The sequence below is a fragment of the Oncorhynchus mykiss genome, chromosome 9 (genome assembly GCF_057628025.1).
Source record: "Oncorhynchus mykiss isolate SJ-2025 chromosome 9, ASM5762802v1, whole genome shotgun sequence".
In the NCBI taxonomy this organism is placed as follows: domain Eukaryota; kingdom Metazoa; phylum Chordata; class Actinopteri; order Salmoniformes; family Salmonidae; genus Oncorhynchus; species Oncorhynchus mykiss.
In genome coordinates, this window is record NC_143030.1 from 44,789,929 (window position 1) to 44,841,312 (window position 51,384).

A 51,384-nucleotide genomic window follows, 5' to 3' on the forward strand; every position below is an offset into this window, starting at 1 on the left:
AATCCCAGAACCACACGGGGGGGACCTAGTGAATGACCTGCAGAGAGCTGGGACCAAAGTAACAAAGCCTACCATCAGCAAGGGCATTGATGAAACGTGGCTGGGTCTTTCAGCATGACAATGATCCCAAACACACCGCCCGGGCAACGAAGGAGTGGCTTCGTAAGAAGCATTTCAAGGTCCTGGAGTGGCCTAGCCAGTCTCCAGATCTCAACCCCATAGAAAATATTTGGAGGGAGTTGAAAGTCCGTGTTGCCCAGCAACAGCCTCAATACATCACTGCTCTAGAGGAGATCTGCATGGAGGAATGGGCCAAAATACCAGCAACAGTGTGTGAAAACCTTGTGAATACTTACAGAAAACGTTTGACCTCTGTCATTGCCAACAAAGGGTATATCAAGTATTGAGATAAACGTTTGTTATTGACCAAATACTTATTTTCCACCATAATTTGCAAATAAATTCATTAAAAATCCTACAATGTGATTTTCCGGATTTGTTTTTTCTAATTTTGTCTGTCATAGTTGAAGTGTACCTATGATGAAAATTACAGGCCTCTCATCTTAAGTAGGAGAACTTGCACAATTGGTGGTTGACTAAATACTGTACATCGTCAAATCACGTCATCATGAAATTACTTTACCCTACAAAACCATTGTGTAAGCCTAGGCCTAATAACTGGCCTGCTGAAATAGTTACCCTGAACCACTGGCTTTCGTTTGTGGCAGGCAAACTGGAGGGCATTGCTTTACCCACCATGCATTACATGTTTAACCCTATGCTGAAGGTCCAGCAGGTCTGTATCTCAGTCTTAATATCTATTAGTGTATATTCTTAAACAATTATTCTATATTTGATTATAGACTGTAGGCTGGAAAATGTGTAATTATGTTTAAAGTACCTGTCCAGTGTTTCCAGATTTATGAATTATGACTTAACCTATAAATTACTTACAATATGAGTGAAATAGTTTTCCTTAAAAAAAAAAGTTAAAAGGAGATTGTGTTGGAATTGTGTGGGCGTACCAACAGAATGATATGGGTGTTTACGATCCTAAAAAAATATTCATGTGAGTAGACCACTGATTGGCCTAAGAAATTCCAGCCTTTAGCTATGGCCATGTAAGCGCAAAAATTAGCAGTATATCTATAAATACACAGTTTAAACTTTTAGTACTTGCCCACATGATCACATCTAAGACACCCTGTTCATGAAACAATAACATTTTATTGAGATCATTTCAGTGTTAAGTACTTCTGTTTGACATTCTCGGAATGTGTACTCATATATAGCCATTGTTTTCAAATGTTCCGCGCATGACACTTCATTCCTGAAACAAGTGACTGATATCTGGAGTGCCACTCAGACTTCACCCAACATCAATGCAACCCTGACACAAGTGGGACAACAGTAACAATAGTTTTTAAAGGGGAGTTTAACATCCCAAAGGGGAGTGTATCTGAATAGGCATATGTAGAACTGATTCTATGACGTAATAACGCTGCATTCATAACCAAGTGGGAAGGTGGTATTTACCAGATACGACTGGGAAAAATCCACTTGAAAACTGCCACAACTGGTAATTACTAGTGGGGAACTGTCATCCTCGAGCACCTTCTCCCACATGCTGACCTCTGACATTGCCTACTAAGGAAATTACCTCGATAACAGCATTTTCTTCCTTAAAATGCCACAAAATGTTTTTTTTAACACCAATTTGTTTATATGACAGATGTTAGTTTGTTGGCCATTAGCCAATCTGCGTTTCTCAAAGCATGTGAATGCATCCAACACATGACTTTACAATGGGTAATTACTACCGAACCCAGCAAATGTCACTGCTGGCGGGAGGAGACTGGTGAGATGAACCACTGCAGTAGGTTACACCACTAAGAGCTTATAAAAACACAAATACTGTCATATGCCACCAAATGAGGGGGAAGAAACAATCCTGGTAGGTTCAGGATCACAAATGTGATTTGTTTGTTTTACTCATACTATGATGACATTGTACAAAATGGGTTGTTCAAGACTGCAGAGTTAAAAACCAACAATCACTCCTGTCCAATGATCCCGAACATACCCCGTCGTAGTGGCCACCGTTAACATTCACTGACTACACCCAACACTACAGGGCCAATATTCATAAGGTTGTGGAAATCACATACTGTTGTAACTGTTGAGAACCATTTGGGAGAATTTAGCAAATATATCCACACTTCTGAACATAGTGAATACAATGGTGGTACTCTTGTTACTTGGTAATAATACGTGCAATAACAATGAGTTAAAGTAATTAAAATTCACGTTTTCATTACTGAATATCTAACAGTAACTTTACAACACCCCACCAAACAGACCCACAAACATAATTAGTTTCTCTTCTCAGTAAGTTAATTGTTCCCTGAAAATGACTACTAGCCTATTCATGGTTGTAAGTGCATGGCTGGCATAGGCAACATAGAATGATGTTCAATTGAAACTTCAAGTGCCAGAGAGGAAACCAGATCAGTGCAGAATAACAATAAGAGGGCAGGAGGAGAATAAATAAACCTGATGACCTGTAGGCACGGTGTGATTCAAAATGTTAGAAGACCAGAAATCCCATGAGCCTCGAATGCAACCCGGTTCAACCCTGTTTACTGCTGCGTTCATAACCAAGTGGGAAGTCAGAATATGCCACATACAACTTGGAAAAAGCCACCTGAAAGGCTGGTAATTACTAGTGGGAAACAATCCACATTAATTTATATAAATGTTGCATTTAATTGTTAATCTATTAATATGGCTTTTGAATACTATAATTTGTATGCAAACATGATAGCTTTACTTTTAGTTTAAGGTTTACGCAGCTTGTTTGCCATTAGGCTTTTCTCAAATTCAAAGCATGTGAATGCATCCAACTAGTATTTAAGACCTCACAACTGGTAAATTCCCACCTCCCATTTGGTTACGAACGCAGCATGCCATCATCAGCTTCACTGTGTACCCAACAGTGTGTAACCCTGCTTGTATGGGCAGTCCGCTGAGGGAAGGATGCGTTCTTGTGACAGCAAATGAGTGGGCCAATACAGGAGGTGGCTGTGCTGGCAGATTAGGGGGAGGTCTCCCTTTTCAGAGAAAATGTCTGAGTTCCATTGAGATGGCGGCTGATCATTTCTCTGCGACTGCAGCTGCCATGGGGATGCGGATTGTGGCCTGTGCCGTCGCTGCCAGCTCCTCGATCTCTGTGTTTAACCGCCTGATGACCCACTCCATCGCCTCTCGTCCCTGAACAAAATACCAAACACACATGGGGAAGTTATGGGCTGAACAAGGCCATATACATGGATGAGATTGTTTTATCTCATACTATTTCCATTCAAATATTCCATCCAGACTGCAGGTGTAAAGTGAGAGGACTTACCTTGCCTGCGTTTGCCGAGATGGTTTTGGCCATGAGCCCCTCCAGGTAACTGCTCAGACTAATTCCTTTCACAGAGATAAGTGCCTCTTGTGTCAGTATGGTCCTAAACACAAGAAGAAACAGAAGAAAAAAGTTTAGCTGTGAAAATCGAACCTATTTATTAATTTTGCTGTAATTAACCTTTAAAATCAACCCATAAAGAAAAGGTGTGTGTGTGTGTGTATCTAGCTCTTACTTTTCGGGATCCTGCGGATGCGGCCTGTATGTTAACTTCTCGTCCACAGATACTATGTTAGTACATGAAATCTGAAAGCAGAGGAAAGTGCATCAATGTCAGTTTACAGGGCTAAAGCTAGCTACAATATCCACAAATGTACACTGAACAAACAAATGCAACAGGTAAAGTGTTGGTCCCATTTCTCATGTGCTGAAATAAAAGATCCACAAGCTGTTCCACAAGCTGTTCCACAAGCACAAAAAGAGTATCCCTCAAATGTAAACAAATTTGCACACCACATCCTTGTTAGTGAGTATTTCTCATTTGCCAAAATCATCCATCCACCTGACAGGTGTGGCATATTATGAAACTGTTTAAACAGCATTATCAGGAATGTCCACCAGAGCTATTGCCAGAGAATTTAATGTTAATTTATCTACCATAAGCCACCAACATCGTTTTAGAGAATTTGGTAGTACGTCCAAATAGCCTCAACTGCAGACCACGCCAGCCCAGGACCTCCACATCCGGCTTCTTCAACTGCGGGGTAATCTTGAGACTAGTCACACGGACAGCTGATGAAACTGGGTTTACACAACTGAAAAATTTCAGCACAAACTGTCAAACCGTCTCAGGGAATCTCATCTGTGTGAACATCCTCACCAGGGTCTTGACCTGACTGAAGTTCGGCATCGTAACCGACCTCAGTGGGCAAATGCTCACCTTCGATGGCCACTGGTATGCTGGAGAAGTGTGCTCCTCACCTCTTGAATCCCGATTTCAACTGTACCGGGCAGACGTTGTGTATGGCGTTGTGTGGGCGAGTGGTTTGCTTATATCAACATTGTAAACAGAGTGCCCTATGGTGGCAGAGGGGTTATGGTATGGGCAGGCATAAGCTATGCAAACAATTGCCTTTTATCGATGGCAATTTGAATGCACAGAGATACCGTGACGAGATCCTGAGGCCCATTGTCATTGCATTCATCCACCGCCTCATGTTTCAGCCTGATACTGCACAGCCCCATATCGCAAGGATCTGTACACAATTCCTGGAAGTTGTAAATGTCCCAGTTCTTCCATGGCCTGCATACTCACCAGACATGTCACCCATTGAGCATATTTGTGATGCTCTGGATCGACATGTACAACAGCGTGTTCAAGTTCCTGCCAATATCCAGCAACTTGGCACAACCATTGAAGAGCGGGACAAGATTACACTGGCCACAATCAACAACCTAATCAACTTTATTCAAAGGAGATGTGTTGCGCTGCACGAGGTAAATGGGTCACACCAGATACGGACTGGTTTTCTGATCCACGCCACTACCTTTAAGATATGTGACCAACAGATGCATATGTGTATTCCCAGTCATGTGAAATCCATAGATTAGGGCCTAATAATTTAATTTCAATTGACTGATTTCCTTATATGAACTGTAACTCGGTAAAATCTTTGAAATTGTTGCATGTTGTGTTTATATTTTTGTTCAGTATACATCCGACAATAGGTTTGAACTCACATTTGTAGATTGCAGCTCAAAAGTCTTTTCCTTGGGGTCCACCACCGAATGTTCCTGGATGTATGTGTTGGTTCGTGTTATACCAATGAGCTGGGATAAAAATAAACATCAACATCACAGTCAGTGACATGTTTGACATCAATGACAAAAACAATACATCCTCAGATCTGTTGATTCACAAGTTAAGGTTTAAGAAACATTGACCCAATAACTTAATGCGGTCTTGATTACACCAACACCAGTCTGAACTGTCAAGCTGAGACAACCTTCAGTAAAAGGTCTAGCAGAGCTGAGGTCATGGCAGTGTGCAATCATGCAACTACCACAGAGCTGTACAGACAGCCAACTGTTCTGAGCATTACCCACTTCACTGGAATGAGCATCATTCAATATTTTGCCTAGTCTAACAGCAAGCCTACACATACTGACTAAGCCCCTGAAATAAACCTGACTGCTCCGATTGAATTTGTCAACATTAGTACACTCAACTTCTGATAAAAGCAATGGATTTGGATTGTTGCGTGTGCAGAAAAGTATATCAATATCTACAGCAGTGAGAAGAATATGTATCCTCATTGGGACTGGTGACCTGCAATGCACTCATCAGGATAATCATATCAGCGGCAATATTGGAGACAGGCATCCAGTGATCTGAGGACTTACAGTCTTGGCCAAGGAGGGCAGTCCCCATTCTGTGCTGAGCAGTCTGTTGCTGTATAGCCGGCCCTGTGTGTCCACATGTCTGTTCAACACATCCACCCCTACCACGCCAGGGTTCATTGGGTTGGGATACTTCTGCATTGCTGCCTTTGTCACAGTCTCCCACGGGTGGCTGTGTGGGGGGGAGAAAGACAAGACAGGAAATCAATATGACTGTAATACTATCATAATGTGTGCATTTCATAATCTTATCACGTGGACATCATGGCATGCGCCAAAATGAAATCATTTGAAAACCTGTCCTGACATTTATCTGACTAAACTTCACGGTGAAGGAGGTTTCTGATGAACTCCAATGACTGAGTGGAGCAGAGACCAGGCTTAGGGGAATTCAGCTCTGACTAGTGATTAGCCCAAGGTCAATACTTACATATTAAAAACATATTATGAAACATTTACCTTGTACCCATGTTTGTTCTCTGTAGTTGCATGCCTTTGTTTGCTATAATCCATACTTTATCCATAAACGTTAATCAAATTCAACCATCGACTTGTTCCTTGTTGAGATTCAAGTGACATGTGCATTTGCGCTGAGCAGTCATCTTCGAGCGAAAGCAATGAACAAACCGCCAATGGTTGTATTTGTTTAATGTTTATTTAAAAAGTAAGGATTTCAGCAATCAAACAGACACGGAACTACAGAGGACAAACATACAAGGTAAGCGTTTCAGAATTAACTTTTTTTTTTATTTTTTTTTTTTAAGTATTGACCTTGGGCGAATCGATGTAGTTGGAGCTGAATTCCACAAAGCTCCACTCCATTGGTGGAATTAATCAGAAACTTCCGTCACCATGGAGTAGTTTAGCCAGCTAGACATTATACTGTGGGACATGGATTTTGAAATATTCATTATGGGTTCAGTAATACAAGTAAATGTACTTGGTTTGACCTTGACCATGTATCCTTTTTAATGTACAATTGCAGCTTTGTTTACAAATCGCATGCTAGGTTTCCATCTAATTGGCGACATGATTTATGCAAATATTCTAAAATGTGCATTTACCCACCAGAGATGAGTGTCCATCAAATTGACTTGATGTAGATAAAAAGCTGTGCGTGATGACGTAGTGCAAATACACATATGTTTTGCAGTTAAATTCCCATGTACAGAATAAAAAAACAAGTTAAATGGGCTTTGCATTTTCAACTCTATTGATGGTTCTCACAACAAAATAATGGTGTTATATAGCGAGTGTTGGTATTAGCAGGTGCACTATAGCCAACAGGTTGCAGATGTAGGCTGGCCTACCCCCACTCTATTATGAGATAATGGACTAAAGAGCAAGATTATTTTTATTTGTCAAACAGGCAGCCAAGCATCGATGATCATGTCACCAGAATAAGACCCACAATATTTATTGTAAAGGAGCATCAATTGAGCTCAACATCTGGCACTTTTTCAAACCTGTGAAGTTCTTCCTAACTTATTTTAACTGCATGCTTTCCCGACTAGTCGTTGTGGGAGGAGCACACATCGTCGCGTGACTCCAAGTTCTTCGATATTATATCAATATTTCTCACAATTAATTTTAAAGATACGGTAGACAAGGTGGGATCTCTTTGTATTTTGTCAACATTTGGAAAGTATACAGACAAAATGTTACAATCAGTCCAGTAATAAAAAATATAAAAAAAGACATGTACTTGACTCGCATAAAATGGTGGGATGGAAACCTGGTTAGAGGTATAAAATCCCCAGAGTATTAAACCCTGGTTATTGGGACATAAGAACCATGATCCCACCATTGTGCCTCCAGTACAGTAGGTAGCTAGCTGGAATAGAACGCCCTTTATTCGAGTCTCAGAGTGAATACCTGTCTTTTTTTAAACATTTAACAGCAGCCAAAGTGAAATGGTATGGCCTTTAACTGCCCCCTTACGATGAAATCGGGGAAGCGACAGTGGATCCGTCCGTTAATCACGCGTTCTCAGACAGCACTGGGACGATTGAGGAAACTTGTGTGAACACAATTACACCGATTGGCCCAAGGTGGGAGCTAGTAATTAACTTAAATGTGTTAGTGTGACTCTCTCAATTGGCCCGAGGGGTTACGCCATGTTTACTGTTGCCATATTTTAGCTTGTTGGCTTGGACTGTTGCCCTTCTTATTATACCTCAGTGACCGTTACGTAATGAGAGAAACACCTTTAACGCCATTTCTATACAGCTACGACCGGAAGTGACTTTTTCCATGGCAGGTTACGAGAACATAATAAATTCGCAAGTTCGACCACTGCTGGATACTTCGACTGGAATGCATTGACATAGTTAATTAGCTACTTGTAATGTGGCTAACTAGCAGCGTTAGCTAACTAGCTAGTATTATTTGGTTAGTTAAATACTGTTTAGTAACGTTAATATAATTATGGCTGCCTGTTTTCTCGATAGCCATTCGTAGAACAATAGCTAGCAATAACAATGGACAGAGTTTGATGTGTTGGCTAGCCGAGTAGCTTGTTAGCCAGCTAGCTACAACGTTAGATGCTCTACCTAAACACTCACTAATTTGGCAGAAGGCTAGCGTTAGCTGGCTAAAGTCAAAGAGCTAACGTTGGCCGGTTGGGAACCTAGCTACCACTACCAGCGCTAGCATGCTACAAACTTAAATAAGCTAGCAAGATAACGTAATATCAAACGTATTTAAAATACGCACTTTATAAATCCTTATTAATAATTTACTCACTTGAATATGTGTTCGGAGGTCCAGATCTTCATGTTTTAGACCGTTTTGTCAGGGCTTGCGAGTCGGCCACTTACGACAGCTTGACCTCAGCTGTGAAGGAAACGACGTTGCCCACTAGTGGAAAAATTATGGTCCGTCCCCCTCCACCCACTTCTATAAAAAAAAAAGATCAACCAATCAGAGAAAAACATGACCGAGTACACTGCACTGAAATTTTTCTGACGCGTATTTTTGAGTAAGAATTTATCTCGTACATATCTCCTTACATAACGTGAAAGGCTGTGCCTACCAAATTTAACGGGCTGTCAATCGCAAACCACAGACAATGTCCCGCCCCCAGGAAGCGAGTCAAGAGAAGATTGCGGAGAGAAGGCACATATAGAACAGTGGGTTAGTTATACAAATCTTTGGAGAATGTTGAGACACAGATAGAACAATGAGCTAGAACAATGGGTTAGTTTTATATATATATATATATATATATATATATAAAAATTGGTTAAGAGATATTAAAGAAAGGAGGATATAGGGATCCCATTGGTCAATGAATGGAGGAATGTATAGCACCCCATCCAGCAGACTGTCGACCAATCGCGTTCACGTTGTCATGCTGCGTGACGCGGTTGCTAAACTAATCCTCACGAAATGCCTTCTCAAAGGCAGGGTGTATATTCGAGAAACCTGCCTATTTTCTTCGAAAGTACATAATATCGCGATTCCAAAGCTATATGATATTACAGAAAACAAGCTAATTATCTGACGTCTCTGAAAGGATGTGTAATGTTGTACTTCTTGTTGACGAAAGTCTTCGTTGATGTTTAACTGCGGTTGGCATCCAATATGTTGCATTACCGCCCCCAATTTAGATCCATTACACGTTGTGATACAAAATGGGAAAGGGGAACCCACTGTTCCTAGGCTGTCATTGTAAATAAGAATTTGTTCTTAACGGATTTGCCTAGTTAAATAAAGGTTAAATACATTTTTTAAAAGTATTGAATACATTGCAAGGTGAGGGGTTTTCACAACAGTAGCCGGGCTTTAAAAAGTATATTGTCCTGCTAATAGGAAACATTTGCATGATGGGCTACATTCTTTATTGTAACCACAATGTCACACATAATTTGCATCTACCTTTCCAATTACTTTTAGAGTTTGGGATGTACAAATGTGGGCTTTTAATTATTAGTTACATTGTTTTAGTTCGAACGTGCAGACTTTTTTTCTTTAAATTATTGTTTTAAAGTTGGATGCTAAATATTTGACCAGTTGCAATTGTAAGTAGGCCTAATACAATTAAAATAAAATCTACTTATATTAGGCTGTTAAGCCTCATAGCCTACCTCAGCCAGTTAAGTTATTTTGTATAGGTCTAGGCTCCATCTCCATCTGTTGGTGTGCAACACTTGCATAACAAGTTAGCTATATTTTCAGCACCAGCCACTATTCACCTGATTACGCTGCGGTTGCCACCATTGATGGGGTAGGAGTGGTAAACACTGTTGAAGTGTATAATTGTAATACAATTGTAATACATACAGTTGAAGTCGGAAGTTTGTAGTAAGTTTGTTTTTAACTGACTTGCCTAGTTAAATAAAGTTTCAATAAAAAAAGACAATAATTTAATGTAGGTTGGCCGTGAATGGCATCACACACCAGTACAGTAGGTGGCGGTATATGCACTTAAAATTCGGATGCGATCCGCCAACCAAATCCCCAAAAAGAAGACGGGTCCACGCTAACGACGTCATCACGCACATTTCCGAGTTGTCCTTGAACGAAACATCGCTGGCAAAATGGTTGCATACTGGAGACAAGCTGGCCTTAGGTAAATGTATTGTATATTTAACACAATATTACATTTTGCTTGTATTCTGATTGTAAGGTGATGCACTTAAATTATGTAGTTACTAAATTGCATATTTGCTTGAGAGCTCTGGTGTGATGGATATGACTATCCGGCTAGCCGGAATGCTAACACGTTCAATGAACTTGACAAGCTAACTAACGTGTTTCCCGTGAGTTATATAAATTGTCGTAATTGGTGTGGTACCACTCTTTTTGTTATACGTATCATCGTGCTTTAAGAACACATGACAATTAATTTAGTATCATTCAAATGCTAGCCTCGGCATGTTGGCTAAAGTGTGATTATCTGTGTCCTCTGCAGCTACATTCGCTTCTCTGCGATCTGCGCAAGTGCAGTGCGTGCGGCACTGAAACCCCAGTTCAAAGTCGAGGCACTGAAGGTTGCCGAGTCCAGCGTCAAAGTCTACGTACCAAAGGCTGTAGCATGTAAGTGTTGAAAAGACAAATCAGAAATCACTACAGTATTGGGGATAAGAGGTGGGGATGCTGGACCTCAATTCATCTACCACCCACTAACCATCACACCATATTGCCTCATCTGCTCTTGCTATCACACCTGATGTTTTTTTTGTACTTACTGCAGCTGCCAAGTAAGCATGTCAAGTATTTGTCATTACCATAGACGTAGAACACTACAGAACTGCAGATTAACAACACACCTTAATGCCCATAGTGGGACAATATCAGCTCTATATCAGATTGTCTATGATCATTACTCTGATAATCTGTAGTTCTCAACAAATAGCTAGCTACCATCACTAGTTTAAGATCAGTTTAACTTGACACACTTTATCTTGCAGGATCTGAGTACGTCATCATGTAATGGATGTTCTTCGGGACCAAGAGGATTTGTCATTGTCCCGGCCAACATATCTTTGTGATGGATGACAACGCAAGGGTTACATCTAGATTTGTCGAGAGATGGAAAACTTAACATAATTGATTTTTTCCCCTTTAATTTGTAATTAAGAAAATGAAATAAAACTCCCATCTAAAAATAATTGTCTGCTAGATTAACTCATGCTTTATCTGGCAATATTAACTGTGAACACATGTAAAAGTAGGCTAAAAGCTTTGAACTTGGCCTTGTAGTTTAAATATTTTATTCATTGAATTAAATACTGTACATGAACTACAGTGTGAAATGAGAATGAATACTTTTAGATGAGCTTTTCAGTGGAATGAAACGGGGTCGTGTTCAGAATGTTGAGAGAGAAGCAGGTCTGTTCTACATAATGTATTTCTATCAGCTTTATACAAAACATATGATGTTGCAACTAAACTTAAATTAAATTGTTTAACATTTGGAACACTTCTGATTGGCCTATGGTCTTCCGTTGTAAAATCATCAAGTCACTGAAAAATGCATGCATTGTAGTACAATCAAAAGTGCAACTCCAGGGGTGTATTCATTACATCTTGCAATGGAAGCTGTTTGGTTCTTAAACGAAACAGGGAGGGACCTACCTGAATTTGTCCAATAGAAACCAGTTTGTTACACAACTTTTGAGTGAACGGTTTCTGTTGCAAAATCGGCATGATGAATACACCCCAGATAAGAACCAAAAGCCAAATCGTCCTCTTCATAACAAATGTCATCATGCTCTCTAGTCGCTCTTCTCTCTGGTAATCTTGATCATGGTCTCCGGTGAGCGATACAGGAAGATGAGCTTCTCAAACAGTGTTTCCTCCAGCTCCATCTCGCCAGTCTCTCGCACAACAAAGATGTCCGTGCAGAGCTTCAACACCCGATCCACACACGGCAGCTCCTCAAACATAATTGAGCGGGATATCCCATTGAAGAATTCCCTGACAAACTTCCCGACGACCAGCACCACAGACATGTACAGGCCCACGATTCTGCCGTAGCAAGGTGGAATCAGGTTGAAGGTCGAGGCCAGGCAAGCAACATTATCATATGGGATTCCATGGAAAAGGGCAGAAAGATACTTTATTTAGCAGTGAGAACAAATCAACAAGTTAAAGGGATATTCCTCTCAAAATGTAAATGGCTCCTGGGGAAGCATTGCATGGGTTTTGTTTTTTAACCTACCCCTGTCCCGCAAGAGCATCCAGGCTGGGGGGACTGACTTTGTCGTTGAACACCACTATCTCAATTTTGTGGCAGCTGCTCTGGATGTGCCCCTTTCCAGGAGTGCATTCCTGCACTATCCACCACTGACCCCCCTCTGCACTTCCGTTGTCTTCTGCGCGCTGTAGTTTGATAGACAGGGGCAAGAAGAAGGCAAAAGTCTGCAGGTCCTCAGGCCGATCCGAGTGTTCTGCGGTGTTAGATGGGACAGGGAAGATTTGAATCAAACGAGAAGCAGAGACCATGACATTTTTAAGATCCCATAGTAATACACGCATCTGCGTTTGTTATGTTGATGTTCTATACCAGGGGTATTGAACTCTTACCATAAGAGGTCCAAAGTTGAGTTTGAGGGTCCTATACAGTAGTTGAATAGTGTCACTAACCTACTTTCAGACGGGTGGCCATATTGGACACAGGTCCTCCGGAACCTCTGAGGAACTTGGGCAGGAGAGACTCAATGATCCTATCAGAGAGAATGAATGAGAGTTGTTGAGCATATCGACACCAATATATAATAACCGTTGTGATCGTCTCTTTTATAGTTGGGGTTATTCTGAATGTAATAAGTTCCTTTACATCTAGCTTTCAGAGTTAAGGTTATGTTATTGATGTAATGTTGACTGTGGCTGTGAATTCCAATAACATTTGATGATATAGTGAGAGTGCTGTGATGAGACTCACACAGAGTCACTGCGTGTCCCTTTGAGCATCTGAACGATCTGATCCCTCAGGGTCCGGTCCTCATACTTCACAGTGTGTTCCCCCATGGTCTCCACGTTCATCGACAGAGACGCATTCCTTGGGAGGAGGGGCACATGTACAAACTCAGTGATATCACAACCACTCACTCACTGGTTACGTCTAGTTGTTTATGGCTGTATCATATGGTGTATGTTTATTTCACCAATCATACGGTCTTGGCAGTTACACAAAGTCAAAAAAAAGACAGTCCTTGAGCCTCAACGGTGTTACACCCTGTTCATGTATAACCAACCCAGAGCCCTATCCAACGCTTGTTCGTAGCTGGTCCTGCTACACTGCATGTACCTGAGTAGTACCCATCGCAGGGTGATGTAGATATGGGTGGAGTTGCTGAGTTCATGGATCATAGCGTCACGGCTGGCAGGGCTGATGCTCCACAGCAGACTGGCATCACTCTTGATCTTTGCAATGACAATGTCCTCAGCCATGTAGTTCCCAAGGAACTGCATAGCTGACTAGGGGAGAATGAGAGAGGTAGAGAGAGAGGAGTACGTCAGAGGTCCTCAAACTTGCAACTTGTTGTAGCGAGATGGAGAACACTTACTGGGTGAGTGGCATAGAGGTTGTTGAGCCGGTTGAGGCCTGCAACTGAGTATGGCACCAGGTTCTGCTCCTGGGCGCTCATTGTGAACATTGGCTGTGAGAAACACACACAGAAAACCACACCAGCATTAACAGTTTCACAGAAGAAGAAAAAACATCACAGAAAACAGAGCGATTGTGAGCTGATGGGGCCATCGCAAACCTCATATCCTGCTATGCTGAGCTGAATAGAGACATCTAGAGGCTGATTGGTCACTCCAGCCACTGACTTGACCAATGACATGAAGAGGAGGGGGAACCAGATGACACTGATGAGGAAGAATATGATGAAGCCACCCATTCCATACTTCACCACCATTTTCTTCTTCTGCCCTGGGATGTGTGGGTATTTCTGTACAAATTCATAGTTCAACACAATTTCAAATCAGTTCAAGTTGAACACAATTATTCTTGATACAAGAATACTTAGTATACTCTAGTGTTCATAGACATCAAACGAAGACAGACAAACAATTCTATAGTGATTCAGTTGGGAACTGTCAACTGCTACCAGCCTATTGGCAGTTCGGCATCCCAGTTACCTTCTCCGACTCCCTCCAGCACTTGAGTATGAAGATGTTGGCATAAATGTCCTCGACACAGATCCAGCTGCCCAGGCTGAGGGTGGTGTCGGTCCAGACCCAGTCCATCACGGCACGCAGCTCTATGAGGAACGGAACCAGGCGAAACCTGAGGAGGAGACATGGACAACCCAATGCACTGGTATTATGGATTATCTAAGACCCTTACAAGGAAGTGGATGGCTTTTCAACTTGCCTTTGCTTATCTATCATAGAGCATCGACTGTACCCTTGAAAAAGGAATAGGTTGAGGTAGTTGTAGTTCTTGGTCAGGAAGTTTCCCAGCACACAATTTGGGTAGCCACACTTGATCTGGTAGGCGGAGAGGCCAAAGTAGATGCACTTCACAAAGTACCACAACTGTGCCACCTGGTTCATGTTGAACCTCCTAGAACACAAGAGAATGACAATGAAAAAGGTAAATAAGCTCCTTTTTTTATTTTTTTATTATTGCATGTCTATTTACACAGTAGTAAACATGAACTCTGACCTCTCAGTCACCCCAGGGAGTATGAAAAACATCCAAAAGTGGATACCAAACACCAGCACCACTTGGAAGACACATTTTCCCATTAGGGTTTTGCGGAGGTACAGAGCGCGGTCCACTATCATGGTGCCAAACTGGATGAGCAGCATGACCAGGAAGGCCGATGGGACCTGGTCCTCCCCAAGAGCATCTGTGATGTCAGCACCAGCACTGTGTTTCTGTTCCGACACACAAAAAAAGAAAACAGTGAAAGAAATCCACTAGAAACAAATAGGCCTAATAGCTTTCCACATTTTTTTTTGACTCAAACAGGCACTTACCCCAAACGCCCAGTATCCAAATATGATGACAATGAAGTTGACCACGTCAATCAGAAACATGAGAGCGTAGACGTCACACACCGGGCTGCACTCTGGGTGAATTATGTCATAGAAGAACTGCCTGATGGGTAGGTATATATGCAGGGCACTGCGAAGACAAAAGACGACCATGGCTGAAAATATTCTTTCATTTTTAAACCAAAAAATCGTCACTTAAAGATGCATTCATGTCCAGTCAAAAGTGCTGCCGCCTGAACTTGTTTTTAAACTGCCATTTATCACTGGAGATGTGTAATTAAAGTATCAGAACACACCGACAACACATATCAGTACATGATAGTGCACTAAATGCTCACACTTCAATGATAGCAGCTTTAGCCTCCAGCATCCTTTCTCTAATCAGCTTTTTGATGCTCTCCTTCCTGGTCAGGGGAACTTTATTGTGGTGCCTCTTCTTCTTGGAGTGGCGCTTTGTGAGCCGCATATCACCTGCAAGAATATCCCATCCACATCAAGAGACGGTCGTAGTTTCAGGTTGGGTAACGTTTCACATCTGTCACCATTTCAACTTCAGTACGCTTTCAAACAAACGAGATGTTTTCAGCACTATGCTTATGCTGCTGAATGTATGTACCGTTTGTCTCAGTGGAGTTGGCTTTTCCACATCTGCAAAACAAGGACGCAGTCGAGGCCTGGAGAGGGAGGCAGGGCAGTCTTCGCTTCGGCTCGTCCCCTTTTTTTTCTCCTCCACTCATCTTAATCTTCTCCGTCTTCTTCTTTAACTTCTTGAAGAAGTCTGGCATCTCCACCTCTTTGTTATCCCAAAGACCGTGGCACTACGGAGAGAAGAAGAACGTTTTGAGAAGTTGTGCTTTAGTATACCCTGTATGATGTAACACAGAAACCACCATTCCCGCCAGTACCTTCAGAATGGAGCGATGGAAGAACAGAGCCAGCATTTGTATCAAGTCAAAGAGAACATAGCCATATTTCTTCTCTACCCCAATGATGTTGGGCAGAGCAAAGGGCCGGTCTGCATTGATGCCTCGGTAGACCGAGGTGGTCCAGGGGAAAAAGCCAAACTGGAAAAAATACTTGACCACCACAATCAGCTGGAAGAGATAGGAATCATCAATCAACCCTCCATCTAACCAATCAACCAACCAGCCAATCAACATGTCTCTCCGTTGGGGGTGCCTGCTGTGCCTACCTCTGTGTAGATGATGGCAGTCATCCAGAAGCGCTTGGTTGGGCGAGGCACAGACAGCATGGCCCAGAGGAAGATGAGGATAGGCAGGATCAGGCTGAGCAGGGAGGCAGACACCATGTGGTTCAGGATGATCACAAAGTAGCACAGCATCTCTGACTTCGACACCATGGTGTTGTACAGGGCAAACACCAGTCTCAGGTGCCTCGGGAGAGACTGGAAAAACTTATCAGACTCTTCAATTTCATCGTCTTCAAACATGCTGCAATAGAGGGCAAAAGCAGTATGTGAGTATCCTGAAGTGTAAATTAAATATGTGATACTCAACTTTAATTTACTACGAGGTAATGTGACACAACTGAGTGGTTCCACTTGACTATACCACAATTGTAACCAGAAAAACCACAAAGTCCCAATCTCCCATGACTGACTTGTTGAGCAGCAGCTCACTAGCCGTGAGGTTCCTGGTCTCACTCAGAGGCCGGGGGGAGTCTGGGAAATCGTCGCACTTCTCATTACACTCCAGATAGTCCAGGGAGATAAATCCCGAAAACATCACAGCTTTTTCCCTCTCTTCCTCTTCTTCCTCCCTCCATTCCTCTTTCTCCATTCTATACTCCTCCTCCGCTGTAGACTCCCCCTCCTTTTTACATGCATCCTCTCCTTCACGGTCCTCCTTATCAGGAACAGTATCATCATGGCTGCTGAAAATTTTAATTATAGAAAGTAATAAGATGGAGTCAAAGACATTATTAAGATAGAAGAGTTTATAGAGGTGTATAGAGAGTGAGTAAATATGAAACAATATATACAGTAAGTCTGGTATACAGAGTAGAGAAAAACCATAAGTGCCTAAGTGAAGTCACCACTTAGATAATTCATTTGATGACACAGTAGTAGCAATACAAGGATATTGCAAGGCAGGATCTATAGAAAGACAGGAATACTTATGGGGGAGTTGTTGCTGTATATATTCAGAACCATATCCCTGTAATGCTTAGAGAAGATCTTATGTCAAGTGTTATTGAGGTGTTGTGGTTGCAGGTTCACTTGGCACATCTGGGGCCTTTTCTTTTGGGGTGTTGCTATAGGCCACCAAGTGCTAACAATCAGTATTGAAATAATATGTGTGAAATGCTTAATAGTGTATGTGATGTAAACAGAGAGGTCTACTTTCTTGGGAACCTGAATATTGACTGGTTTTTATCCAGCTGTCTGCTCAAGAGGAAGCTTATCACTGTAACCAGTGCCTGTAATCTGGTTCAGGTTATTAATCAACCTACCAGGGTGTTTACAAACACTACAGGAACAGGATCATCCACATGTATTGATCCCAGTTTTGCTAATACTGTATAACTTTGTTCTGAAGCTGTATTACTACCCATTGGATGCAGTGATCGCAATATTGTGGCTACATCCTGTTAGAACTGTTAAGGCTCCATGGGTTGATGAGGAATTAAAAAACTGTATGGTTGAAAGAGACGGGGCAAAAGGCGTGGCTAATAAGTCTGGCAGCACATCTGACTGGCTGACTTACAGCAGGTTGAGTAATTATGTGACTAAACTCAACAAAAAGAAGAAGAAACTGTATTATGAAGCCAAGATCAATGATGTAAAGAATGATGGGAAAAAAACTGGAGTACTTTAACTGAAATGATGGGCAGAAAGATGGCTTATTAGTCACAAAACCATTTGATGTTGCCAATTATTTGAATGATTATTTAACTGGCACCCAAGTGGCACAGCGGTCTAAGGCACTGCATCTCAGTGCTAGAGGTGCCACTACAGACCCTGGTTTGATTCCAGGCTGTATCCCAACCGACCGTGATTGGGAGTCCCATAGGGCAGCGCACAATTGGCCCAGCTTTGTCCGGGTTGGGCCGGGGTAGACCGTCATTGTAAATAAGAATTTGTTCTTAACTGACTTGCCTAGTTAAATAAAGGTAAAATGTGGGCAAACTGTGCAGGAAATGCAAACAATGAACAGTCAGCCATCGTTCTTATGCATAAAAAAGTTGAAAACTGTTTGTGTGGGAGAGGTGAAAAGTATTATTATCGATCAATAATGACAAACCTCCTGGCATTGACAACTTAGATAGAAAGCTACTGAGGATGGCAGCTGACTCTATAGCCACTCCTATACAGCGAGGGAAAAAAGTATTCGATCCCCTGCTGATTTTGTACGTTTGCCGACTGACAAAGAAATGATCAGTCTATAATTTTAATGGTAGGTTTATTTGAACAGTGTGAGACAGAATAACAACAAAAAAATCCAGAAAAACGCATGTCAAAAATGTTATAAATTGATTTGCATTTTAATGAGGGAAATAAGTATTTGACCCCCTCTCAATCAGAAAGATTTCTGGCTCCCAGGTGTCTTTTATACAGGTAATGAGCTGAGATTAGGAGCACACTCTTAAAGGGAGTGCTCCTAATCTCAATTTGTTACCTGTATAAAAGACACCTGTCCACAGAAGCAATCAATCAATCAGATTCCAAACTCTCCACCATGGCCAAGACCAAAGAGCTTTCCAAGGATGTCAGGGACAAGATTGTAGACCTACAAGGCTGGAATGGGCTACAAGACCATCGCCAAGCAGCTTGGTGAGAAGGTGACAACAGTTGGTGTGATTATTCGCAAATGGAAGAAACACAAAAGAACTGTCAATCTCCCTCGGCCTGGGGCTCCATGCAAGATCTCACCTCGTGGAGTTGCAATGATCATGAGAACGGTGAGGAATCAGCCCAGAACTACATGGGAGGATCTTGTCAATGATCTCAAGGCAGCTGGGACTATAGTCACCAAGAAAACAATTGGTAACACACTACTCCGTGAAGGACGATGGTGGCAGGTGTGCGTAATGATTAGACAACTGCCGACAAAGCGCCAGAGAGGAGGAGCGGGAGTAGACATGACACTAATGAAGTCACTGAAACCCTTAAAGAATTGCAGTCTGTTTTTGGAATGGGTGGCCAGTAATAAACTGGTCCAGAACATCTCTAAAACTTAGAGCATTGTATTTGGTACAAATCATTCCCTAAGTTCTAGACCTCAGGTGAATCTGGTAATGAATGGTGTGGCTGTTGAACAAGTTGAGGAGACTAAATTACTTGGTGTTACCTTAGATTGTAAACTGTCATGGTCAAAACATATAGATTCAATGGTTGTAAAGATGGGGAGGTCTGTCCATAACAAAGAGTTGGTTGTAAAGATGGGGAGGTCTGTCTGTAATAAAGAGATGCTCTGCTTTTTTGGCACCCCACTCCACAAATCAAGTCCTGCAGGCTCTAGTTGTATCTTATCTTGATACAGTCATTTGGTCAAGTGCTGTAAAGAAATATCTAGAAAATGCCAGTCTCTCTTGGCTCTCTTCATTGTATTAAAACTGTGCATGCCAGTCTCTCTTGGCTCTCTTCATTGTATTAAAACTATGCATGCCAGTCTCTTGGCTCTCTTCATTGTATTAAAACTATGCATGCCAGTCTCTCTTGGCTCTCTTCATTGTATTAAAACTGTGCATGCCAGTCTCTCTTGGCTCTCTTCATTGTATTAAAACTATGCATGCCAGTCTCTCTTGGCTCTCTTCATTGTATTAAAACTATGCATGCCAGTCTCTCTTGGCTCTCTTCGTTGTATTAAAACTATGCATGCCAGTCTCTCTTGGCTCTTCATTGTATTAAAACTATGCATGCCAGTCTCTCTTGGCTCTCTTCATTGTATTAAAACTATGCATGCCAGTCTCTCTTGGCTCTCTTCATTGTATTAAAACTATGCATGCCAGTCTCTTGGCTCTCTTCGTTGTATTAAAACTATGCATGCCAGTCTCTCTTGGCTCTCTTCGTTGTATTAAAACTATGCATGCCAGTCTCTCTTGGCTCTCTTCATTGTATTAAAACTATGCATGCCAGTCTCTCTTGGCTCTCTTCATTGTATTAAAACTATGCATGCCAGTCTCTCTTGGCTCTCTTCGTTGTATTAAAACTATGCATGCCAGTCTCTCTTGGCTAAGAGTTGAGGAAAAACTAATTATGTCACTTATTGTTTTTATAAGAAACATTAATGTGTTGGAAATTGCTAGTTGTTTGCATAGTCAACTTACACACAGCACTGACACACACACAATTACTCCACCAGACATGCCACCAGGGGTCTTTTCACAGTCCCTGGGTCCAGAACAAATTCCAGGAAACGTACAGTATTATACAGAGCCATGAGTGCATGGAACTCCCTTCCATCTAATATAGCGCAAGTGAACAACAAACCTGTTTTTAAAAACAAATAGACCAACACCACATGGGCACAACGCCTCTCCACCATGTGACCTACTTGTTGTGTGTATGTACTGACGTGTATGTGTAACTGATAGATGCACACACACACACGACATGTTAATGCTTTTAAATGTAGATAAATTGTAAATTATTTTGTCTGTAATGATTTTTTCGTTATGTGTTGGACCACAGTAAGACTAGCCGTCGACCATTGGCGCCGGATAATGGGGATCTTAATAAATAAAACAACAACAAAAACATCACCTTGGTGGAGGGACTTCGCTGTCAAATGAGCCAAGGTCCAGGTTGGCAGTTTTCAGTAGTTTCCGTCTGAGTTGCTCGGCAGTTGGCTGGAGTAGAGGAGGGTCATCCAGCTCATCCAGAGTGGGCTGTCGAGACCCCAGCAGGGTCTCGTCGGTCACGCAGCTAAGACATGACGACAGGGAAACATGGTGGCCATCCTATTCTTACGAGGCCATTTAGAAATCCTCCATATAGGAGGTTATAATGCAGAATAACATAGTAATAGAAAATACTACTCCATCATTCATTCAAAAGTAATCCGTTCTGTATAACACATGACGTCTACGTACGGAATAGAAACAAATTCACTAATCATGACTATAGGTGTTACATCAATGCAGACCTGGACAAGCTGCTACCCCAGGAGATTTTGGAATGGGTGTGTTTCAGCTTTGAGTAACCTCGCGGTGATGAGGGTACAGGTGGTGGGGAGGAGATGGGGAGAACTATGTCATCTTGGTCTTCCAGCGAGGCCAGAGTGCTCTGCCTAGACATCCAGTTCTCATAGAAGCGCGTCACGCTCTCCTGTGACACTTCTTTCCCCTGTCGAAGGCACAGGGGAAAAGATACAAGTAAAAGACTATCCTCACTGCAGGCAGGACATCATTAAAACAGAGTTCAATTGAGGGAAGTCAAATGGAAGTATCCCCTGCAATACACAAAAAGCATCTTGGAGAGTTAGAGTGGATGAATGTTTCACACACCTTTTTCTGTTGCTGGCCGAGAAGAGCCCTCTCAAAACGCAGCACTTTGGTGATGTCCTGGTTATCTTTGCAGAAAGAGTTAAGGCCCTCAGTGACGTCATCCAAAAGGGAGAGGATAAACACCCATAGAAACTTGAGTGAGTAGATGATCCTCTGAAATAGGTTATCTGTGAGAGGACAGAGTCGTTAGAAACCTATCAAGTTAGGAGCAGTGCAAGGACTTAGTTAGTCTACTGTATATCCACGAAGGGTCTGTGGAGGTTTACCTTTCTCCTCCTCTTCATCGCTCTCTTCCACCTCCAACTCGTCCGACTCGTGAGACTCGGCTCTCTCAATGCCTTGGATCAGACAACGACACAAAATAATACACTACTTATTTTGTCTCTATGACAACATTATGCAAACAGCTCCATGCAAACGAGCCCATCTTTACCTTGCTGTCTTTGCAGCTCTCTCTTTTCCCTCCTCTTCTCCTCATTTTTCATCTTGTTTTCTTCTTTTTTGTGCAAATCCAGGGCTGCTTTGGAGCTTGTGGCCCATGCCTCATAGGCTATCTGTGGAGAAAGGAGGCACACAGTTTGACATCACATTCAAAAACATCCACACATACTAATTTACTAGTCTTTACAGTTTGTCTTTTATGGCCCTCGCCTGAAAAGAAGATTTCTTCTTTAGTGGAGCCTCTTCCTCTTTCTTTTCCTGGACTTCCTCCTCTTCCTCTTCACTGTCACTCTCAAAAAGATGGTAGCCACAGTTGTTCTCAACTGAGGGGAAACGACAGAAGTGTCAGACAACAAAGACAAACTCCTACTTATACATCCTACTTTATACTGTTGCAGTATATAAATGGTTTTGATTACTTGAATCAAAAAGTGAGTATTTATAATGAGATGAAATTAAACCATATCCCATTATATACACACGAGGATTCAGCACCCGATCTAATAAGGTGGAATCAAGCACGTTGTTTATCTTTTCAAGCCATATCCATCCCATTTCCCCATTCAAGGTTCTTTCTGTAACTGACAAAATCGGAATCATGTTAGTTAGATTTATGGAACACTTACCGCCAGGCCGAGAGACCCATGGTTTCCACCATTTCCCCTGATCGTTCCCAGCCTTCTCACTCTCACCTGGAAAACATGTTCACCCATTCATCCTGACATCATAAATGTATCCGTTCATTCAGTGAGAATGACAAGAATAATGATCATGATGAGTTGAGTCTCCCACCACCTTAAAATGATGTAAAGCAATTTGAGCACCAACTCTAGTAGGGGGAAATACAAAGATCCGGTCAAAGAGTATATGTTTAAGAACTGACCCTCCGTCAGTGGTTAAGGACAACTTCCACTAGCTAGCCCCATGAGGCTCACCCTTTGGCACTATATCAGCAGGGGGCGTTGCTGCGTCTCCCTGGCCAGGCTTACTCTTATGTTTGGATTTGATCTTCTCCATCCTAGAGGAAGGAATCAACACAGTGAATTCAAACAATGCAACAATAGCAAACCCATTAGACTGGGAACTAAATGAGAACAAACAAACTGCTGTGGAATAAGTCTTACTGCTTCTTCAGCGTTGCCACAGACTTCCTCTCCATCTCCAGTCTGGCAGCAACCAGTTTCTTCACCTTGGCTTCAAAGAGCTCAGCACCCCTTGAAATATGAGAGACAAACAACCTATGAAGTCCTACTTTCAGTTGGTACCATTCCATAGATAAACATGACTATTTCCAATAGTACTAAAGTATTCTAAAAACATCTAAAATCATTGATAGGGAAGTGGTCAGTAACTAAATGATGATGATTGTTATTATTAACCTGGAGGCCAGGATCTTGGATGCCCTGAGGTCAGACACCACATACAGGAAGTAGTAGCTGAGGAAAACCCTTCTCTGAGCCAAGAGCACGGTGAAGCAGATCGCATCCCACACAATGCCCGCCTCCCCCTCCGGCAGCTCACACTCATCATCAGGAGCAGCTGGGAACACACACACATATATATATATATATACACAACTGAGAATATGCGCACACGCGCACACACACACACACACACACACACACACACAGAGTGTGTTAATCGGTATTATCAGTCACACTTACAGACATCATAGCCTTTGACTGTACAGACCATGCTGAAGGCCTGAATGAGCCAGCAGCCATTCTTCAACAGGCTGTCCAGATAAGCACACGAGCCAAGCTGTGGACACACATACAGCAAGACAGATAGCACAGAGGAGATTGAAGAATGAACTTGAGACAGTGAGTTTGTGAAGTTTGTGAAGCACTAACACAGAACAGGCAGTTAGCACTGACGAGTGATTAAAATCGACTGGGTTATTAGCATAGGCTATCCTAGGCAATTAATAATTAGTTAGCTAACGTACCGATAGCAGGTTCTTCATGCCAATGACGAAGCAAGTGTATCCGATGAGGCAGTCCCAGAGCCTGAGGATGTATCGTACGGGCTTCATTAGCAGGCTTCCTCCAAACAGCATGAAGTAGAAGCAGGCTACCAGGTAGCCTAGGCAGAAGATGTTGATGCGGGTGGTGCCCGTGATGAAGATGAGGCACAGCACTAGCCAGAAGAAGTAGCTGAACACAAACACTTTGGCGATGTCCAGGTAGGACCTGAGGTAAGGAGAGACACATACATATCCATATGACCATATGAGTAGGTCCAAGATTTTTTTTTCCAGACCATGTGACTGGGAAAAAAACCCTAGTTGAAAATTCAAAGTTTTCCTAATCAGGCCACGTTTCACGAAAGCGACAAAGCAGTTGTCTAAAGCCCACACTAGCGAAGAGAGCCCTCTGACCTGCATTGGAGGAAGTTGTTGACGGGAATGTACTGGTTGAAGGAACGCGGGTCCAGGCTGCGGCTGATCTCCACGTTCTCCCCTGCCATGAGGCGCACGGCAGCCCTGTTCTCCTCCTCAAACACCTGCCACTGCAGCGTGGAGCACAGCAGCAGGAGGTGGTCGTCTGGACACACAGCAAAACAAAATGGCTGCCTTGTTCACTTATGTAGGAGTTACAGATTGATGGTGTATGAAGGGATTTACAGTACACGCTATATGTAGTAGACAATGGCCTGAATCCTTGAGATATGCATGTAACTCATACTTCCACGTAAATCAAGAATGAATGCCAATGTGAGATTTCCCCACAATTTGTGAATTTGGAAATGGCTGGGCTGAACATAAAGAGACTCACAGAGGATGAAGGAAGGGGAGGGACGCATGGCAAAGTCAGGCAGGTAAAGCCACTTGATGAGGTTGGAGGTCAAAGCCTGACTGGAGGTCCTCCATGGATAATCTGACAGAGAGAAGAGAAGATTGAGAAGTTACGCTGGACAAAAATATAAACGCAACATGTAAAGTGTTGGTCCAATGTTTCATGAGATGAAATAAAAGATCACAGAAATGTTCCATAAGCACAAAAAGCTTATTTCTCTAAAATGTTGGGCACACATTTATTTGCATCCCTGTTAGTAAGCATTTCTCTTTTGCCAAGATAATCCATCCACCTGACAGGTGTGGCATATCAAGATGCTGATTAAATGGCAGGATCATTACACAGGTTCACCTTGTATTTGAGAAAATAAAAGGCCACTAAAATGTGCAGTTTTGTCATACAACACAATGCCACAAATGTCTCAAGCTTTGAGGGTGCGGGCAATTGGCATGCTGACTGCAGGAATGTCCACCAGAGCTGTTGACAGTTAATTATCTACCATTAGCCGCCTCCAATGTCGTTTTACAGAATTTGGTAGTACATCCAACCGGCCTCACAACCACAGACAGCGTGTATAGCATTGTGTGGGCAAGCAGTTTGCTGATGTCAACTTTGTGAACAGAGTGCCCCATGGTGACTGTGGGATTATGATATGGGCAGGCATAAACTACGGACAACAAACACAATTGCATTTTATCGATGGCAATTTGAATGCCCCATGGTGACGAGTTCCTGAGGCTCATTGTTGGGCCATTCATCCACCGCCATCACCTCATGTTTCAACATAATAATTTATGGCCCCATGTGACCTATACACAATTCCTGGAAGCTGAAAATGTCCCAGTTCTATCATGGCCTGCATACTCACCTGACATGTCACCCATTGATCATGTTTGGGATGCTCTGGATTGATGTGTACGACAGCATGTTTCAGTTCAAGCCAATATCCAGCAACTTTGCACAGCCATGGAAGAAGAGTGGTACAACATTCCACAGGCCACCATTTAACAGACTGATCAACTCAATGTGAAGGAGATGAGGCAAATGGTGGTCACACCAGATACTGACTGGTTTTCTGATTCACACCCCTACCTTTTTTTTAAGGTATCTGTGACCGACAGATGCATGTATGTCTTGCCAGTCATGTGAAATCCATAGATTAGGTCCTAAGGGATTTATTTAAATTGACTGATTTCGTTATATGAACTGTAACTCATTAAAATCTTTGAAATTGTTGCATGTTGCATTTATATTTTTGTTCCATAAGGAGTTTCAGAGTAGGAATGCTGATCTAGGATAAGTTTAGTCTTTTAGATCATAATGAATAAGATTGTATGGACAGATCCTAGATCAACACTCCTACCCTAAGTCACTTTGTAGATACTGTCCCCGAAAGTTACTCTGGTTTAAGGCCTATGTAATATGCAATCGTGTGTGAGAGAAAAATTGAATTAAAATAAATTTCAACGTCTGTAATTTATATTTTCAACGTCTGTAATTTATATTTTCAACGTCTGTAATTTATATTTTCAACGTCTGTAATTTATATTTTCAACGTCTGTAATTTATATTTTCAACGTCTGTAATTTATATTTTCAACGTCTGTAATTTATATTTTCAACATCTGTAATTTATATTTTCAACATCTGTAATTTATATTTTCAACGTCTGTCATTTATATTTTCAACATCTGTAATTTATATTTTCAACGTCTGTAATTTATATTTTCAACGTCTGTAATTTATATTTTCAACATCTGTAATTTATATTTTCAACATCTGTAATTTATATTTTCAACATCTGTAATTTATATTTTCAACATCTGTAATTTATATTTTCAACGTCTGTAATTTATATTTTCAACATCTGTAATTTATATTTTCAACGTCTGTAATTTATATTTTCAACATCTGTAATTTATATTTTCAACGTCTGTAATTTATATTTTCAACATCTGTAATTTATATTTTCAACATCTGTAATTTATATTTTCAACGTCTGTAATTTATATTTTCAACGTCTGTAATTTATATTTTCAACGTCTGTAATTTATATTTTCAACATCTGTAATTTATATTTTCAACGTCTGTAATTTATATTTTCAACATCTGTAATTTATATTTTCAACATCTGTAATTTATATTTTCAACATCTGTAATTTATATTTTCAACGTCTGTAATTTATATTTTCAACATCTGTAATTTATATTTTCAACGTCTGTAATTTATATTTTCAACATCTGTAATTTATATTTTCAACATCTGTAATTTATATTTTCAACGTCTGTAATTTATATTTTCAACATCTGTAATTTATATTTTCAACGTCTGTAATTTATATTTTCAACATCTGTAATTTATATTTTCAACATCTGTAATTTATATTTTCAACGTCTGTAATTTATATTTTCAACGTCCCCATAAGATGTCTCTTTGACGTCCGTAAAATACTCATTTTCGATGTCCTGAAAAGACGTCTAGTCAACATCCATTTGCGACTTATTTTCAATGTCCGGGAAAATACGTATTTTCGACGTACATATTTTCGACGTCCGGAAAAATACATGTTCTAACCTTCCCTCAGCACCTGAAATGCATGTGATGTCAGTGTCATTTTGCCAGCGTCATTTAGCATATCTCTCCTTACCGACACAGAGAGCGGGAGGGATGCCGATACAGAGCAGGTACTGCAGCACCATGAGTCCTGCAGTGAAGCAGCAGTACTTAGGCCACACCTCCCCCATGGCCTTCCTGCGTCGTCGTGACAGAACGGCCATCAGGGCACAGGCGTGCAGCAGCGAGTAGAAATCCATCCGCTGGCCAATCACATTCACCGCCACCACAAAGCACACCTGAGGGACAGGAGGACCATCTCAAAGAGCTATACAACCACCGTGCCGTGATGACACTACAAAAATGAAAACATACAGATTAACAGCAAAGACGACTATAGATAACTTCAGAAGCCGCATTTCAAATTAAAGCACTGCAAAGGTCATACAAATCTCAAATGGAAGTCAACCGTAAAATAGGATATTTCAGCCCCAAGAATCGGTTGGAGCTACTCTACCTCCAGGCCAAACTTGTAGAAGAAGTAGTTGACGAAGTACTTGATGCAGGGCAGGATGCCATGGTCCAGGTGCTGGCGTGTGATGCCCTGGAAGATAATGCTGAAGGTGGGGACCTTGAGGTTGTTGTGAAGGCGGTAGTAGAGCTGGTGTCGAGAGACCGTCACCTCAAACACCAGCAGCCCCAGCACCGTCAGGTGGTTCTGACGTCAAAGAAAAACACAACCGAAGAACACTCAGACCACTGAACTATAGAACCACAGATCAATGAAGCTACCACGCTAATAATAGAGAGGATATTCATTTACATGTGCCGTATTTACCGATATGCATGAATCTGTTATTAATATGCATATGTCTCAAAATCTCTCTTTCAATTCATTTCATGGTTATACAGTGCATGGCAGGATTGACAAATGACGTCGATATTACTGAATAACCACGGACACCAAGTAAGAAGCTTGTCTTACGCTGAGACAGGGCAGGATCCTGTCTTCACACTTGCGCAGGGCTCCACACCATATAGCTGGGTCAACAGGCTTCACATACAGCACAGACCTCCTCAGCAGCTCTGCCATGTTCCCCTCCAGCCCTGTCCCGTTAGCTGACACCAGGCTCTGACACACAGAGACACATACTACTGTGAACGTAGATAGTCACACGTACGCAAGCATGGCACACGCACACACAGTCCATTGTATCTAAACGACGACATAATCCCCTTGGGAGCCAACCATGACTGAGTATATATTGCTGTGCCTGTGGAATAACTAGTGAATATTTGGTCAGTGTTTCGCATGCTAGTGGTAAGTGAACTCACGGCGGTGCAGTTGGAGGAGTACTCCAGAGGTTTGATGACCTTGAGCTGGTACAGCATCTTACACACCACCATGACACAGGCCCAGACCGAGGACACACTGGAGGCGATGGGGCGGAGCCGGGGGAAGGGCAGGGCGAAGGTCCACAGAACCAGGAACATGAAGTTCATCAGGGACACCTTCGGCACAAAGAAAAAAGAAAGAAAACAAACATTTTGTGCAGACGCCCTGCACTGCATAACATATTAGGTGGTGAAAATCAGGGCAGTGTAAATGCAGTAAATACAATATAGAAGGTGCTATAAATGGAGTCACGGTACAATGAGAATGTGGAGTTCAAGGGTCACATAAAGACATCTGACCTCTTGTAGGGACACCCAGATGATGCCAGTGGAAACAATCTTGAGGCTGTGAACCTCCAGCAGCCTCCAGCCCATCTCCTGAGCCCGCTGGAAGAGAGCCAGAGCCTGGAACAGCAGCAGGCTGGCCCGGTCCACAATCAACCCCCACTGGGTCAGACGCTCCTCTGGGGGAACTGGCAGACACAAAAAGGACATCAGACTCAAGGTCAGATATAAGGTCAGAAATGAGATCTGAAATGCTGTGCTAGATTTCCCAGACTTTTGTTTATGTGGCGTGTTTTGCTTGTACTGTCGTTGTACTGTTAAAATGTACTGTTCGTACAATAAATTCGAATCGGAAACTCAGCGTCTCAGTGGCACACACCCTGCTCCTCCTCAGGTTTCTCTGATGAGGCAGACAGTCCATCATTATCCAACGTGTCCTGACTCCCCACACGTTCCGACTCCCCACTCGTCTGCTCGCTCTGCTCCTTCGCCATCCTAGCAGAAAGAGGGTAGGCAAGTCCATCGTGGATGTAGTCATTTTAATACATTATACGGTAAGACAACATTATATATATATACAGTGCCTTGCGAAAGTATTCGGCCCCCTTGAACTTTGTGACCTTTTGCCACATTTCAGGCTTCAAACATAAAGATATAAAACTGTATTTTTTTGTGAAGAATCAACAACAAGTGGGACACAATCATGAAGTGGAATGACATTTATTGGATATTTCAAACTTTTTTAACAAATCAAAAACTGAAAAATTGGGCGTGCAAAATGATTCAGCCCCCTTAAGTTAATACTTTGTAGCGCCACCTTTTGCTGCGATTACAGCTGTAAGTCGCTTGGGGTACGTCTCTATCAGTTTTGCACATCGAGAGACTGAAATTTTTTCCCATTCCTCCTTGCAAAACAGCTCGAGCTCAGTGAGGTTGGATGGAGAGCATTTGTGAACAGCAGTTTTCAGTTCTTTCCACAGATTCTCGATTGGATTCAGGTCTGGACTTTGACTTGGCCATTCTAACACCTGGATATGTTTATTTTTGAACCATTCCATTGTAGATTTTGCTTTATGTTTTGGATCATTGTCTTGTTGGAAGACAAATCTCCATCCCAGTCTCAGGTCTTTTGCAGACTCCATCAGGTTTTCTTCCAGAATGGTCCTGTATTTGGCTCCATCCATCTTCACATCAATTTTAACCATCTTCCCTGTCCCTGCTGAAGAAAAGCAGGCCCAAACCATGATGCTGCCACCACCATGTTTGACAGTGGGGATGGTGTGTTCAGGGTGATGAGCTGTGTTGCTTTTACATCAAACATAACGTTTTGCATTGTTGCCAAAAAGTTCCATTTTGGTTTCATCTGACCAGAGCACCTTCTTCCACATGTTTGGTGTGTCTCCCAGGTGGCTTGTGGCAAACTTTAAACGACACTTTTTATGGATATCTTTAAGAAATGGCTTTCTTCTTGCCACTCTTCCATAAAGGCCAGATTTGTGCAATATACGACTGATTGTTGTCCTATGGACAGAGTCTCCCACCTCAGCTGTAGATCTCTGCAGTTCATCCAGAGTGATCATGGGCCTCTTGGCTGCATCTCTGATCAGTCTTCTCCTTGTATGAGCTGAAAGTTTAGAGGGACGGCCAGGTCATGGTAGATTTGCAGTGGTCTGATACTCCTTCCATTTCAATATTATCGCTTGCACAGTGCTCCTTGGGATGTTTAAAGCTTGGGAAATATTTTTGTATCCAAATCCGGCTTTAAACTTCTTCACAACAGTATCTCGGACCTGCCTGGTGTGTTCCTTGTTCTTCATGATGCTCTCTGCGCTTTTAACGGACCTCTGAGACTATCACAGTGCAGGTGCATTTATACGGAGACTTGATTACACACAGGTGGATTGTATTTATCATCATTAGTCATTTAGGTCAACATTGGATCATTCAGAGATCCTCACTGAACTTCTGGAGAGAGTTTGCTGCACTGAAAGTAAAGGGTCTGAATAATTTTTTACGCCCAATTTTTCAGTTTTTGATTTGTTAAAAAGTTTGAAATATCCAATAAATGTCGTTCCACTTCATGATTGTGTCCCACTTGTTGTTGATTCTTCACAAAAAAATACAGTTTTATATCTTTATGTTTGAAGCCTGAAATGTGGCAAAAGGTCGCAAAGTTCAAGGGGGCCGAATACTTTCGCAAGGCACTGTATATGATGCAATACATGGTCTGTTTTCATCCACGTAGAGGAAGAAAGTGTTTGACGAACGTACCGTTTCTGTAACTTTTCAACGTTTTCTTTCATTCTGAGGAAAAACAAACACCAGTTAAACACTGCACTTACAGTGGTAGAAATCCAATGACTCCGAATTCATGACGGACGGATGGAATGAAATGATACATCTGCACGCTCAAAGGGTGCTGCTTTCGCCGTATAACGGCGCCGACGTGTTATCATACCATGAGAGGAACCTATTTTTACACTCCTTGCTTTGCTTTTGCCTAACTGCGGTTGTTTAAGATGACTCAAACTCGGAGCAATCCACTGTGTGAAGCATGCCGTCCACGGAGACAAAAATACGGCTCTTACATGTCAGCTATCACATTGACGGAGTTCCTCAGCTCCTCCTCTCTGGGTGAAGAGATGGACAGAACGGATGAGACACAACAACATAGAGGAGATGAGAAGAATGACAGACCCATTCCCCCCCCAAAAAAGGAAAGAACACCCCAGCAAGTATTACGCCATTTTTTTGGGGACCAATCAGATCAAAATGTTCAATATCTCTCTGCAGCACAGGAGGTTGGTGGCGACTTAATTGGGGAGGACGGGCTCGTGCTAATGGCTGGAGCGGTTTGATACCGGTCCTCCCCTCAGCAGCCTCCACCGCCATTGTACATATTTTTTTTTATTAAGAAAATGTATGTCTCTAAAAATACCAGTTGACACGAAAGAAACACTTCAATGGACTAATATTTCCCTCCTCCCTGATATAAAGCACATTATCCCAGTGGTTGCGATCAGGTAAGCTGTCCCACCTGGTTGGTCCGTGGTGGACAGGTACGTTGTCCAGGTTGGTGAGATCCAGGAAGTCCTGGTTGAAGTAGTGTAGCTGCAGGATGCAGGCCAATAGGAAGGCTGCAGGGAGGAGGATCCGAGCAAACAGCTCCACAGTATCATATTGCTCCAACCCGAGATCACGCAGACTAGAGGACAGAGCGGGACAGGGACAGCACTGAGCGAACAAATGTAGGATCTTCATTTTGAGCCAGTTTGCTACAGCAGCAAATGTGAATTCTTATGTGGATTATGTGGACAGGGGTTGATAAATTTTTCTTTAAAGTCAAGTCTGACAAACTTAAAATAATCCTTTTTAAAACTAAAAGTTTGCATTTCCTGCTGTGCAGGAAAAATCGCAGCAACAAAATAGTGATAAAATGAAGATCCTACTACATCTGTATAAGAATAACTCAGTCAGAGTATGCAAAGACACTGTGAAACGCAAATGTTCCTTAGCCATGGACCACCAGGGAGAATTCTAGACATAGGGTATAAGATATGAGTAATTTTGCGCCAATGAATCAATCAATCAATTAACAATGTAGTACATCAAAGTCTTGGGATGACTACAACAATATGGAGGCATAAGCAGTATTGTGAATGTACAGGGTTGGCCACAGTGCCACCATGCCCACTCACCCTTCCTCAGACATGCCCATGATCTGTCTGAACAGGCCAGAGACAGTCTTGAACTGGTACATGTAGATGGCAATCAGGACCACCATGGAGTAGCCCACCACCACCGCCCAGAAGTACTTCAGCACTCGCCTCCACACGTCACAACGGATCTGAGGAATGGTAACATAGATCCCATGATGCTAATCAGGTCAAATCACTATGAAATGTGTCTAGTAATCGAGGGAAATCAGAGGGTTAGGTTGATCTTTATAAAATAACGTATTTTACTGTTAATATTGCTCCCCAGGATTTTTGGTATACCAATAATCAAAGGTACAGTACAATATGTTACAAATTTCATATGACAACAGGCGACCACAAAACAAGTTGCCTTTTCACAATCATCTATTTTTTATTTAGCTAGGCAAGTCAGTTAAGAACAAATTCTGATTTACAATGACAGCCTACACCGGCCGAACCCGGACGACACAATTGTGCGCCGCCCAACCACAGCCGGTCGTGACACAGCCTGGATTCCGAACCAGGGTGTCTGTGGTGACGCCTCAAGCACTGAGATGCAGTGCCTTAGACCGCTGCGCCACTCGGGAGCCCATCTATCATCAGTGTCTTGAAATGTTCATTTCAAATTCAACATTTGTTTACGCAAGAACACCTACGTCTTTTACTCAATTGCTGTTTATTTCCCCTCAGTCAGACAGTGTGTGAAACAGCGGTGCTGCTGGCACTGATAAACGTCAGGTTCATATTGGCTTTCTGACAGTGTGCGTGCTGTGAGGTCGTAGCTCGGCCATTAGGTAAGTGGTCAGCGCTGAAAGGTCAGCGGAAATACCAGACGGGGAGGGAAACCAGGAAAATGGCCGCGGAAATGTTTTGTGTCTGTGTTTACGAGGTCGGATCAATATTCATAACGGAAGCTCTATTGATAAGAGTTTAGAGCCTTTGGCTGTTGTTGAGGTCTTGGCCGTAAGGCCGGGCGGTAAATGTGTCATACCGATAGTGAGGTCAGTGATAAGATAGTTGCATAGTCAGAGTCGGATTAATATTTCGGGTAAACCCACCAATACAGCTATTTGAACGAAACTATTCCACAGCCACTATGATTGTTTGTTTGACACAATCGTATCTTTCACAGAGTACATTTGTTTCTCTCTCCCTTCCCTTCTGAAAAACATCCGACTGTTTATAACGTCTCGTATGTGTGATTTACCATGTGATTTACCGCGCACACTTTTATCCAGAGCGACTTACAGGAGCTAAGGGGTTAAGTTCCTTGCTCAAGGGCACAACGGCGGATGTATCACCTGTCGGCTCGGGGATTCGACCTTTCGGTTACGGGCCCAACGCTCTTAACTGCGAGCCTAACCGGCCACCCTGAGATGTGTGCAATCTGGAGGAGTTCAGTAACATCCGCTGTTCCCTGGAACACGGACAGTAAAGTTGTACTGTACATTGCATATCATGTGCAGCGTACACATCACCACTAACGTACACCACAATACTATCTAGGAGTCATATATATGAGGCCCACCTGGTAGAGGACGACACAGAAGAGGAACAGCACGATGTAGAGGATCTTGTAGACCATCACCTTCCCGGAGAAGCTGACCACAAAGAACATGGAGCAGCAGAACAGGATCCAGTACTTCACCAGGGTTCCCTTGACCGCTGAACCCAGCATCTCCATTATGGGAGAGGTTTCACCTTCCTCCGCTGAGGGAGAGGAGGAGCACAATGTAGAACATGTCACCACCGTACCTGGGCCAAGGTTCAAACACCTATGAGTTAGAGAGCACTGTTAAGTGAAGCTTGTTATAAACACCTAGGAATAATATCACATCCATTTCTAATGCATCGGAACTGAATTCGAGAACGTGACTTTATCAATGTAAAGCCATAAAGGGTGCATATAAAGAGAGGAGTCCATACATGGGAGTACTTTCACTTCTTCCAGAGACTCGTCAGACTCCTTGAGATCCTGCTCTTCCTGTTTCTCCTTCTGTTGTTGCCGGAACAGCAGCCAAAAGCTGAAGGTGTACAACACCTTGCCTCCCAGGTGGATGCAGGGTGCTGGGTAGATGGCCATGTCAAAGTCCACCAGCATGGCATGTGGCAGGCCAGGGTACAGCTCATCCCGCCGCAGCCTCAGGCCGCTCAGGAAGGCGAGCAGCAACAGCAAGGTGCCGTACACCGCCAGGAAGGGAGCGCTCATCATGGCGTAGCGCCGACGGTCACGCATCATCCAGATCACACACGACCACACCAGCAGGGCGAACGTCAGCCAGCTGTTATAGGTGATGCTCCACACCTGAGTGGTTGAAGGAATACAGGAGGCATGCCACACATCTTATGTTCATGTTTAAAGATTGCAAGGTAATGTGAAGGTAACGTAGCTCTATTCAGTTAGAGTTAATTGTTGAATGACTAATGTCTACACCAAAACTTTAATAGCGTCGTGGAAAGGAAGTGGTTTACCATCATGATGATGAGTGCGCTGATGTAGCTGTGCTTCATGATGAACAGGCCAAACACAGCCAGTCCACTGGGGCCATTCTCTTCCTCGCTCATAGACACCTCACTCATCCCCTCCCTCATAGACACCTCACTCATCCCCTCGCTCATAGACACCTCACTCCTCCCCTCCCTCATAGACACCTCACTCCCCCCCGCCCTCATAGACACCTCACTCCTCCCCTCCCTCATAGACACCTCACTCCTCCCCTCCCTCATAGACACCGCACTCCTCCCCTCCCTCATAGACACCTCACTCATCCCCTCCCCCATAGACACCTCACTCAGCCCCTCCCTCATAGACACCTCACTCATCCCCTCCCTCATATACACCTCACTCATCCCCTCCCTCATAGACACCTCACTCATCCCCTCCCCCATAGACACCTCACTCCACCCCTCCCTCATAGACACCTCACTCCTCCCCTCCCTCATAGACACCTCACTCCTCCCCTCCCTCATAGACACCTCACTCCTCCCCTCCCTCATAGACACCTCACTCTTCCCCTCCCTCATAGACACCTCACTCCTCCCCTCCCTCATAGACACCTCACTCCTCCCCTCCCTCATAGACACCTCACTCCTCCCCTCCCTCATAGACACATCACTCCTCCTCTCCTTCTCTTCAACCTCCTCCGACTCTGAGAGAGGAAAACAGCAGAAGATGGAGTTGTTATACCATATAATTGTCATATTTTAAGGATATGTTGTATCAGTTTCTACACTAGTGATGAAAATGTATTTAATATTCAATTCCTACCATATATTCATGACTGGGTAAGATCAAAATATCCAGGTGGATAAAAAAAATGACTTCCCATAAGTCCAACCTTTCGTCTATAACCGAACATTGTGGTAATTCTACCAAATAATGGACCCTGGAGTAGATTTGACTTGGACATTGGCAAGGCTGGCAGGTACATACCTTGTGAGGGTGACAAGTCTATTCCTTCATATTGTGGTGGAGGGTAGCAGTTTGCATACCCTGCCCCTGGCCCTCCCAGCAGTAACCCCATCTCCTGACCTCTCAGATCATGCCATGAGCTGCTCATCAGTAAGACCATTGGCTGCAGAGGAAAAACAGTGTGCTTAGGAATTTTGGCTTTGAAGAAAAGTGATGCGCACCGAATGTACGGTGTCTAACCAGACATGTAACGTCCCGTTAAGGTAGTTATGACAACACATTGGGAGAGCAGAATGTACCTCCTGCACCTCCTCATCTGGCATGTAAGTTTCCTCATCCGTACTGGTCAGTAGCTGCAAAATAAAAAACACAATTGTTCCAGAAATCTGTAGAAAATCATGATGGTAAAACTACAGGAGAATGTAGAAGAAAAATAGAACTGTAGTAGATTTCAAGACCTCCAGTCTGTCTCCTGAGATGAATAAGATCTTGGAGAAGCTGGGGGGATCCTCTGGGATTTCTACTGGACTCTCAGACTTCACCAGAGTATCCTAGCAGAAATACACAGGCTGACACACTTAGCACTTCCAACAAAGGATAAACCAGCAAAGTTTGATTTAATCCACAAGACATTGACAGCGTCTGACATGGCACCCTATTCACTATATAGAGCCCTGCCCCATTTACAGTAGTGCACTATATAGGGAATAGGGTTCAACTTCAGATGCAGCTATTCACTATGAAGGTCTTAGTTGCATTAGAGTCTCAGTCTAGGTAAAGTACCTCTTCTTCGGGGATGTAGACCCACTTGTGCAGCAAAGCCACCATTGTGTAATAGAGGAGCAGCAGCACCATGGGGTTGATGAAGACAGGCCAGCTGACATCTGCCTGCAGACCCAGACTGTATGGCTCAGTCTCATTGGTCCGGATGAACGCTGTCATACCAAACAGCCTGAACAAAACCAGAGGGCGATTAATCTCTTGGGACAGACCACGTAAACAAAAATGGGACCGTAGATCTCTCACGATACAACGGAATGCGTGAGATAACGAGCGGTATTAGTTCCGGTGCTTCGGACAAATCACGATTTCCCAGGCGTTAGGATCTTTCAAATTTTGGAAGGGGAGTGGACATTTGGCCCATAGACTCGTTTGCTCTTTGTTCCGGTTCCGATCTCTTCTCTTACTACATATAGACTCAGAACTTAATCGAGCATCTGACTAATTACGCAAGACTTTAGTTCTGGATAGACCAGATTGGTATACAAACAACATTCACAGTAGATAGATCAAGTATATACTGAAATTGGAAGACGGGCATGTATTAGTTTATGACATTTAATTAACAATAATTTGTATATGCCTGTGTCCAGTGTAATAGAGTGTGTAATTATTTGTTATTTCGACAAGTGTGAATAAATACAATCTGTTTTTCAGCCAGCAAACCAATATGGTTAAAAGGACAGTGTGTATCTGCACAGTCAGCATCCAGCCAGTGTCCAGCGTTGCTACATCCTGGTCCCGTGACCCTACCTGGCGTAGATGTCCTGTGGGGGTACGATCTGTTGGGCCAGGGGAAGCTGGTACAGGTAGAGGCACAGCAGGTGACCAGCGCTGAATATAGCCATCATCACGCAGAGGGTACTGAAAAACAGCAGGCTGAGGGAGCGGAGAAACACCCACCACCACACCAGGCCCAGGAATGTCCCGAAATACACTGCCGAAGTCAGGGAGGGTAGGGCGATGCCTGGTACAGGGGAAAGAGGACCAGTCAAGGGGAGAAAAGAGAAGATTATAGTACCGTGCGGGAGCAGATAGTAAATGTGTCTTATTTTGGCTGAGTTGGACAGCAGAGAATGCTGAGCCAATGCAAGACTTTAAGTCTGGCATGCAAGACAAGTACATGAGAGTCCAAAGTGGCAGCCCTTTGAGATGTACCTGCCAGCCCCAGTAGTATGGTGACCACTACTTTCCCTGCTGTGTTCATGATGGCGGACAGCAAGAGGCGCAGTCCAAGGGCAAATGCAATAAACTTCTGGACAAACTGAGGAGGGGTTACCGGCGCCGCTGTGATTTCATCTGAGCTGTCACAGGACGAGCCATCTGTGACATCACTTTCGACTTCAGACTCTGAGTCGGACATCTCCACATCCTGCTTTGTCAAAAGAGCACAAGTTTGGTGGACAAGAAGTTGGTGTTGTTTCATAACACTATTTGACTTTCTAACAGATTTAAGCTGAAGGAGGACCATGCTCAAACCACTAGAGTAGAGGTGCTGACATACTGCGTGAGAAGGTGAGGCACCCTACCTTCACATTCTTGAAATCCTTTACAACATATCACCATGTATGATGTACTTTTCTAAAGCTCTCAGGTAAAACAATCATGGTAAAACTATGCTGTGAATTGAACAAAAGTGGCAGATGAAATTGGCCATGTGGATACCTCAGGGTCAGAATGTTTGATGCAGTTCTCGTGGACATTAAGTTGTGGCGCGGGGCACAGCAGCTTCCTGACCAGGCAGAGTATGAAGAGCCCAGACAGGAAGAGCCCCAGATCAGGGGCTAAGAGACGCAAAGTGTTCCCTGCATCCACCAAACTGAACCTGGGGACAGAACACAAGACAATCTGATGAACAACACCTGCATTAGAAACACCACCAAAGTCTGCTTTAAAAAAGTCAACAAAATGTGGCCCTACCGTACAATGCCCAAATGGTAGAGAACATTTTCCCAATATTCGTTCTCTGTTGAACAACAGAAATATTTCAGACAGAAGATCAAGTTTAGTCGGTTCAGCAAAATGCCAAAGCAACATCCACCCTCATCAAATGTTCATTGAATGAGTAAGTCAGACGTTCATCATACTCTCCGTGTATTGAAATGCGTAAACAAACTTCTTTGGCCTCTATTTTGGGCGGTGTTCCGCAGCATCTCTGAGTAGTCTGTTGTTAGTGGCTTCGTGAGCTGATAGAGGCTGGTGTTATCTTACCATTCTGAGGTACGTAGGCAAAAGTGATCTGCATGAAACACTGGAGAGCCAGAAACGTCACGCTGGTAGAACAGATGAGCAGCAGGAACTTCCCTGTTTTTCCTTTAGAAATGCAAGACCAGAGACACAGATTAACAGAGGTCGAAAATAATATATTTTCCTTTTTTTTTTGTTGAGAAACAAAACATATTTCTTCCTTTCAACACGTCAAAGACACATACAAAGCATTCAGATCAGACTGTTATCATCCATATGGGGACCACTACATGTAATTAGGCTGTTACTTTTTATGGCCTTTTTCTACTCCATTTTCCCCCTATCTTAATGGCTGAGGATAGTGGTGGAGTCTACTGCTGCAATGCAGATCCCATTTGTCTCTGTACTTACAGAGAGTGAGCTGTGCATGGCTTCAATATGGAAATATATATTATATTTAGGTTTTTAATCAAATTAAATGGGAAACAAGCTAATGTTGCAGGAAAATAACATAAATGTTGCTAAATATGAGTCTGGCTCGCACAAGACAAGGCTCCTTACTTTTGCTTCTAAATATGAGGGTCACCGGCAACATTTCATCCCTCATCCCATCATTTCATGATGGGCATATGGATAAATGGAGGGGGTTTTACGCACGTTCAAAAAAATTATGATTAAAAAGGGGGAAGTCCACTCACTGTTTTTCTGCTCCCAAACTTGATATTTTAATAAAGCTTTGGTGATTAATATTTATTTCAAAGCAGTCTCATGAGACAAACCATTTATTGATAGGCTGCTATTTGGCGAATGCGTTGGGCTGGTAAAAAAAAACGCCTTAATTGAGGGGAGAGGCTTATGCTTGGTTTTTAATCAAATGAAACGAAAAACAAGCTCTCTTTTTTTAGAACAACAGAAATAGTTCTATATAGAATGCGGCCAGAAGCGTGATATCATTAATTGCATCTATTGTTCCATGGCAGTGTGTGCACACGCATGTCTATACAAAATACTAGGCTCCTGTCAATTGTATCATTCACTGCCTATGTGCGAGGCACATTAAAACAAAAAAATCCGCTGTTGATATGGCATTATACTGAGTAGTTTGCAGGAGCGTGTCTTTGATAATCGGACGAGTGGTGCTTTTTGAAAATGGGGATGGATTGTCTAATTGAACCAGCGAAATTAACTATGCAGTTATGTGAATTGTGAAGCATAAAAAGCACGAGGACAAGGCACCCTCAGTAGACCATTTAAAACCCCTTTATTTATAGGCTACTTGACTAATGCATGGCCAGGATAAAAAAAAGACGCCCCTATGCCAAGTTGTTAACCAGCTTTGATTAATATTTGGTTTTTATATCTAATTAAATTAAATGGGGAAATGCAAATGTTTTTTTTTAATGTTGCTTAATACCAGATTCACGGTGCAAAAGGTTCACCTCTCATTCCAAGCGCACTGTGCATCACGGCTGCGCTTCTACTCTCAAAATCTATGCCATGAGCAACTGCGTTACTGTTAAGACCTGCTTTGGTTGGTTTTCTAACGTCCCTTTGGCGCTGCAGGAAAATGCCACGTTTGCGGTTGTTTTTAAGGACACACCTCAAATATTGCCACACCAGCGCAAGTGGCTAATGTTAGACAGGTAAATTGCCGAGCCTGGCATAAGAAGTGGAAAATGCAAGTGCGCCAGTTTTTACACGACGAAACTGCAAACTAACCGGCGTTTGACACTTGCGCCTCCTGAAAATAGAGCCCTTTGTGCCTTACAAGCAGTTTCTGTGATCAAGAGTCTACTAAAGTAGCCAACATGGAACTGGATTCGCCTGAACATCAGAACAAACTTAATCAAAAAGAAAACACTTGTATTTAAAGGAAAATCCCACTCAAAACTATATTTTGGTATTCCATTAGTTCACTGTCGATATAATCTCAAAAAAGGTTTGCCTGTCAGCAATCAAGTTTTCAAGATAGCCAATGGAACTTTAACAAAAATACAGAAAGTGACACAGTATGATGCATTTGATGTGGTGTAAAGTAACTATATCGTTTTTTGTGGTACTTTACTTTACTATTTGTATTTGCAACTTTTACTTTTACTGCACTACATTCCTAAAGAAAATATGTACAAAATAATAGTTAGGTTTCGCATGCTCAGGCAGGACAGCAAAATGGCCTAACTCCCACACCTATCCATATAACCTGCTGTCATCCCAACTGCCTCCGGTCTGTCAGACTCACTAAACACAACTACTGCTTTGGTAAATGACGTCTGAGTGTTGAAGTGGGCCTCTGTCTGTCCGTACATTTTAAAAACAAGAAAATCATGCCCTCTGGTTTGCATAATGTAATGAATTTGATATAGCATATATAACATAATATAACATAACTTTTTAACTTTTACTCAAGTATGACAATGAGTACTATTTCCATCACTGGTGTTTTGCATCATATGATACAAAACACATCATGTGACATTTTCTGTATTTTGAAACGTTCTACAGTGCATTCAGAAAAGATTCATACCCTTTGACTTTTTTCACATTTTGTTACATTACAGCCTTATTCTAAAATGAAAGAGTTTTTTCCTCATCAATCTACACACAATACCCCATAATGACAAAACAAAAACAGGTTTGTAGAAATTATTGCAGTTTTTTTTTAATTAAAAAACGAAAATGCATTTATGTAAGTATTCAGTATTTGGGGAGTTTCTCCCAGTCTTCTCTGCAGATCCTCTCAAGCTCTGTCAGGTTGGATGGGGAGTGTTGCTGCACAGTTAATTTCAGGTCTATCCAGAGATGTTCGATCGGGTTCAAGTCCGGGCTCCGGCTGTGCCACTCACGGACATTCAGAGACTTGTTCCAAAGCCACTTCTGCGTTTTCTTGGTTGTGTGCTTAGGGTCTTTGTCCTGTTGGAAGGTGAACCTTCGCCCCAGTCTGAGGTCCTGAGCGCTCTGAAGCATGTTTTCATCAAGGATCTCTCTGTACTTTGCGCCGTTCATCTTTCCCTTGATCTTGACTAGTCTCCCAGTCCCTGCCGCTGAAAAACATCTCCACAGCATGATGCTGCCACCACCATGGATGGTAGGGATGGTTACAGGTTTCCTACAAACGTGACGCTTGGCATTCAGGCCAAATAGTTCAATATTGGAGGATCTTTTTCTCATGGTCTGACAGTCCTTTATGTGCCTTTTACTGAGGAGTAGCTTCCGTCTGGCCACTCTACCATAAAGGCCTGATTGGTGGAGTGCTGCAGAGATGTTTGTCCTTCTGGAAGGTTCTCTCATCTCCACAGAGGAACTCTTGAGCTCTGTCAGAGTGACCATCGGGTTCTTGGTCACCTCCCTGACGAAGGCCCTTCTCCGATTGGTCAGTTTTCCTGATAAGACTCAGCCAGCTCTAGGAAGAGTCTTGGTGGTTCCAACTTATTCCATTTAAGAATGATGGATGCCACTGTGTTCTTGGGGACCTTCAATGTTGCAGACATTTTTTGGTACCCTTACCAAGATCTGTGCCTCGACACAATCCTGTCACGGAGCTCTACAGACAATTCCTTCGTCCTCATGGCTTGGTGTTTGCTCTGACATGCACTGTCAACTGTGGGACCATATATAGGCAGATGTGTGCCTTTCCAAATATATGTCCAATCGATTGAATTTACCACAGGTGGACTCCAATCAAGTTGTAGAAACATCTCAAGGATGATCAATGGAAACAGGATGCACCTGAGCTCAATTTCGAGTCTCATAGCAAAAGGTCTGAATACTTCTGTAAATAAGGTATTTCTGTTTTTTACTTATAACACATTTGCAAAAATGTCTTAAACCCTGTTAATGCTTTGTAATTATGGGGTTTTGTGTGTAGATTGATGAGGGCATTTTTTAAATTGAATTAATTTTAAAACAAGGCTGTAATGTAACAAAATGTGGAAAAAGGGAAGGGGTCTGAATTCTTTCTGATGCCATGTTTTTTACTAAAAAGCTTTTCTTCATTTCTGCCCTCCCAAGTAAAGGCCGGTCAATTCTGCTTCAGCATGATGTGTTTAATCATCTCTGCACCATCCCCCGGCCACTCAAGCCAGGGGTGATATCATATTAGCGAGACGAAGAGATGGATAAGGTTCTACGAGGAATTGAAGAGAAAAGTCCAGCATGCAAGAAAACCATTTTACAAGAGCTGACACCACAACTTTTAATTCGACTATATAATTACTAGGTTATACATAATAGATAAGACCATACAGGCCACATCCCTTTACAAAGTACATGACCAATCCTTTAATTCAGCAACCTTATTGATCAATCTAAAATAGAATGGACATGTTGTATGTTGATCAAAATGAGTTGATGGATCACACGCGCACACACACACACACACACACACCATCAGTGGTCGTCAGTTCCCACATTCCATGGCTGAAATCAAACATCATCAGCATTAAATGTCATGGCTTTGATTAACACTATTTTGAAAAAACACAGGGGCCGTGTTTATTAGCAAACATTCAAACAGAGAGGGCCTTGTAGCTTAGAATAAAATCCACCCTATTCTTTATTGTCTACTACTGTAGGGGTGCCATTTCCAAGCCAGTGGTGTTCCTCTGAAGTCTTACCTTTCATGGTGGTGAGAGAGGGGTTTGGCAGCAGGGGAAGGGTGAGAAAGAAAAGGAAATACACCACAGACAGACCATTGTACCGGAATGATGACGCTACGGAGAGAAAACAATGATTTTACATTGATGTTAATCTGAATATAATATCGAGGTATGATTTTCATTTCTTGTCCTTTGTGCTGTATTTTATGAGATTTTTCATTATGTTGAGTCTGTCCTACTGAAAATCCAAATAAAAACAGATGAAGAAGACCTGCTAGAAACAAATAGCCTACAGTATTATCCATCAAAGAGAAAAGGCGTTGGTAATAAAATACTATGATCCATTGCACCTGCTAATTCAAAATGCATTAGTGTTGGACTGAACAAAACTCCATCACACAGTAAACAAGTTAGCAGCTAAAAAAAAAAAAACAGTGTGGCTTCTTGGACCAACAATGGCAATGAAACTGACAACAAAATCACGGGTCATGGTTTTAACTTTCTCAATCTTTTACCAACACAAAACACTCAAATGAAGGAAAGCATAATTGAACGATTAATTGTATTTTTTTCTTATTGAATTTACTTGAAATCTTGATTTTCTTTACTTAATTCTGAACTAGAAAATTTGAATACTTACTGAATGTAATGACACCTTAACATGTAAAATATCTCTTACATTTTACAATACAATAAACATACTATTCAACAACTTAAACATTGTATTCCCCATTACAGTTTTACAGCACAAGTTACTCACTTACTGCATGATCACAATATACAATATTTCTGTGTCCAGTCAAAGAATTACCATCAGGGGAAACAAGACATAATTGATTAATCTGCATATTCCCCCAAACAACATGTCTCAAAAAAAAAAAAAAAATCCAGAAAGCATCCAAAATGGTGCTTGTAGCAATATTATTAGATCACTTTAAAAAGGCAGAATCTCTCAATGTAACTGTAAAAGTCACTACTATTACCTCAATAACTAACACATCCACAGTCCTTCTGCATTGGGGACTGACACTTGAATTGTTACTGTACATTTTTCCAGCCCCATAAGAATACAAAGTAAAATAAAGGTAAACTTACCTGCAAGCAGAAGAAGAGGTAATACTAAGTTATAGAGAATCCCCACCACAATATCCCCCGCCATGTCTCCTCAGCGTGTGAGAGACACCCAGCACTCTGAAGACAGTCTACTCTCTGGGCTGCTTGTGGTTGCAGGTAACTTCCATCCGCTCATACATCCATCTCTCTAGACCAGGCACAGTGATACACCAAAAGAATGACCCTGAATGGTCCTGAATTAGAGGTTAAGTCAAAAGGAAAGAGTTCCAAGACAAGAGGAGCGAAAACCAAATGGTGTTCCTTGGTTTAGGATGCAGATGTGTGTGACTCCCTCTCTATCTAATTTATCTTTTGCTCTCTTATCCCCCTGTCCCCCCCCCCCTACTCCCCACCCCGCTTTAGTAATGGCCTGTGTCCCAGCTGCAGAATTATTACCTCGATAAGGAGGGAGGCTCCCATAGGAATCTCAATAGATGACTGACGATGAAGTTGTCCAAGAGCCTTGGAGTCCGCAGTGTCATTAGGCAGAGCAAAAACACACTTAGTCACGCCGGTGGCTAGACAATTTTTTCACGTTGTGGCCATTTGTTTGTATTGTCAGTTACTAATACAGAGACCAAGTTCAACAACATGGACCCTCAAAATATAGGACATTGATGTGTTTTTTTATAGGTTGTTTTTTTCAGCACTTGGCCGGCCTGTGTATTTTATCACAGCTCATCATCATTTTCTGCTGGCGAGGGAAAGTTTATCTAATATTCATGGCTGTGAGGCCATTAAGAGCCAGTGACTGCAGCAGATGAGTATGGTGAACACAGCACATTGTCTGTCGGGCAGGAGTGGGAGGGAACACAGGAAACGAGGCTACACATCTAGATAAACATTGTTTTTTTAAGGGAGACGTTTAATCAAGTCATTCAATTGAATTAACTTGCACCTTGCACCTTCAAATAATCAGATACATTTGGTACCATTGTCTGGAGTTCAGGGATAAGGAAAATCACATGGAACAGTACCATCTAGTGGTCAGAACAACTAACAACTTCAATGAATAACTTCTCTAAGCTTTGTGGAAAAAACGTCACCAAATTCATTTTTACAGAATACATTACATATGATGACGAAACAATTCCCTGAGCCTCTTCGTAATACTTGTCATACATAGAGAACATAGAGAAAATATATTTAACTAGGCAAGTCAGATAAGAACAAATTGTTATTTAAAATGACAGCCTGGAAACAGTGGGTTTGTTCAGTTTGTTCAGGAGCAGAACGACAGATTGTTTACCTTGTCAGCTCGGGGATTTGATCTAGCAACCTTTCGGTTGCTGACCTAACATTCTACCCACTAGGCTACCTGCCGCCCCTCTGCATACTATATACTCATTGTTGGTGTGGGACTGGCATGGTGTGTGGGTGTGGTTTTTGACAATGTTTTTCGATTCCTCATGTCTAACTCATTGTTAGAAAAAAGTTTGGTCCAAATCGGAATTTAGGTACTATATTTATTGAATATTACAGTGGCAAGAAAAAGTATGTGAACCCTTTGGAATTACCTGGATTTCTGTATAAATGGGTCATCAAATTTGATCTGTTCTTCATCTAAGTCACAACAATAGACAAACATAGTGTGCTTAAACTAATAACACACAAATTATTGTATTTTTCTTGTCCACATTGAATAAATAATTTAAACATTCACAGTGTAGGTTGGAAAAAGTATGTGAACCCCAAGGCTAATGACTTCTCTAAAAGCTAATTGGAGTCAGGAGTCCGCTAACCTGGAGTTCAATCAATGAGACGAGTTTGGAGATGTTGGTTAGAGCTGCCCTGCCCTATAGAAAACACTCACAAAATTTGAGTTTGCTATTCACAAGAAGCATTGCCTGATGTGAACCATGCCTCGAACAAATGAGATCTCAGAAGACCTAAGATTAAGAATTGTAGACTTGCACAAAGCTGGAAAGGGTTACACAAGTATTTCTAAAAGCCTTGATGTTCATCAGTCCATGTTAAGACAAATTGTCTATAAATGGAGAAAGTTCAGAACTGTTGCAACTCTCCATAGAAGTGGCCGTCCTGCAAAGATGACTGCAAGAGCACAGCGCAGAATGCTCAATGAGGTTAAGAAGAATCCTAGAGTGTCAGCTAAAGGCTTACAGATATCTCTGGAACATGCGAACATATCTGTTGAGAAGTCTACGATAAATAAAACACTAAACAAGAATGGTGTTCATGGGAGGACAACACGGAAGAAGTCACTGCTGTCCAAAAAAAACATTGCTGCACATCTGAAGTTTGCAAAAGTGCACCTGGATGTTCCACAGCGCTACTGGCAAAATATTCTGTGGACAGATGAAACTACAGTTGAGTTGTTTGGAGGGAACACACAACACTCTGTGGATAAAAAAAAGCCACAGCACACCAACACCAAAACCTCATCCCAACTGTAAAGTATGGTGGAGGGAGCGTCATGGTTTGAGGCTGTTTTGCTGCCTCAGGGCCCGGACAGCTTTGCTATCATCGACGGAAAAATGAATTCCCAAGTTCATCAAGACATTTTGCAGGAGAATGTTAGGCTATCTGTCCGCCAATTGAAGCTCAACAGAAGTTGGGTGATGCAACAGGACAACGACTCAAAACACAGAAGCAAAATCAACAACGGAATGGCTTCAACAGACGAAAATACGCCTTCTGGAGTGGCCCAGTCAGAGTCCTGACCTCAACCCGATTGAGATGCTGTGGCATGACCTCAAGAGAGCAGTTCACACCAGACAATATTGCTAAACTGAAACAGTTTTGTAAAGGGGAATGGTCCAAAATTCCTCCTGACCGTTGTGCAGGTCTGATCCGCAACTATAGAAAACGTCAACCTGTTATTAAATTCAAGGGTTCACATACTTTTCCCACCCTGCACTGTGAATGTTTACACAGCACACTACATGTAAACGTTCAATAAAGACATGAACACCTATAATTGTCTGTGTGTTATTAGTTTAAGCAGACTGTGTTTGTCTATTGTTGTGACCTAGATGAAGATCAGATCAAATGGTATAACCAATTTATGCAGAAATCCAGGTATTTCCAAAGGGTTCACATACTTTTTCTTGCCACTGTATATGAATCCTATGAAGAAAATGTGGTGTGCAATCAATTGGCTTAATTTCTCAAGAGATTAAATTATATTTCAACACAGTGATGTTGCAGTAATGCTAATCCCATCTTTTTTCTAACAACAGAAACAATTATAGAACAATCTGAGATGGTGGGTGTCATACCTCTTTCTTGTGTTTTTCCGGGTGGAATGACCCTGGCCCATCTTCAGCTCAGTGGGCTTGTCTACATTTTTATTTGTTTTAAATTATCATTATTTAGCTAATAATCGGGGGACTTAAAAGAAAAATGGGCGAGTGGCGTTAGAAACACCAGTGCCAATTTCTGGTCCAAGTCTGACCCCGACTCTCTAGTAGGGGAGGTCTAGAGGCCCTTCAGAGTAAACACATCATGGTGTTGATACTGTAAGCACTTGTGAAGCTCTACGGGGAAACTAATTGAACTGTATATCCTTCAGAAGGAGATTCATTTCACTGTTAGTCAATGATCGATAATTGCAGTTATTGCAGGGACCGGGCATAGGAACAAGACCCAATGCTTACTGTAAAGCTGCATGCAAGAGTGGGTCTGCCATTAACATGTCTGCAGCAGCATGTACTCCATGTATCAGCACCAGTGTTACCATACCACATAGACACTTCATAGACAGTGCTCATCTCCCATAGAATCCTACTATTAAACGTAATATCTCCCATGTAAAGTAAGGTTTTCATTTATCACTTACCCGCATTGTGCTATAGAGTAAGCAAACTGTAGCATCTTTCAGTCAAGAGATAGCTTATCAAGAGCCGTTAACTGAGATACCTTGTCAAGTGATACCTTATCAAGAGTTAGTTATTCACTTACCGTGAACTTAACTACCTTGCTGAAACCAAAATTGTGTAGTAAACCAAACTACAGAGTAACATAATCAACTGTATTTGAGTGGCCGCTCCGGATCACAATAACGCATGGAGGTAAAGTCTTCAACCCAGGAGAATCCCACTAAATTACTTTCAGAAGAAGATTTAAATTGATTTTGTCAGTACATGCTGAGCACGCAGCTAATATTTCATTGACAGTGCAGTTAAATGTGCAGTGAGTAGACTGAGAGAGACATTAGTGCATGTGGAAGGAAGCAGGAGGCCAAAGGGCCATACAGATGCCTTGGTTGCTATAGTACTGCTGGGAACTGTCCCCGGGACATAGGAGTCATTCTTAGACAAAGTTGAAAAAAAATAAGAGTAAGTAGCATTGACTATTAGACATAATGGCACCATTAAACAATTATTTTAAGGGAAAGGGAAATGAACAAAACATTATTTAAACATGACTTACAACAAGGTTCTAATGCATTAAATACAGTTGAAGTCGGATGTTTACATACACTTAGGTTGGAGTCATTAAAATTCATTTTTCAACCACTCCACAAATTTCTTGTTAACAAACTATAGTTTTGGCAAGTCGGTTAAGACATCTACTATGTGCATGACACAAGTAATTTTTCCAACAATTGTTTACAGACAGATTATTTCACTTATAATTCACTGTATCACAATTCCAGTGGGTCAGAAGTTTACATACACTAAAGTTGACTGTGCCTTTAAACAGTGTGGAAGATTCCAGACAATGATGTCATGGTTTTAGAAGCTTCTGATAGGCTAATTGACATTATTTTAGTCAATTGGAGGTGTACCTGTGGATGTATTTCAAGGCCTACCATCATGTGAAAATCTACATAAATCAGCCAAGACCAAAAAAATTGTAGACCTCCATAAGTCTTGTTCATTCTTGGGAGCAATTTCCAAATGCCTGAAGGTACCACGTTCATCTGTACAAACAATAGTATGCAAGTATAAACACCATGAGACCACACAGCCATCATACCGCTCAGGAAGGAGACGCGTTCTGTCTCTTAGAGATGAACGTACTTTGGTGCGAAAAGTGCAAATCAATCCCAGAACAACAGCAAAGGGCCTTGTGAAGATGCTGGAGGAAACAGGTACAAAATAATCTATATCCACAGTAAAAATGAGTCCTATATCGACATAACCTGAAAGGCCGCTCAGCAAGGAAGAAGCCAGTGCTCAAAAACCGCCATAAAAAAGCCAGACTATGGTTTGCAACTGCACATGAAGACAAAGATCGTACTTTCTGGAGAAATGTCCTCTGGTCTGAAAAAATAAAAATAGAACTGTTTGGCCATAATGACCATCATTATGTTTGGAGGAAAAAGGGGGAGGCTTGCAAGCCAAAGAACACCATCCCAACCGTAAAGCATGGGGGTGGCAGCATCATGTTGTGGGGGTGATTTGCTGCAGGAGGGACTGATGCACTTCACAAAATAGATGGCATCACGAGTCAGGAAAATTTTGTGGATATATTGAAGCAACATCTCAACACAGAGACTTCCAAATGGACAATGACCCCAAGCACACTTCCAAAGTTGTGGCAAAATGGCTTAAGGACAACAAAGTTGAGATATTGGAGTGGCCATCACAAAGCCCTGACCTCATCCTATAGAAAATCAGAACTGAAAAGGCGTGGGCGAGGCCTACAAAAGGAGGCCTACAAAATTCACCAACTTATTGTGGGAAGCTTGTGGGAGGCTACCCGAAACGTTTGACCAAAGTTAAACAATTTAAAGGCATTAAAGGCAATGCTACCAAATACTAATTGAGTGTATGTAAACTTCTGACCCACTGGGAATGTGATGAAAGATATAAAACCTGAAATAAATCATTCTCTCTACTATTATTCTGACATTTCACATTTAAAAAATGAAGTGGTGATCATAACTGACTTAAGACAGGGAATTTGTACTCTGATTAAATGTCAGGAATTATGAAAAACTGAGTTTAAATGTATTTGGCTAAGGTGTATGTAAACTTCAAACTTCACTGTATATATACACCTGTTCTGAAAGGCCCCAGAATCTACAACACCACTAAGCAAGGGGCACCACCAAGCAAGCGGCACCACGAAGACCAAGGAACTCTCCAAACAGGTCAGGGGACAAAGTGGAGATGTACAGATCAGGGTTGGGTTATAAAAAAAAAATCTGAAACTTTGAACATCCCACGGAGCACCATTAAATCCATTATTAAAAAACGGAATGAATATGGCACCACAACAAACCTGCCAAGAAAGGGCCGCCCACCAAAACTCATGGACCAGGCAAGGAGCGCATTAATCAGAGAGGCAACAAAGAGACCAAAGATAACCCTGAAGGAGCTGCAAAGCTCCACAGTGGAGATTGGAGTATCTGTCCATAGGACTACTTTAAGCTGTACACTCCACAGAGCTGGGCTTTACAGAAGAGTGGGCAGAAAAAAAGCCA

General features: G+C 42.2%; 3 protein-coding genes across 3 annotated transcripts; 1 reads left to right on the forward strand and 2 right to left on the reverse strand.

The window, feature by feature from the left end:
• Window positions 1-1,207: 1,207 nt before the first annotated feature.
• LOC110532053 (PRELI domain containing protein 3B) lies at window positions 1,208-8,635 on the reverse strand. The gene is made up of 6 exons (XM_021615652.3): window positions 8,552-8,635; window positions 5,810-5,978; window positions 5,147-5,236; window positions 3,642-3,712; window positions 3,407-3,509; window positions 1,208-3,270 (listed from the first exon to the last, which is right to left on the reverse strand). Exons 1-6 carry the CDS (start codon window positions 8,581-8,583, stop codon window positions 3,154-3,156), a joined length of 582 nt encoding a protein of 193 aa, XP_021471327.1. The 5' UTR covers window positions 8,584-8,635; the 3' UTR covers window positions 1,208-3,153.
• A 1,593-nt stretch (window positions 8,636-10,228) lies between these two features.
• Window positions 10,229-11,732, forward strand: LOC110532054 (ATP synthase F(1) complex subunit epsilon, mitochondrial). The gene is made up of 3 exons (XM_021615653.3): window positions 10,229-10,379; window positions 10,722-10,846; window positions 11,221-11,732. Coding segments are annotated over exons 1-3 (159 nt in total). The 5' UTR covers window positions 10,229-10,347; the 3' UTR covers window positions 11,223-11,732.
• Window positions 11,501-45,036, reverse strand: LOC110531168 (piezo-type mechanosensitive ion channel component 2). Its single transcript, XM_090185796.1, has 54 exons — window positions 44,973-45,036; window positions 43,896-43,991; window positions 39,307-39,408; window positions 39,016-39,061; window positions 38,761-38,920; window positions 38,254-38,467; window positions 37,849-38,062; window positions 37,099-37,267; window positions 36,774-36,866; window positions 36,615-36,668; window positions 36,337-36,478; window positions 35,988-36,052; window positions 35,376-35,540; window positions 34,830-35,208; window positions 34,432-34,613; window positions 32,904-33,052; window positions 32,243-32,410; window positions 31,794-31,835; window positions 29,585-29,700; window positions 29,221-29,393; window positions 28,861-29,037; window positions 28,511-28,657; window positions 28,043-28,243; window positions 27,620-27,824; window positions 24,952-25,053; window positions 24,555-24,720; window positions 24,123-24,366; window positions 23,839-23,935; window positions 23,554-23,713; window positions 23,299-23,388; window positions 23,110-23,192; window positions 22,801-22,866; window positions 22,385-22,497; window positions 22,167-22,287; window positions 22,000-22,071; window positions 21,734-21,900; window positions 21,373-21,572; window positions 20,991-21,152; window positions 16,886-17,311; window positions 16,458-16,716; window positions 16,171-16,359; window positions 15,882-16,083; window positions 15,604-15,736; window positions 15,248-15,395; window positions 14,931-15,145; window positions 14,670-14,828; window positions 14,402-14,549; window positions 14,023-14,211; window positions 13,822-13,914; window positions 13,563-13,732; window positions 13,197-13,313; window positions 12,899-12,978; window positions 12,474-12,702; window positions 11,501-12,280 (listed from the first exon to the last, which is right to left on the reverse strand). The coding sequence occupies exons 1-54, from the start codon at window positions 45,034-45,036 to the stop codon at window positions 12,028-12,030; spliced, it is 8,376 nt and encodes a 2,791-aa protein (XP_090041922.1). The 3' UTR covers window positions 11,501-12,027.
• Between the last annotated feature and the right edge of the window lie 6,348 nt (window positions 45,037-51,384).

What these genes read in the sequence shown, in the direction of transcription:
- LOC110532053 (XM_021615652.3), bottom strand. Translation starts at nt 8,583, where the DNA reads ATGAAGATCTGGACCTCCGAACACATATTCAA. An exon ending in TGCCCTCCTTGGCCAAGACT is followed by an intron (nt 5,237 to 5,809) that starts GTAAGTCCTCAG and finishes TTTTTATCCCAG; the next exon opens with CTCATTGGTATAACACGAAC. An exon ending in CATCCGCAGGATCCCGAAAA is followed by an intron (nt 3,510 to 3,641) that starts GTAAGAGCTAGA and finishes TCTTGTGTTTAG; the next exon opens with GACCATACTGACACAAGAGG.
- LOC110532054 (XM_021615653.3), top strand. Translation starts at nt 10,348, where the DNA reads ATGGTTGCATACTGGAGACAAGCTGGCCTTAG. An exon ending in TGGAGACAAGCTGGCCTTAG is followed by an intron (nt 10,380 to 10,721) that starts GTAAATGTATTG and finishes TGTCCTCTGCAG; the next exon opens with CTACATTCGCTTCTCTGCGA.
- LOC110531168 (XM_090185796.1), bottom strand. Translation starts at nt 45,036, where the DNA reads ATGGCGGGGGATATTGTGGTGGGGATTCTCTATAACTTAGTATTACCT. An exon ending in TGCCTACGTACCTCAGAATG is followed by an intron (nt 39,062 to 39,306) that starts GTAAGATAACAC and finishes GTTGTTCAACAG; the next exon opens with AGAACGAATATTGGGAAAAT. An exon ending in CATACTACTGGGGCTGGCAG is followed by an intron (nt 38,063 to 38,253) that starts GTACATCTCAAA and finishes CCCCTGTACCAG; the next exon opens with GCATCGCCCTACCCTCCCTG.